This window comes from Physeter macrocephalus, chromosome 19 (assembly GCF_002837175.3).
Source record: "Physeter macrocephalus isolate SW-GA chromosome 19, ASM283717v5, whole genome shotgun sequence".
NCBI lineage: Eukaryota > Metazoa > Chordata > Mammalia > Artiodactyla > Physeteridae > Physeter > Physeter macrocephalus.
The window spans coordinates 39,918,743-39,990,831 of record NC_041232.1 but is presented as its reverse complement, the minus strand read 5'-3'; the positions used below and the strand labels follow the sequence as shown (position 1 = coordinate 39,990,831).

At 38.3% G+C, this 72,089-nt stretch overlaps 3 protein-coding genes and 2 non-coding genes across 10 annotated transcripts in view; 1 reads left to right on the top strand and 4 right to left on the bottom strand.

Annotated features, from left to right (window-relative positions):
• Positions 1-9,419, bottom strand: part of TAF4B (TATA-box binding protein associated factor 4b) — a 119,065-nt gene extending 109,646 nt beyond the window's left edge. For both annotated transcript variants that reach the window (XM_024121028.2, XM_028480280.2), the window contains exon 1: positions 8,612-9,419. In XM_024121028.2, coding sequence (XP_023976796.1) covers positions 8,612-8,954 — 343 coding nt within the window. In that variant the 5' untranslated portion in view covers positions 8,955-9,419. The remainder of the gene's footprint in view (positions 1-8,611) is intronic.
• Positions 9,420-16,326: 6,907 nt separating this feature from the next.
• TRNAA-AGC (transfer RNA alanine (anticodon AGC)) lies at positions 16,327-16,398 on the bottom strand. The gene has a single exon. It is a non-coding gene; the product is annotated as a tRNA-Ala (tRNA).
• Positions 16,399-28,364: 11,966 nt separating this feature from the next.
• Positions 28,365-56,194, bottom strand: PSMA8 (proteasome 20S subunit alpha 8). The gene is made up of 7 exons (XM_007118278.2): positions 56,093-56,194; positions 42,893-43,019; positions 39,695-39,819; positions 36,222-36,344; positions 30,661-30,780; positions 30,483-30,545; positions 28,365-28,457 (listed from the first exon to the last, which is right to left on the bottom strand). The coding sequence occupies exons 1-7, from the start codon at positions 56,192-56,194 to the stop codon at positions 28,365-28,367; spliced, it is 753 nt and encodes a 250-aa protein (XP_007118340.2).
• LOC112064136 (U6 spliceosomal RNA) lies at positions 49,821-49,925 on the bottom strand. Its single transcript, XR_002891388.1, has one exon. It is a non-coding gene; the product is annotated as a U6 spliceosomal RNA (small nuclear RNA).
• Positions 56,195-67,584: 11,390 nt separating the features above from the next.
• Positions 67,585-72,089, top strand: part of SS18 (SS18 subunit of BAF chromatin remodeling complex) — a 76,356-nt gene continuing 71,851 nt past the window's right edge. For 2 of the 5 annotated variants that reach the window (XM_007118275.4, XM_007118273.3), the window contains exons 1-2: positions 67,585-67,866; positions 70,750-70,826. In XM_007118275.4, coding sequence (XP_007118337.1) covers positions 67,798-67,866; positions 70,750-70,826 — 146 coding nt within the window. In that variant the 5' untranslated portion in view covers positions 67,585-67,797. The remainder of the gene's footprint in view (positions 67,867-70,749; positions 70,827-72,089) is intronic. The other 3 variants (XM_028480125.2, XM_007118274.4, XM_007118276.3) reach the window with 3 other exon arrangements.

Below are 72,089 nucleotides of genomic sequence, written 5' to 3'. Positions count from 1 at the left end.
TCTTTCATAGGGTGGAGGTTCCACACTGGAAGAGGTAAGCAGAGAAGACCAGAGGCTACCACCCACGCCCAGTACCCCACTTCTAAAACATGGATATCACTCAGAAAGAAACATGCCACAGCCCTGGGTACTTGCTCCAAACATCTCCCAAAAGAAACTGACTTTATTTCCAACAGAGTGTGGGAAAGGTCAAGGCTAAGGTCACTCTCAAGTACAACAGAACAATTAAAAGGTTTCTGGTATCTTCATGACAGATACAAGCTAAGTCACAGGCACATCTCCAGTTTACCAGAAAGAACAAGATAAAGAAACAACTAAGAAGGGCCCTTCTGGGGTCAGAACCTCAAGCAATGACCTCAAAAACTACCCCTTGTAAAGGAGTCCACATTTAATTGAATCAGACTATGGAGGAAGTTAGGCCTTAGGGCACTGTTGAAAACAAGAGGGTAAGTGGCTGCCAGTGAGTGGAGCCTAACAGTGAGGCGTGACACCAGCTGAAGCAGAAAGCTTAACAGAGAGATCAGAGAAAGAAACAGTCAAAAAGAGCCCTGCTAAAACCACTGTCATCCCACGGTGGCTGTGCTTATGCCCAAAGCTGTACGCTGTGAGGAAAATAGACTTCACTAAAATAACACAGCCATTTAAAAAAATAAACAAACAAACAAACAACAATAACCTACTCAGGGGAGTAAAGACCAGTATCTAGACTTGCTATAATATATTAGTTTTGCTTAACAAATTACAAGACATACAAAGAAAAAGAAAAGTGTGACACAGAAAAAGGCAGGCAACAGAAACAACCTATGAGGGACTAGATGTTAGATTTAACAAAGACATCAAAGTAACTGTTATAAATATGTCAAGAAACTAAAGGAAATCATGCTTAAAGAAGGAAGATATGATGATGATTATCTCAACAAATAGAGAATACCATTAGAGAAATAAATATTATAAAAAAAGGAATTCTGTAGTTAAAAAGTACAATAACTGAAATAAAAATTTCACTAGAGGCTTAATAGCAGACTTGAATGAACAGAAGATAAGTCAGTGAACTTGAAGATAGCTCAATAGAGATTATGCAATACAAAGAAGTGAGAGAAAAAAGAATGAAGAAAAATGAACAGAGCTTCATAGAAACGCGGGAGAATGATAGGCACACCAACATAGGCATAATGTGAGTACCAGAAAGAGAGGGGGGAGGGAGGGGAAGGAGGGAGGTCAGGGGGAAGAGAAAGAAAGAGAAAGAAAGAGAGAGAGAGAGAGAGAGATAGGAACAGAAAAAATATTCAAAGAAATAATGGCTGACAATTTCCCAAATTTGATGAAAAATAATCTAAACATCCAAGTAGCTCAACAAACTCTAAGTAAGATAAATTCAGAGAGATCCACACCAAGACACAACATGATAAAAATGTACAAAGAGAAAATCTTGAGAACACCAGGAGAAAAATGTACAAGAGTACTGCATTAATAAGATTAACAGCTAACTTCTCATTAGAAACAATGGAGGCCAGACAGCAGGGGTATGACACAATCCACTTGCTGGGGAAAAAACAAAAAACAAAAAAACCAACTATCAACCAACAATCAGATATTCTCTGAAAATATCTGTCAAAAAAGGAGACAAAATAAAGACATCCTAGACTGGGATTGACATATACACACGACTATATGTAAAATAGATAACTAATAAGAACCTACTGTATAGCACAGGGAACTCTACTTGATACTCTGTAATGGCCTATATGGGAAAAGAATCTAAAAAAAGAGTGGATATATGTATATGTAAAACAGATTCACTTTGCTGTACACCTGAAACTAACAAAACATTGTAAATCAAATATACCCCAATAAAAACTTTAAAAAAAAAAAAAAAAAGACACCCTCAGATAAAAAAGACATCCTCCTTAGAGGACTGAGTGCTAGCAGACAAACCAGACAGGAAATACTAAATGAAGTTCTTCAGGCTAAAAACAAGATACTCCAGAAAGTAACTCAAATTCACATGAAAAGGGCACTGGTAAAGTTAATTATATAATTTATATGCATATTACTGCTTTATCTTAATAGGTTTAAAAAACAACTATATAGAACAATATACATAATTGTATTCTTGAACCTATAACATATTAGAAATGTAACATATTTGTGAACAATAACACAAAGAAAGTGGTCAGGAGCAAAGTTGTACTGCACTAAGGAAATGACTTCAGATGGTAACTGGAATCTATAGGTACAAATGAAGAAAACTAGGAATGGTAAATAAGAAGGTAATAAAACAAATGCTACAAATATATCCTTGTGCTCCTTTCTTCTGTCAGCATCTTTAAAAGACATATAATTACATAAGGTAATAATTATAACAAGGTATTGTTGGGTTTGTAACATATCTAGATGCAATATGTAGAGCAATAATAGCACAAAAATAAAAAAGAGGGAAATGAGCTAAATAGGAAAAATGTTTCTACATCTCACTGAAACAAGTTAATATAAATGTGAAGTAAATTCTAATAAGATGTATATTGTAAGCCCAAGTGCAATCACTAAAAAAAATCTATATATTCTTAAAAAATATTATAAAGGAATTAAAATGTTACACTAGAAAATATTCACTTAATGCAAAGGAAAGAGGGAACAGAGGAAGAACAAAAAAGAGAAAATATATAGAAACAAAAGTAAATGGCAGGCCTAAACCCAACTATATCAGTAACATTAAATGTAAATGGATTAAATAATCCAATCAAAAGGCAAAAAGTGTCAGACCCAATTATAAAATAGGATTCAACTATATGCTGCCTACAAAAGACACACTTTAGACTCAAAGACACTAAAAAGGTCAAAGTAAAAGGACAGAAAAGACATATCATCCAACAGCAACCATAAGAAAACTGGAGTGGCCATATTAATATCAGACAATAGAGTAAAACATAATGTGTTACTGGATATAAAGAGGGGTACTTTATAATCGATAAAACAGCCAATGGATCAGGAAGATTTAACAATTACAAACATATATGCACCAAACAACAAAGCCCAAAATATATGAAGAAACGTTGACATAAACGAAGGAAAAAAATAGAGAATTCAACAATAATACTTGGGAGACCTCAACACTCTACTTTCAATGAAAGATAGATGTCTAGGTAGAAGATCAACTAGGAAATCAAATACTTGAACAACACTATAAACCAACCATACCTAAAACACATCAATAGTATACTCCACCCAACAACAGCATTCTTCTTAAGTGTACGTGGAACAGTCTCAGGATAGACTACATTCTAGGATATAAAACAAGTTTAAATAAATTTAAAAGGACTGAAATCATACAATGTGTGGTCTCCAACTACAATGGAATGAAATTAGAAATCAGTAACAAAAGGAAAGTAGGGGAACTCACAAATACGTAGAAATTAATTACTCCTAAGTAGCCAGTTGGTCAATTAAGAAATCACAAGGGAAAATGGACTATACTTTGAGATGAATGAAAATGAAGACACAACATACCCAAATTTTGTGATGCAGCTAAAGTAGTGTTTAAGGGAAATTTATACAGCTGACCCTGAACAATGTGGGGGTTGGAGGTGCTGACGCCCCACACCTCTGTTCTGTTGAAAATCTGCATGTATCTTTACAGTTGGCCCTCCGTATCTGAAGTTCCGCATCCATACATTCAACTGATTGCAGCTCATGTAGTACCATAGTATGCACTTATTGAAAAATATCTGAGTATAAGTGGACCTGTGCAGTTCAAACCTGTGTTGTTCACAGGTCGACTGCTGTTGTAAATCCCTCTATTTTAAAAGAAGGATTAGGGCTTCCCTGGTGGCGCAGTGGTTAAGAATCCGCCTGCCAATGCAGGGAACGCGGGTTCAAGCCCTGGTCCGGGAAGATCCCACATGCTGCGGAGCAACTAAGCCCGTGCGCCACAACTACTGGGACTGCGCTCTAGAGCCCACGAGCCACAACTACTGAAGCCCGTGCGCCTAGAGCTCATGCTCTGCAACCAAAGAAGCCACCACAATGAGAAGCCCACGCACCACAACGAAGAGTAGCCCCTGCTCGCCGCAACTAGAGAAAGTCTGTGCGCAGCAATGAAGACCCAACACAGCCAAAAATAAATAAATAAATTTATATATATATATAAAAAAAGATCTGAGGAGATGTGGGAAGCCCTGAAGGATTTCAAGTAGAAGAGACATTATTATATTTGCATTTCAAAAAAAATAAAATAAAAAAAGTAAAAGAAGGATTGTTTGAATAACTTAACCTTCTATCTTAAGACATTGGGGAAAAAAGAAAAATAAAAACTATAGCAAGCAGATGAAAGAAAATTAATAAAGATTAGAGCAGAGGTCAGTAGAATAGAGAATAGAAAAACAACTGAGAAAAATCAAAACAAAAGTTGGTTCTCTGAATAGACCAACAAAATTGACAAATCTTTACCTAGATTAACTAAGAGAAAAGGAGAGAAGGCTCAATCTGCTAAAATTAGGAATGAAAGAGGGGATATGACCACTAATCTTACAGAAAGAAGGATTATAATAGAATACTATGACCTATTATAAACCAATAAATTGGATAAATAATATGAAATGACAAATTCCTAGAAACACATAAACTACTAAAACTAACTTAAGAAAATGGGCAACCTGAATAGCTCTCTAACAAACACAGATTGAATTAATAATCAAAAATAGTATCCACAAGATAAGCTCAGTTCCAGATGGCTTCATTGATGAATTCTACCAAACATCTAAGGAAAAATAAATCCTTCACAGATTCTTCTAAAAAACAGAAGAGGAAAAGTGTCAACTCATTCTGTAAGGTCGGTATTACCCTGATATTAAAACCAAACAAAGACATCACAAGAAAACTAGAGACCAAAATGTCTTATGTATACCAATGCAAAAATTCTCAACTAAGTACTACCAACTGAATCCAGCAACATTTAAAAAGTGTTATACCCCATGACCAAGTGTTATTTATCTCAGTATGCAAGGTCGGTTTAAGACCCACAGCGAACACCATACTTAGTGGTGAAAGACTAAATGCTTTTCCCCTAAGATCAGGAACATTTGAGATGAGGAATGAGACTAAGATGCCTACAATCACTAGCACTTTTATTTAACATTATACTGAGAGTTCTAACCAGGGCAATTAAGCAAGAAAATAAAATAAAAGGCATCTAGAATAGAAAGTAAAACTATCTATTCACATATATTATGATCTTCTATATAAAAATCCAAACAAATCCACGAAAAAAGCCATTAAAATTAATAAACAAGTTCAGCTAGGAAGAAGGATACAAGATCAATTTTTTAAAAGTCAACTGTATCTCTATACATTTCCAATGACTAACTATAAATGAATTAAGAAAAAAAATTCCATTTACAATAGCATCAAAAATAATATACTTTAGGAATAAATTTAACAAAATAAGTGCAAAAGCAATACTCTGGAAACTACAAACTGTTGCTGAAAGAAATTAAACATCTAAATAAATGGAAAGACATCCCATGTTTGTGGACTGAGAGACTTATATTTACTTTGCAGGACTGTTAAAGGGATCAAATGAGACAATATGAGCAAATTTATGAATTTTAAAGTTATTGGTGGTAGTTGTTATTAATGCCTTAAGGTCCACAACCTTTGAGTCTTTCTAACTCAAATATGAGTTAAAGTGACTTCACAGCCTTTGAAATCCAAACAGTGGAGGGAGCATATGGTGAGCACTGAAGACAACTGCCTCTCATTTCATGACGTCCAGAAGCACTGTTACAACTGTGGGAGCGGCTGATCATGTAATATTCCTTTGATAAAGTTAGGGTGGAAAAAAGAACCACGAAGATTATCCAGGAACTAATTCAGGAATTTGAGAAATGCAAAACCTATACCACGTCTCAGCATGAAGGAGTTGATGAAAAAGGACCCGTACCATTTCACAAGCAACTTTCACAAACTTCTGTACAGTAAGACTGAGAAGCAGAATTTATGAAGCACAGTCTATGACATAAAAGAAGCAATCAAGTCCTTACTCATCACTCTGAAATACATGATAGAAGAGACAACACAGAATACCAAAAACGGAAAGAGCCACAGTCTGGTCTAAATCCCACAAATTCACAAAAAAGAAGACTGAAGAGATTACCAAAAATATTCGACAGAATAATCTTCAGGGCTTTGCTACAGTTTCTTTCATTTCCTCACAATGCCCCCCTTTTTGTTTCCAGCTCCTGCTTTCTAGAAAAACCTGTGGTGCATATGCATATTTTTTTAAAACTAGTTCTGTTCACAGAGGAAATTCTGAAGTAAAGAGAAATCAAATACTTAAAGTATTCATTACCTTGAGAAAATCAGAGCTGACTCCTATGTAATTTAAGCATCCTTGAGCAATCCTCTGCTAATCCTCAGTATATAAAAGAAGTAGAACAAGATCTTCTTAAAATGTTATTTTAATCAGTGTTTCTATGTCATTCCTCAAGTATCGGTTATCTTTTTTTTTTTTTTTTTTTGTGGTACGCGGGCCTCTCACTGTTGTGGCTTCTCCCGCTGCGGAGCCCAGGTTCCGGACGCGCAGGCTCAGCGGCCATGGCTCACGGGCCCAGCCGCTCCGCGGCATTTGGGATCCTCCCGGAGCGGGGCACAAACCCGTGTCCCCTGCATCGGCAGGCGGACTCTCAACCACTGCGCCACCAGGGAAGCCCCCGTATCGGTTATCTCATTGTGCATCTGTGAGAGCACAAATATGAGTATGTTCTTCTGCCACACCTCAGCAGAAATTCCAAAAGCTGCTCTTCAAGGTACCTTCTCACCTCCTCTCTAAATAACAACTCCTAAAGGCAATTTATCTCCTCTCTTTTGTGAGTGTTTATCCATGGTCGACAGCATAACAAGTTTCAGTGTAGTGCATACTTAGGCTGTAGTCCTGGTTTACTGCTGTTTTGCTCTAGCAAGTTTCAGTTTTTGTTTCCCTGTGTAATAAAAAGATCAGGCTCTAAAATTCTATAAATCGCCTTTTAACATTGCTACGCAAGGAGGCATATTGTACACACACCAAGTGGTAAGCACAGTGTTGTGGAAAGAGTAGAATTAAACAGACCTGAATTCAAATTCCCTCTGACATCTATGACTTGTCTGGCATTGGGCAAATTCTTTACCCTCAGAGACCTTTTTTCTTATTTGCTATCTACCTATTATGACCAGCAAACAAAAGAATATAAATAATGTATAAAAATAATAATGGATGAAAAGTGCCCAGCAATATAATGTTGTATGTCAATTGTAGCTCAATTTTTTTGAAAAGTGCTTAGCACAGTATGCCCTCAATAAGTGATCCGTTCCCACTTACCAGCAAGTTTCCACTCCTGAAAGTTCTTCTCTCTTAATACTTTTTTGATTGTTTCTAAACAGACTTCACTGACTAGACAGGAATTTTGTTTTTAACAAATTAGTAGTAATTTCATTCAAACATATTCATAGCTACTTTGTAAGAGTGCATGTAGGATGACAATTTAGAACCAGCAGAAAATGTATCCAGTGGTGCACACAGCCTTAAGTGTAGGTACGTCGTGTACCATACAAAACTAAAATACAGCTACAACAGAACATTAGCTACAAAAGAGGCACCCTCATTTTGCTAGGGGAAACTGACATCACGTGAACCAAATGCTTCCACTTCTTTACCACCTTTGGGGGTCAGAGTTCCCACTGCTGCTCAGCAAAATACATAGAAAACAATCAAATTATGAGTAAAGTTTTTTTCCAAAGAAGATAACATGTGCTTTTTTTCCCCACTGAAATTCCAAGTGACTTTCACTTGAGGAAAGAAAACAAGGTAGAACACTCAAACACCATTCTGCATATTTACAATATGCATATGATCACAAAGCAAAACCTTTGTCTCAGTCATGAAAAACAGCCCCACAGAGTACACTCTAGTATAAAAAGTAGTCACAGGCTCATTAACGGTAGCATTCACACAATGCTTCACAAATGGTGAAGGTGGTGCTTCACCACCTCATGGCTCTGACCTGTCAACTCTGGCATTTGCTCCCTGTGAGAGGGATCCTTCTAACTCACAGTTACTTACAATCATCACATATCTGACAATTGTGCAGGAAGCAACATTATTCATTTCTAAGCAGTAAACTTACTTAGCCTTGTTTAAATTTAAAATTCACTTTCGGTTTTAACACACAAGAGCCTTTTAAAAACACTTTTTTTTAACATAGTAATCTAAGCGTGTGGATATAAAAATTGATCCTTTCTCCATATGAAAATAAACTTTAGCGATTCTCTTTATCTTCCCGCACCTAAGAGCCAGTGCCTCAAAGACCCTCCTGAATATGTTGCTCCAGCACTTCCTGTGTCACTTAAGGGAAAAGATGCTCTCTTTAAATAGGAAGAGAAAAACTATGCAGTAAGGACTCAAAGAGGCTATCTTGATTGTAACGCCAAATCACTGCCCCGCAAAGTCAAGATTATGAAAGGTTCTCTTGGCTGGGTTTTTTTAGAACTCCCAGCGACAAGGCGCAATCCCGGGCTGCGACGTTTCCCGTGTCACCGCTGGCTGGCCCGAGGGATAAGCCGGAAAAGGTGAGCAACATACCTGGAGGAAGCTGCAAATTAGCAGGCAACTGGATTGTTGTGGTGTTGGGTGCTTTCACAGCGACAATCTGAGGAGCTGGCAGACGAGGGCCGCTGCTGAGTTTAGGAAGAGCACTGACAGGAGCCACTTTAGTCACCAGGGTCCCCACGGGGGACCGCAGCGGCTGGGACGCCGTGGACTCCACGCAGACACTGACAGGAGCCTTAGTCACGGCGCCCAAGGCCACCGGAGTGCTCTCCACCCGGACGGGCAGAGCCGCGGCGGGGGCCATGGTCACGGTCCCGGAGGCGCCCACACCGGCGGGGGGAGCGGCGCCGGCCGGTTCTGTGAGGCCCGCGGGCATCCCCAGGTGGATCAGCGGCAGCTGAGGCGCCGCCGTTCCGGGAGCACAGGCGAGGGGACGCTTGACAAGCGGCAGCCGACTCCAGTGCAGTTCCGGTTCCACAGCATCGCTAGGGAGAGGCGCCGGGGCCGCCACACGAGTCAGTGACCGGCGCCGGCCGGGCAGCGGGACCCCGGCGTCCCGGACCTTCCTCCAGTCCGCGCGGCCCCGCCGGCAGCCACACCTGCTCGGCCGCTCTCCGCTTCCTCAGCGGTGCTCACACGTGCGCCGGCTCAACCCGGCCCCTCAGCCTCGCGACCAGAGGCAGCGGAGCCCGGCTGCGCGGCTCCCGGAAGGGCGTCACTTCGGCTCCCACCTTCCACCAAAACTCTGCGCGGCGGATTCCCCCGCCAGAAATTTCAAAACTACAAACCCAGAGCAGTCCAAAGCCCCCTACGCGCGCTCCGCACTGCCCCTCCGCGCAACCACGCCAGCCATGTTTATATAGCCACGCGGAGACCGCGCGCACGCGCACCAGCCGCTGCCGCTGCCCCGGGCTTCCCCCAGAATCCGGCCGCGTGATTGGCCACAGACTGGAATCGCGCTCGTGACGTCAGTAGGGACGGCTCCAGAGGGCGTTAGAATCCGCCTCTGAATCCTGAGGAAGGAGGGGCGAGTTGCCAAAAATCTACCACGTGGGGAGGCCAGACAGCGCTTGGAAAACTGCGGCATCCGCGTTCTGCTCTCTCCTTGGTATCCCCAGTTGCGTGTTCCTTGAAGAGCCGGACTATACTTTCCACAGTCTTCTACTTTTTAAGGAAACAGTGTGGAGGACCGATTTCAGAGAACGGTAACAAAGTAAGAACTCAATCACGCTTCCTCACTGTTTTTCTGCGGGCTTGGATGTATAGCGTCGTTAGAATGAGCATTGCATTTGACACTGTGAAAAAAAACTTCCATTTCTTTCTTTTAAATGGTTAAGCATGGCGTATAATTTTACAGTCTGTAAAATGTGCCTATTTTCGTATAATTAATTTAGGGTTGAGCTGCCCCAAGGGAAAAATCTCTTTCTTCCTCGGCGTTGCTGTAGATGTCTCTGTCACCTCTGAGCTTATTTAAGTTGTTTACGTGTCTGTCTGCTTGAAAACTGGGACAGTGTCTTTTGATTCCTACATCCTCAGATTCTAGCGCTTAGATTTTAAGTGCAATGCTAGATATTCTTTGAATAAGTGAAAAGAGTGTGGCAAATGAATCAATATTACAAGTCAAATATGGGAAAGCTTGCCCCTTAGAGATCTAATCAGAGAAGATGCCTTGATTTCAGACTGTTCTAATATTATATATTTGTAGGAACCGACACTATACTGAATGAGATAGATTATGCAGGTAGGCAGGCAACGTGACGTTTACAGCTTCTAGTTCTCTCCCTCCCTGTCTCTTCCAACGGACAGGATCTACTCACAGTCCTCACACATCACTGCGTTTGCCATCTGCCACATCTCAGTCAGTCCAAATCAAGAACCCATCTCATGACCCAAATCAATCGCAACTCCCCATTTTATGAGGACTTACTTGATCACTTACCTTACAGAAAACCCCTCCAAGTGGAGTTGAAGAGAGGAAAACTAAATTTATTGAGCACCTTTTAAGTGCTGGTCTTAGGAGATACCTTTCTTTCTTTCTTCTTTCTTTCTTTCTCTCTCTTTCTCTCCCGCCCTCTCTTTCTTTCTTTACCACCTCATTTTACTGACTTAAAAACTGTAAGAGTAATTTATCCGTGAAGCTGGGAATCTAACCAGTCTGTATGAAGCCAAAGTACATCTCTTTCCACTACTCCACAAATGTCTGATTCATCTTATATCCTCCATTGCCACTGGCAAAATGCCTCGCACAGAAAAGGTATTTAATAAATATTTGCTAAGTGAATGAATTAAATGGAGCCATGCAACATTTTCAGCGAAGCAAAACCATCTAGTGGATTTGAATCTTAGACCTGCTCTTTACTAGATGGGCAAATTGTTTAGCCTTGGTTTTTCTCTCTCCGTGTAGTATAGTTCGGTGAATGCTAGAGGAAGGAAGGCTCAGAAGTTTGCTCTGAGAACTACCCTTTTCTAAACTTCCATTAAACCCCACCTCCAACTCACATACTTTATTTAGGTATGTAAATAACCTCTATCAAGTTACTAAGAGGCTTGACTTGAGGAAGTATACTTTCTCTTTAAGGTGACCTTAAACATTTTTCTTTTATGTTTGCTTTATAATTTGCTTTGCTAATGGGAACTTTAATTTTCTAGTTGAAAAAAATATACTCCTCCTTACCCAGCACTTGTCCTGATATTTGGAGTTTAGCAATAATTATGTTTATTACATTTCCTTCCTATAGAAACTTATAATAATAAAATAGGATACATAGGAAGGCAAAATGCATTCTGTCTCTATGTAAGAAAAGAAAAAATGTAGGGGGAAGATTGTATCTTGATTTTATTAGATTTATCTGTTAAAATATTTGTAAAATTAAAGATGTTGAAAAATACTTAATCATTTACCTTCTGTCTTAGTCCAGAGTACTAATCCCATTCATGAGGGTTCCACTGTCATGATTTTACACCTCCCAAAAGCCCCACCTACTAATACCATCACCTTTGGGAATTAGGATTTCAAAATACGAATTTGGGGGAGACAAAAACATTCAGATTATAGCGCCTTCTAAATGAGGGACTAAGTCATTAATTGTCCAAATATTCTGCTTATCAACTCAGGTAATAAAACAAAATTGAACAAATACAAAATTTATGTTCTGAATATTTTACTATTTTACATACAAACACACACAAACATAATTTAACTAGGGTACAGTTATCAAGTGGACAATGTAAGTTATTCTTATTGTCCATTTGATTTTCCAAGTACATACAGTGTCTTCACAAAATGAATAAAAGTTTACTACTCTAGAATTTAAGTAGGAAACCTTCTTTATCAGTGAAATGAGACCAGCTGAAAAATCTGCTGGAGAAAACATAACTGTTTGACTAAGATGGCTATGGCCTCAGCTTCAAAGCGAGCCAGGAACAACTGTGTGCCTTCAAGTTCTATACCTTGAACCTAGTCCAGTATCTATGTTTTGCATCAGAGCATTTAAATACTTTCTGCAACAGAACACCACTCTGTCATTCCTTTCCTCTTAAAGGAATGTGACTCGAACTTTGTTTTGGCTGCACCATGTGGCTTGCAGGATCTTAGTTCCCCAGTCAGGGACCGAACCTGGGCTCCCGGCACAGAGTCCTAACCACTAGACCACCAGGGAATTCCTGTGGTCCAGACTCTTAAAGAGTTTTGACTTCATGAATGATTTCCATTTTTGGTGGCTTCATTAAAGATTCATTGATGTTTGAGACACTTTTTAAAATTTTTAGTGTTTGAAATCTTGCTCTTAGAAGAAGTGAATGCAGCTGAATGATCCTAACATAAGAGATCCATTCACACTATGGAATATTAATTAGCGTTAAGATTTACACATTTAGGGACTTCCCTAGTGGCTCAGTGGTTAAGAATCCACCTGCCAATGCAGGGGACACTGGTTCAAGCCCTGGTCTGGGAAGATCCCACATGCTGCAGAGCAACTAGGCCCATGTGCCACAACTACTGAGCCTGCGCTCTAGAGCCCGTGGGCCACAACTATTGAGCCCGTGGGCCACAACTACAGATGCCTAGAGCCCTGCTCCGCAATAAGAGAGGCTGCCGCAATGAGAAGCCCACGCACCGCAACAAAGCGTTGTCCCCACTCGCTGCAACTAGAGAAGGCCCACGCGCAGCAACAAAGATCCAACTCAACCAAAAATAAATAAATAAATAAAATTTATTTTTTAAAAAAAGAGAGATTTACACATTCAGAGGTACATTTATGGAAAAATGATCATGGTATATTGTTAAAATTTTAAAAAGGAGGTTATAAAATAGTATGCAAAGTATGACTCCATTTTTTTGTAAATTAAAACAAATTTTTAACCAATAAGCAGATTAGATATATACTCAGAAGAAAATCTAGATTATACACCAAACCCTTAACAGAGGACATCTCTATTTGGAGATACTCTAAGCGATCCTTTTTTTTTTTTTTAATTTTTATTGAAGTATAGTTGCTTTACAAGTGTTAGTTTCTACTGTACAGCAAAGTGAATCAGCGCTATGTATACATATATCCCCTTGGTTTTGGATTTCCTTCCCATTTAGATCACCGTGGAGCATTGAGTAGAGTTCCCTGTACTATGCAGTAGGTTCTCATTAGTTAACTAAGTGATCTTTTTTAAAAAAAATTCTGTGTATTTTCTAATTCTTTTAATAATGAATGAATAGTATTTACATAGTCAAAAATTAACACAAGCTTTTTCTTAAAATATGTATTCTTAGTAACAATTGAAATCTGTAAACACAGCTAAGTACTGCCTAGTCTCCTTCGCATAGCATCCAAGAAACTTCACTGAACTTCACCAAGCTGGGAACCTTCCACTGGCCTATAGGTAACTATGGGAATTTCCCAAATATCCCAAACTTTCTCTCAACTTTATGCCTTTTCATACATTGGTTCACATCCCTTCAAAGACCTTCCCCATCTGAAACATGTTCTACCTGGCCAATTCCTGTTTGGCCTTCAACAGGCTACAGCCTACACTGGATGACTTCAGTGCCTCTTTTGTCTCCCATAGCACATTGTAGTATCTGAGTTGTTTTTCTTGTCTATCCTCTCTCACTAAATTGTGAACTTCCTGATAGCTGAGACTGTGTCATGTTCATCTCAGAACCAGAAGAGAGAATCTAATACATAGTAGAAAGACAAAGAGTACTTCTCCTACTCCTATTCCAATCCCAACCTCTAGACTGGCTACCAGGGGCAGGAATTCTGTCTTGTCTGTGTATTCCTGGTGTCTAATAGGAGGGTAATATTTCAGCTTTCTGTTCTCAGTCTATACTTTCCTTGGGTGATAACACTCACTTCCATGGCTTAATTTCTAGCTATATGTTTATGACTTCCAGATCTATCTATCTTTGGCCCAGTTTCTCTCCTGGTTTCCAGACTTATGTAGACAGCTGCCTACTGTCTTCACCTGGATGTCCCACAGGTTCAAACTAAACTTATTCTGCCATCTTCAAACCTGCTTTTTCTTCTATGATCCTATTTCAGTGAACCAATGAACCCCTTTCCAGTTGCCGAAGATGTAAAATTAGGAACTGACCTTGAGTTTTCCCTCTTTTTCACCCCTGTTTCAATCAGTCTTAGATCCTGTCAATCCCAGTATCATATCTGTAATATCTCTGAAATCCATCGACTTCTCTCATTCCCACCATCACTCTTCTTCTAGTTCACACCCCCCCAAATACTTCAGTTTATATTTCCTAAAAACAAGAACTTATATAACCACAGTACAATTAACAAAAGTAGGAAATTTAACATTGATACAACTATTTAGTCAGCAGATCTTTAATCAACAGATCTTTTTCAATTTTGTCCCAATAATGTTTTTTATAGCAAATTTTTTTCTAATCCAGGATCCAATCCAGAATCATTCATTGCATACAGTTTTATATCTCTTCTGTCTCCTTCAGTGTAGAACAGTTCTCTGCCTTTCTTTTTCATGATATTGCCAGTTTTGGAAAAAACAGGCCCTTTATTTTGTAGAATGTCTTCAGTTGGGTTTGTTTGTTGTTTCCTCATGATCAGACTCAGGTTATGCATTTTGACAGGAATACTGCATGAGTGATGTTATGTCCTCTGTGTCACATTAGGAGATACATTATGTAAGTTTATGTTATTACTGTTTACCTTAAATTTGATCACTTGTTTATATTGGTATACGCCAAGTTTCTCACCATAAAGTTAACTATTTTTCCTCTTTGTATTTAATAACCAGTGTGGTGGGACATATTTTGAGACTATATAAATATCTTGTTCTTCATCAAGCTTTGCCTTATTAATTTTAGCATCCATTAATGACTTGGCTGAATCAATTATTACTATGATGGCCACAAAATAGTGATTTTTTAAAACTCATTTCTTCTACATTATTGTTTGACATTCTACTGAAAGAAATAGTTTTCCCATTTCTCTTATGTATGTATCAGCATGGATTCATGCATTCTTTTTTAGTCAATGGGCTATGATCAGTAATTGCCATCACTTATTTTGATTCTCAAATTGTCTGAGATTTGGACAGTAAGAACTCCTTTTTAAGTTGTTTCCTGTATCCTTTTGATGTACCCCCATCATTTTCTGAGTAATGTACATTCTTAAAAGACCATTCTAGTTATTATATGGAGAATGGACTTGGGGAAGGCAAAAGAAGCAACAAAGAAACTAGTTGGATGGCTCTTGCGGGTGAAAGATGATGGCGGCTTGAAATAAGTTGGTAGCAGTGGACAGATTTGAAGTATATCTTGGAGGTAAAAATCTGTGGGTGTTAGTGGTAAATTGAGTAAAGTAGCTTAGGGAGTGAAAGGTGTTAAGAATGACTCACGTTTCTAGCTTGAGAAATTGGGTGGATGGTGATTGCATTCACAGTCATGGGGAAGATTGGAGATGGAGCAGCTCTGATGGAAAAGATCAAGAGTTCAAGAAAGATCAAATGGAACTTGAAAGTGAAACAAAAACTAGGCTTTATATTATCTTTCTACCTGCACTTCTTGACAGTATAGATTATACTTGAAGTAATGGGAGTAAATGTTATCATGGAAGGAGAGCAGGTGCAGTAAAGAGAGAAGAACCCATATCAAACCTCAGCATTTCATGGTAGCATAGAAAAAGAAGCCAATAAAAGGAACTAGAGAAGGAGGAGAGGCTGGAGAGATAGGGGGAAAAACCAAAAAGGGTGAAGTCAGGAAGCCAAGGCAAAAAAAATCAAAACAGGTGAAGTCAGGAAGCCAAGATAAAAGTGTTGAACTAGGTGAAATGCTGAGAGGTCACATTTCAATTTGCCTCTTCTAGCATGATGCTTGATGAAGACAGGGATCTTTTGTTGTTGTTCACTATTATACCCATATATATGGGCCAATGCCTGGCCCATAGTAGGTGTTTCATAAATATTTTTGACTGAATGAATGAATTTGTAGATCATGTGTTTCTGTAGTGTTATCACATTAATTAGATATAATGTCCAGGAAAATGTTGAATAATAACAATTATATGCTTCCTAGTCTTGTTCTTTTTTTTTTGGCCGTGCAGCATGCCAGATCTGTAGGATCCTAGTTTCCCACTCAGGGATCAAACCCGTGCCCCCTGCAGTGGAAGCATGGAGTCCTATCCACTGGACTGCCAGGAAAGTCCCAAGATGAAGGCTTTGACATCACGTCAGCTCAGGGCCATGTTTTGTTTTTTTGGTTTTTTTTTTGCTGCCATCAAACATGGAGGTGCTGGGAGTTGAACCCAGGGCCTTGTGCATGCTAAGCACGCATTCTACCACTGAGCTACACCTCCCCTTGAGTTCCTAGTCTTGTTCTTGATGTAATATTTCCTCAAGTGGTTTAATTGTTTGATGTTTGCCTCTCCAAAACAAAAATTTGTGGTTTCTTGCATCATTAATAACTTTCCATGCCCCCCACCCCGTCACCATATGCCCCGCCTCTCCCCCACTGTCTCCGGAGTAAAACCCAAACTTAGAATAGAAGTCCCATCGTGATGTGACCGCTGGTTGGCATCACTTCTTGCTACCACCTCCCTTTTCCCACATCTTCTTGTGGTGCCATGCTCCTCTTGCCAGGCAAAGAGGTGGGGGAAGAACTTTCCCAAGGAAGTCTTCTTTGACCCCCTCCCCAGCAAAACCCCCCATTATGTTTGTTTTCCTCTTGGTTGATCCTCCTAGTAGATTCTCCTAGTATATTCCTTACCTCACTGTTTCTCTTGAGACTCTAAGTTTCTTTCAGAAAGGTCTGTTATTTTACTGTTTTAACCTGCAGTTTCTGACACAGTATGGTGAGGTTTTGTGGTAGGAAGGAAGGAAGGAAGTCAAGGTCCCAGGCAAAACAGCTAAAACCTTTCACCCACCATCACCTCTCTGTTTCCAGGTATTCTTCCCACAGACTCTGTCCTCTAAGTTTCAACAAATTCTTCATTATAGCTTTCCTATACTGTCAAGTAATCCCAGCTAATGTATTTCATTTTAATTACATTGTTAACTGATAAGGTGTGATTCTTTTCTTTTTTAATTTTATTTATTTATTTATTTTTTTGGTCTTTTTTTATTTTTTAAGAAACTTCTGAATGAGAAAAAAGTTTCAAGTTTTCAGGACTTAAAAGTTGTCGACCTCACCATCTCCTAAAGCTTTATGTACGTTAGATCTGGGTTTAAATTCAGATTTGCAATGTGCATTTGTATATCAAAACTCTGAGAAGACTTGCAATAAAGCAACTGTTTTTCAACCTTTTCATCTCAGGAAACTTTAATACTATTAAAACTTACTGAAGACCCCTAAAATCTTTTGTCTGTGTGGATTGTATCTATCAATATTTACCATGTTAGAAGTTAAAACTGAGAAAAGTATAAATTATTTATTTATGGGTCCATTTAAAAATACCAATAAAAGCCTCACTACATGTTATATTAGCTAGGGTCCATTCAGGGGACAGATATCACATCAATTTTTTGAAGAGGGAAAATTTAATATAAAAAATTGTTAGCTACTAGAAGGTGGTTAGATTCTGAAAGGAGTAGAATAGGACTGACTCTAAGGCATCCTTAGAGTAGCAGATGCAAAAAAGCATCGATACCCTCCAGCTAGAGGGAGAATGGGCATTAAGAGAACCAGGGATTAGGAGAGGAACAGTCCCCATGGCTGAGATTCAGACCTCCTCCAAGGGGGCATGGAGCACACAGCCTGGCAGTGATGAAGAAACTTGCCAGATGAAATGGGCCATTGCTGGTCTATAAAGCCACCGAAGGTGGGGAAAGCATGGCCTGCGGGTGTAACTGGAGTTATCTGTACTTCATTAACAGCGGAGTACCAGAATCCATAAGCCAAATAGTTACCTGTTGCTGTGGCTCTGCAGTGTGACTTCAGTGCCCTCTGTTGGTGAAGTTTAGCATTTCACTAGCTGGCAAAGGAGAAATGTTACCAGGGTCCAGCTCTGCTATCACAAAAGAGGGCAAAGAAGGGCAGATTTGTAGCTGAGAGTCAAGAAATTGATAATTAGCACACATAATACCATAAATATTTTATAATATTTCATAAATATTTTAAATGAAAAATAGCTATAGTTTTCTCAGCCAGAGATGCCCACATTCTAGTAGGAGATACAAGTGTGAAACAATTATAGACAGTATGAGACAGGTCGCAACAAAGAGCTTTGGAGACACAGAGGTTGGGCCTCTAATCAAGCCCGAGGAAAGGCTTCTTGGAGAGGGCTACCTGTGGTGAGTCATAAGAAGTTTCCAGAGTCAGCTCAATCGATGAAAAGGAGGAGGAGAAAAGTCTTTTCTGTGAGAGGAAGCATGTGTGTGCTCCCCAGCTCAGTCACATACGCAGCCCCTTGCAAGAGAGCTGCTTTACTGACAAAAAGGGCATCATGGGGTGGAACCACTTGACCCCAAGCTGCTGGCCACCACAGACTGGACAAGCAACAGGAAGCTGGCCCAAGGGCAGCCACTCCTTTGGCCACAATGACCCGACCCAGGCCTGATGCAAAAATATCAGCTGGTCCAAACACATTTACTCGTGCAGAATTGCAGTTGGGACCCTTGGAAAGAGAAGGGAAGTTAACTGTGGAAGCTGAAGCTACATGATGGTAATGGAAAGAGAAGCTAGAGAGGCCATAATGCACATGTATGAGCTAGAAGGTTATAAGGGAAAAGAAACCATGAGTTAGCATAAGCCGTGAGTTAAAGAAAGAAAATGAGACTGAGAAAGTCAGACAGTAAAGAGAGAAGAACAGATGTGCTGAAAGGAACTGATCCTGTTACTGCTTCAACATTAGAGTTAAGATCCAAAAGTTCCTGATGCTGACATTTCTAACGCGGCCATTCCTAGGAGGCAAAATGATGTTATTGTTCCCAGTTTTGTAATTCCCCAAGAGAGCCCTCGTTTCTTTGAATCCTTACTGGAGTGAACCTTTGTTTCTTTTAACCAAAAGATCTCAACTGAAGTGGGCATGGAGAAAAATGACACAATCAGCAAAATGCAAATATCATGTCTGAAAAAAGGTGGCCTTGAATTGTCCCTGAATTCCTAGTGCAGGTGGGCCAGCCTTATATACATGATCCACTCACATGTTATATGTATTTCAAAGACAGAAGTATAATTCACCAAACACATCATTTGGAGAACTTTCAAAACCTCTTTCCTATTATTTTATCCATTATCAACACATATGATATTATGCTAGAATAAGATAAGCAAAGAACAATCTCATCTTAGCCAGTAATTTTAAGTAAGAAACATGGAAACAAGTGGTATCTGATTTTGGATTTTTAAGTTGTAATATAAATGAATGGCTCTCTAATATTCATTCAGTAAGTATTTATTAACTACCTACTATAAGCTCAGACTGTTCTAGGCACTGGCCATATACCAACGAGTAAAATAGACATGGAACTTACAATTCTAATGGGGCGGGGCAGTCAGTAAACACATACAAACACATATTTCAGGTGTTAGGTGTTTGGGGCGTGGGAGTCCTATTTTATAAATGATGGTCAGAGAAAACCTCTCTGATAGGGTGACATTTGTGCAGCAAATGGAAGGAAGTACAAGAGCAAGCCATGCCCACATAGAGTATGGGTAGAGTGCTGCAGGCAGAGGACAGTTAGTTTCAAAGCTCTGAGACAGGAGCCTGCTTAGTGTTTATGAGGAACAGCAGGGAGGCCAGTGTGGCTTGAGGTGAATGAAGGATGGCAGGAATGGCAAGAGATGAAGCAAAGAGGTATGGGGAAGGTGGGGGAAGGGAGATCACGTAGACCATAGTAGGGGTTACATGTAGATGTCTCCTAAATACTTAGCTAATGAGATCTAACAAGTACTTAGGTGATGCCAGTGCATCCTAAGCATCCGTCATCTGGGAGCTTGACAGAAAAGACTCATGGGCTCTGCCTCAGACTGATTGAATCAGAACCTGCATTTTAAAAAGATCCTCAGAGATTCATATATACATTAAAGTATGAGAAACACTAGTTTAGCTTATGTTAGTCAGCAAAGACATAGGAAACCACAATCAGCACTTTTTCTTTAATTTTCAGTTTAGGATGGATTTTTCTACTTCTGCAAAAAACATCACTGGGATTTGGATAGGGATTGCATTGCATCTGTAGACGGCTTTGGGTAGTATTGACATCTTAACAATATTAAGTCTTCCAATCTATGAAAACAGGGTGTCTCTCCATTTATTTATGTCTTCTTTTATTTCTTCCAGCAATGTTTTGCAGTTTTCAGTGCACAAGTCTTTTGCTTCCTTGGTTAAGTTTATTCCTAAGAATTTTATTCTTTTTGATGCTGTTGTAAATGGAATTTCTTAATTTTCTTTTTGGATTGTTCATTGTTAGTGTATAAAATGCATCTAATTTTTGTTTGTTGATTTTTTTATCCTGCAACTTTGTTTTCTACTCCAAAGATTGCATTTTAAAAAGTTAGAACTAATAAACATCAGTGAACAAAGATGATTTTACTTCTTCCTTTCCAAATTGGATGCCTTTTATTTCTTTTTCTTGCTCAGTTGTTCTGGCTAGAATGTCCAATACACTGGTGAATAGAAGTGGTGAGAGTAGGTGTCCTTGTCTTGTTCCTGATTTTAGAGGAAAAGCTTTCTGTCTGTCACCATTGAATATGATGTTAGCTTTGGGTTCTTATCATGTTGAGGAAGTTCCCTTCTGTTTCTAGTATACTGAGTATTTTTTCTTTAAATCACAATTGATACTTCAGATTCTTTCCCATTTGGTAGCTTAAATGGACACAGAAGTCTTGGGAGTGTTTGAAAATGGCATGTTGAAGATGGCAGAGACACAAAATGGGAGGAGTCTTGGCTCCTAGATTTTTTTTTAGTTCCTAGATTTTCGCTTGGAGGATTGCAATCAACAATGGGATTTGTTATTGGGAAACAAACGGGAATTCCCTGGTGGTCCAGTGGCTAAGGCTCTGCGCTTCTAATGCTGGGGGCTCAGGTTTGACCCCTGGTCAGGGAACTAGATCCCACATGCCTCAACTAAAGATCCCCCACGTGGCAACAAAGATCCCACTTGCTGCAACTAAGACCCAGCACAGCCAATAAATAAATAAATTAAATTAAATTAAATTAAATTAAATTAAAAAAGAGAAGCAAACTCTGTGGGCCCATCTACTATAGTAGCTAGCATTGCTTTAACACGTAAGCAAAAAGTAATCTCCCAAATATAGTAAATGCTCTTACAAATTGATGTGGGAAAAAAACAAAACCTATTGGAAGAATTAGGCAAAGGATATGAACAATCAATGGGAGGAAAATTCAAAAGGCTTTTAAACAAATATAAAGATGTTCTACACCATTCATAAGAGAAATGCAAATCAAAATTATTTCGGTAAATTTTTAAAAATACAAAGTAAATAGCTATGAAATTATATATTGAGATTTCACCTATTTATTGGCCAAAAAGTTTGAAGCACTGTTTTATTAGTTTGAGTTCAATTAGAGAAGCAAAACCACTGTGGTATCAAATAAGCAATTTTCTTCCTCTAGGAATTAGACCTCACACAATTGTGGGAGTTGATGGAGAAGTCTGTTCAAGGTTGTTGCCTCTGGTGTCAGCTCATTCTGGTAGTCAGGAAGGAAAGTTGGACGTGAAGTGGGGAGGGTGAGAATAAACTGTAACCCATGAGGACAAACAGTGCCCTCATGTATCTTTCACCATCTGCAACCTTGGCAATGCTGGTGACCTGCAGGAAAAGCTGGTGTCCTTTGCCATGAAGCTGCATGCAAAGAATCTGTTAGCAAAGAATATGAAGGAGGAGATCCGGTAGGATCTGGAGGAACTAGAGTAGCTATGGGCCTGGATGCCTCCCCACACCAATAAAGGGAGCCAGCAAACCAACATCCTTTGCGAGCTGCTACAGTGCTGGTGCCCTACATGGAGCTACTTCTCTTCTGCCTTTCAAATACTGTGCAAATTTCTCTTGCGGCCAACTCAAACTTTCAGCCATATAGGAAAGAAAATTCTGGGAAATAGTTCCAAGGTTAGCTGAGTTGATACCATACAAAGCCAATGCAACTACAATGGGAAAGGTATAGCAGAGGGACCCTCACTCACTGTTAGGAGAAACATAAATTTGTATAATTGTATAACATACTTTTCACCCTGAAATTCTAATTCTAGTGATTTATCCTGTAAATATACTTCTAAATATGGGAAATGACAAACAAAAGTTTATTCATTGCAACATTATTTGCAGTAGCAACACCATGAACAGTAATGATCATCAACAGAAGACTGGTTAGGAATTTAACCTTACATCTGTACGTTGGAAAGAATGATCCTCTCATGGGAAGATCCTCAAAGATATGTTAAGTGAAAAAATCAAGATACAGAACAGTGTACAGTATGCTACCACTTGCATTAAAAGATATATTCATGTTTGTATCTGTATGGAATATCAATAGGAGTACACTGAAAATATCAGTAGAAACATACTGATAACATCCGTTACCTTCAAGAAGAGAAACTTAGTTACTGGGGGACCTAAATGAGATGGAGTATTTATACAATTTTTTAAAAAGTGTACCACGTGAATGTAGCAGTTATTAAAAATAAGAGTCTCCTTTAAATGAGACTGTTACATGCATTTCTTCTGTTGTTTATTTCTGATATATGCTTCTTGAAATCAAGATCTTACAGAAAATATTCTTGTGACCTGTTTTCTCTATGATAGGTAAAGCACAGTATACCTTTATAACTCTATTAAAAATACAGTGAAAAACTTCTTATAATTTTTAATTAGATGAGGCATTTTTATGACCCCTCAATAACCAATGAAAATTTATATGGAGTTATGATAAAGTAACTGCTTAATTTCTTTCTAAAGGAATGTCAATATATGAAATATATATATATACACATATAGATATATTTATATATGTATTCAATTAAACAAGACAAAGCATGGGAATACTTGGAATGAAGAGCCCTAAGGAAATATGAAATATGAGATTAAGTGGGTTTTTTTGCAAACTTGGAGGGTATTTATTTCAATCGCATCCTTTTCCAAAGATCAAATAGAAATTTACTTGCTTCCAAGTGTCTTTTGAAACTTACTGTGCAAACTGCAGATCTGCTTCCTAAGAGAATTAGTCATGACTTCACTTCAGATGATGGTGAGATTGTCATGTCTTTCATTACTTCACTCACTTGGTCATCATCCTCAAGATGACCAGGAATGAGGGAAAAAAAACTTTTAGAAAGGATTAAGTGCTAACCTTAGTAATGAAGCAAAGCTGTCTCTGGCTCTGTCAGACAAGGGAATATTGTAATGACCACTCTTATACCATCCACTATTCAAGAAATCAAGAAATATGATGTGTCAAGTGCCGTTGAAGCCCCGTGTGTTCCCTTCTCTTCCAGCCATCCTGATTTTGATTTTGATTTTTACTACATATGGATACATACATAGACAACTCAATATATTATAGTTATGCATGCTTTTAAGTTTTCTTAAGCAGTGTGCTTCTTGGGGGCAAGATATGCATGTTTAAACTTTCTTAAACTTTTTCTGCATTGAATGTTTTTTGGATTTATAATTGTAAGATATATAATAAAGTATAGATAATTGACATGTACAGTTTAGAGAATAATGAAGTGAACGTGCACATGCTCACCACCCAGCTTTATAAAAGCCTTACCTTTCTTGTGCATTTCTCTTCCCAGCTCCCAACAGAAGTACTCATGTCCTGACTTTTGCAACAACTAATTCCCTTGCTTTTCTTCAGTTTTACCTCACTGTATCTGTTAAACACTATATTTAGCTTTGTAGGTCTTTAAGCTTTCTATAAACATTCCTTTGTGTATACTCTCTCACAATTGGCTTTAGTTTTTGCTCAATGTTTTGGAGACATATACCTGTTGTGTACATGTAACCGTAGTGCCTTCTTTTTCCCTGCTATATGGTATGCTACTGTACGAATAAATCACAATTTATTCAGTCATTTTCCTGTTGATGAATATTAGGTTACTTCTAATTTTTTTTTTTGCTATCACAAGCAATGCCTTTATAGGTGATTGTTTTTATGCACATATGCTAGAGTTTCTGTAGGCTGTATACCTCAGAGTGGAATTACCGGCTGAAGGACACTTGCCTCTTTGACTTTCTAGATCTCACTACCTTGTTGCCCACAGCAGGTGTCCTAAAGTCCAGTAGCAGTAGGTAGGAGTTTCTTGGGCACCAAATGCTCACCAACATTTTATATAGTCTAAAAAAAAATTTTATACAGTCATTTTTAATTTTTGCCAACTTGATGGCTGTGAAGTAGTGTCTCATCATAGTTATGTGTTTCCTGGATTAGTGTGGTAGAGCATTATTTAATAAGCTCCTCATAAAGAGAAAATCATTCAGGTGTTCTCTTCTGTGAACTGCCTGTTAAAATGGTTCATCCATTTTTCTGTTGCATTGTGTTTTTTATTCCTTTGAACCAACAGTCCTACATAAACTCCAGACACGCACCTTTTATCAGTTATATGTTACAGATGTCTTCTCCCATTTGTGGCCCGTCTTTTCACTTTCATTATGGTATCTTTTGATGTAGAGAAACTTACATTTTCAGAGTTGAATTATCAATCTCTTCCTTAAGTTTTAGCACTTTTTGTAGCTTGTTTAGATACAAGGTCTTAAAGGTATTTTCCTGTATTGTCTTCTAAACGTTTTACCTTTTATGTTTAGGTCTTTAATTCATCTGACATTGACTTTTTAAAAAATGGTATGAAGTAGAGGTTCCATTTTCTTTCTTTCCAAATGGATAACCAGTTGTCCTATCACCATTTACTGAAGCACTTATTCTTTACCCATAGATATGCTATGCTAGCTGCCATAACCCAAGTATCCCAATGAGGGTGGCTGTGTTTCTAGGCTTGTTATCTTCTCATTCTTAGTTTGGTTATTGTGCCAGTGCAGCTTTCTCCTGGGCAGCACCGGCATCTGCTCAAATGCCTTCTCTGATTCTCAACCCCTTTCTGTTTTTGGCCTCTGGGGATTTCCCTTACTTCTTGTGATTTCAGTTATGCATTTAAAGTGCATATGTTATGTTTATTAGATCTTATCCAGCATTTCTTTGCCTGTAGTGAGAGATTTTTTTCCAGACTATATAGTTAATGATAACCTAATGATGGAAAGAGAAGTTGTTTAGCTGATTCCCAAAAACAAATGTTTGTGATCATCTCACCTTGAGGATACAAGGGAGGAAAAGCACAAAGTGCTTGCATATTGCATTTTTCCAGTAAAAGAGGTAAAACTGCCATTTTAAATAGCAATAATGGTTGAATATATTTTGGCTAAAACTTCACATTAAATAAAAAATCGCTTTATATAGATCAGTGAAACATGACCAAAACAATACTTAGATTTCCAAAGTAAAACAAAGCAATTGAGTCAAAAATAATCTGACTCTCATGCCAGTTACAGGAAGAATAAAACCAATGAGATATAAAAGCTTCTGCCTCCTATGATACAGCCTTGTGAGGAAGATTTGGGAGAAATGTGTCCATTTCGATGGATAGCAGTGGTGTGAAGCACTATAAGCATCAGCACTTTGGGCATAAACTATACAATGTGTCTCATAAGAATTAAGTGAGTTAATGTTTATTAAGAACTCAAAACAGTGTCTGGCATGTAGTAAGCACTATATGAGTGGTTGTTTAATAAAAATAAGGGGTGGAATTACAACCGTATCATTTGGATGGTGTGTCCCTGTTTCCCCCCATATAGGAAACGTGTCTTCAAGACAAGGACTATGTCGTTCATTTCTGGTACTTAGCACGAAAAGAACGTTCAATGAGGATGAGGAGTAGGTGAATGCACCTTCATGAGAAGGCTTCCCAGGGCCATGTGTGGTATAGCAACACATCCCTCTCTTCCTGGAGGTCCCCCCATTTTTACTTAACCAGGGTCTGAATCCACTTTCAGGGACCCTGCATGCAGTATATATTCAACAATTATGTGCCGCCTTCCCATCACTATAATGTTCAACAAGGGTCAAAGACATTATGGAAGACACAGAGATTGAAAACAGGCACATGACAAGATGCTCAACATCACTAATCACCAGGGAAATGCAAATCAAAACCACAATGAGATACGGCCTCACACCTGTTAGAATGGCTATTATCCAAAAGACAACAAATAACAAGTGTTGGCGAGAATGTGGAGAAAAGAGAACCCTGTGTACTGATGGTGGGAATGTAAATTGGTTCAGCCACTATGGAAAACAGTATGGAAATTCCTCAACAAAATTAAAAATTGAAGTACCATATGATTCAGCAGTTCCACTCCTGGGTATTTTTTTTTTCTTTTTAGGCCACACTGCACGGCCTGTGGGATCTTAGTTCCCCGACCAGGGATTGAACCCGTACCCCCTGGAGTGAAAGTCCTAACCACTGGACTGCCAGGGAATTCCCCACTCCTGGGTATTTATCCTAGGAAAACAAAAACGTTAATTAGAAAAGATATATGTACCCCTATGTTCACTTCAGCATTATTTACAGTAGCTAAGATATGGAAGCAACCAAAGCATCCATCAGTAGATGAATGGAAAAGGAAAATATATACACACACACACGTGTGTGTGCGCGCGTGTGTGCGTGCGTGTAATGGAATATTACTCAGCCATAAAAAAGAATTAAATCCTGCCATTTGTAACAACATGGATGGAAGCAGAGGGTATTATGCTAAGTGAAATAAGTCAGACAGAAGAGACAAATAGTGCATTTTACTTATATATGTAATCTACAAAACAAAACAAATGAACAAAAAATAAGGAAACAGAAAGAGTTATAAATACAGAGGACAAACAGGTGATTGTCAGAGGGGAGGGGTGGGTACAAGGAGGAAAGAAATAGATGAGAGAGATTAAGAAATACAAACTTCCAGGGGCTTCCCTGCTGGCACGGTGGTTGAGAATCCGCCTGCCAATGCAGGGGACACGGGTTCGATCCCTGGTCCAGGAAGATACCACATGCCACGGAGCAACTAAGCCTGTGTGCCACAACTACTGAGCCCGTGCGCCTAGAGCCCATGCTCCGCAACAAGAGAAGACACCTCGATGAGAAGCCCGTGCACCGTCACGAAGCGTAGCCCCCGCTCTCTGCAACTAGAGAAAGCCTGTGCACAGCAACAAAGACCCAATGCAGCTAAAAATAAAATAAATAAGTTAAAAAAAAGAAAAAACAAACAAACTCACTCATATAAAAAGAGATCAGATTTGTGGTTCCCAGAGGCAGAGGTTGGAGGAAGGGGCAATTGGATGAAGGCAGTCAAAAGGCACAAACTTCCAGGCATAAGATAAATAAGTGCTAGGGATGTAATGTACAACAGGTAAATATAATTCATGCTGCTGTATGTTATATATGAAAGTTGTTAAGAGAGTAAATCCTAAGAGTTCTCCACAAGAAATAGAATTTTTTTCTGTTTATTTCATTTTGCATCTATATGAGATGATGTTCACTAAACTTATTGTGATAATCACTTCATGATGTTTCTAAATCAAATCATTATGCTGTACTCCTTAAACTTATACAGTGCTGTATGTCAATTATATCTCAATAAAAGTGGAAGAAAAAATAAAGTATACGAGAGGATGTGTGTAGGTTAATGCAAATACTGTGCCATTTTGTATAAGGGACTTGAGCATCTGCATATTTCGGTATCCACAAGGGGTCCCGGAACCAATCCCCCTTGGATACCAAGGGATGACTGTACTGCAACTTATAAAATAACAAAGGTAAAATAAATATAACAAAATATTTAAAAAATTTTTTAAAAGGCTCTGACAAAATTTTGGCAATTCACCAACACAAGGATGTTTTTATCATTCATCTAGAAATGCAAGTCAATAGTATATTCAGTTTATTTTGGAATAGCTATCTTTACCTGACAGTCTATGCTCAAGGCACCAAATTATTAATTTTTAATTAAACATTTTTATTAATTAAATTTGCATGTATGAAAAAAGTAACGTACTAGGCAAGTTATAAAGTATAGTCTCGGGCTTATGTAAAATCTTGACTGCTTTCAACTATTACTGAACTCTCTTTTCAAAGAAAATCTTCATACTAATGTATGTTTGTCCATGTAATAGACTGAAGACAGCCACAAATACGGCATTCTCAAAACAACATGTAACTACTAAATGTAATGTTGCAAATTAACTTATTTCCTTAAAATTTCACTAAATAATTCTAAGGAGCACAACAAAATATTAAAAGCTCCCAGTGTTTATCCTAAGAATTAGGCAGTCTTCTTTGATTTTTTCTTCTCTGCTTCTTCCTTTTCCTTTCCTGTTTCATTTACTTGTAATTCAATTTCTTTGGCACTAAACATCTGAAAAGAGAAAAAAATTTAAAAAGCAAATTTCAATTATAGCAATAATTTCTAAATATTTATAATGTGAAGGAACCCAATTATACTTTATAAATTTTTATGTTCTATTTATAACATTATATTTTATAACTTCAAATATATAATGAAATATTTCACAAGGTTCAAAAGCAACATACTTGTAACAATTATGGATAAAACCAGAACTCTATGACATTTCCACTCTTGTGTGCTAATATAGAAAGTTGGGCAAATGCAACACTGCATTACATATCCTATATATGATAACTCTGAAAACATTTTTATGCGAGGCTTATTCTATTCATGAGCAAATAACTCGTTACTGAACTCCTATCCCTACCCCACTGTGTGATTCTCGAAAAGGTTTGTCTATTTTATCAGCTCATGGACTAGCCAAAGGCAGGAAAATGATGATTTACACTGTGCTTTGTTTACAGCTACTACTCGAGTAGAGAGCAAAACAGTTTTTATTTTATTTAAATCAATTTTATTTTATTTAAAATCAAAGTTGGGAGCAACTTGCTCAAGATCATATGGTTAAACAAATGTATCTGCTGGAAATTAAACCCAGATCTATCCAATGCCAAAGCACAGGCTCTATTCACTACACAGCCTATTGTGAAATATCATGTGGGAAGATAGTGTAACTTTGGTGCCAGTACACATACCATTCTACTACTCATAAATAAAACTATATGTATATCTGTGTGTGTGTCTGTCCAGGTGTGTACAGATGTATGTGATGGGGCTGGAGAGGTGACTCTGGACTCAATGGTTCTGTGTCCCTGTGGTGTTGGCACATCTGTCCCTGAGTCCTTGGCAGCAGGGGTGACAACCTGACTCAGTTCCTATCTCCATACTCTGTGCTCAGCACCCTGGTTATTTATGTGGAGCCTTGCAGAGACAGACCCAACTACCCTGTCCCTATTTCTCTTATTCATTGAAACTTGCTCCTGCACTCTCCTTGCATCCCCATCCACTGGTGTCAAAACAACAATAACACACACAAAAAGAACTGTCACGAAAACAAAAGCAAAACCCACTGCTCCACACAGCACTGATTTCAACATTATTTCCCCTTGAAATATTTTCTTTAAAACAAAAGTTATATGTAAAATAATCCTTTTTAGCGCACTTTTCATATAGTTTCCCATCCAGGTGCTTTTGTACACTCTCAGCTAAAGAACAGCTAGTTAGCAAATAGTGTGAAGCTCTACCTAACAAACAATAGTGAACCACATTTCAAATGCTCTTTAGCCAATGAGTCCTCTATCACAATATTTGGAACAATTTATCACAGCGTTCTGAATACTTTATTTTGCAGTCTAGCAGTTTTACCACATAATGGCTGACAAAAGGTGTACAAATAATAATGCTAGACTTGCCATAAAGAAATATGGAAAGATTATCACACTAGATATTAAAATGCAAGTCTTGCATAAGCTCAAGGCACTCATAAGTGAAAAGTAGAGAAAATAGATAAAAACCAGTAGGCAATCAAGAAAGGGTGGTTTTTTGACATAATGAAGGATAACATTATGTTAGAAGCCTAGAGGGCCAACAATTATATAAATGGCAGCTGAATGACACTGGCTAGAAGCTAATCTTGATTTCAGAAGATGTAAAGACAGGAAGAGTAACTGTTCTCTATATGGTGCCAGGAATGAATCTTTGTAAGGAATATGCTACACTGACCCTATATAGGACTGACTCAGTAGGGGTTCCTACTTATAAGAACATATACTAAATAGGGTAGGCCTATATATATAGATCTCAGCACATCTAGGTCTTCCCAGAGGGCTAGGAATAGATAACTGCTTGTGTAATAAGCATGTACAAATTAGTGACTATTAGGCTACAGAAACAAAACAAGTCATCATAGTGTCAATGGATGCTAATGGATGTTTCAGGCTTATAATAAAAGATTCACAGGTGTCAACAACATATTAAATTTTGTCAAAATACTTTATACTACAGATATTTTTTCCTCTTTGGTTAATGACTTACCTTCAAAGGTTGCTTTCTTCTTATTATAGCAAGTTCAATGTTTTTTCCACCAGATTGAACAACCTAATGTAAAACAAGTGCAATTTTAGAATTACTTCAGGAAAGTCTCTGTTTTAATAAGCGACTGAATAAGGGGGAAAAACATGCTTTTCTGTACATGCTTTATTAGATCACTTACTTCCAGCAAAGCTCTTATTGCTAATTTGATAGCTTCACTGTCGTTTGCTATAGCATCTTCTGTGTAATTCTTTTCTAGAAATTCTCGGACAGTTTTAGCACTTCGACCTATTGCATTTGCCTTGAAAGAGAGAAGATAATTATTAATATCACTGCAATATGAATGAACTTATGGTTACTAAGTGAGGTTTAGCGCTTACTCCAATATTTCTTAGCATAATTACTAAATGAAGATTGTAGGTTTGAAGATTTAGCAAACATTTCAACAGCTCATTTGATTACTATATGAATAATCTGTGGTGATGGCATGCCTGACTTTCAAATATACCAGTGCTTTCCTGGCCAGTGCTTTCTATTTCCTTAATGGCTCCCAAGTCCTTAGTAGTCAGAAAAGATTAAAAGAGTTGAAACTCGAAAAGATGTGAAGAGGAAAGGAGACATAACTTTACAATATGATGCAAAAAGAAGAAAAGAAAAACAAAGGACATCACTGTGAAGAAGAAAGTTGTTTCTGTGGATAGGACTGTGCATCATTTTCTTAGAACTTAGAATATAAGTATACTAGTTACTGATTCATTATATCCTTTGACTGTAAGCAAGAAGGGCTGCTTCTGTTCCATTCCCCATTTTTCTTTGTTCTTTAGAAATTTTCATCAGATGAAGGGAAGAGGTAAATGTATTTTCCTGGCTGCATGACTACAGGTAGTATATGGCATGTTCTTTCCATTTGGTCTCAATATCCAGTACTAGTAATGATAATGATGATGATAACAGTAATTTATATTAACAGAGCACTTAATGTGCCAGGCACTATGTTAAGCATTTTACATGGATTATCTCATCTTAACCATCACAAAAACAATTAAATAGGTACTGTTACTACTCTAATTCATTGAGGAAGAAATGAAGGGTTGACAGGGTTAAAAGAGCCTTCTCAATCTCAGCACTGTTGGCATCCTGAGCTGGACAGCTCTGCCCTTGTGAGGGCTGTCCTGTGCACCGTAGGATGTTTAGCAGCCTTTATCCACTAGATGCCAGCAGCACCCCGGCCTCAGCTGTGACAACCAAATGTGTCTCTAGATATTGCCAAATGTTCCTTAGGTGGGACAAAATCACCCCCATTGTGAACCACTGGCTTAAGTATTCTTGCCCAAGATCATATAGGGGGTAAGTAGAAGATCTGAGCTTTGAAACCAAGCAGACGGAATCACCAATCCAAGCTTTGAACTCTATATGCCATGCTACCACATGCCCCTTGCTGTGATGTCTCTAGAGAGAGAAAAGAACCAGCAGAAAGGCCTATCCTTTCACTGAAGGATTCTGGCACGAAATGGGGGATGTCTCAGTTCCAACTGGTAGGTATTATGATTACTGGAAAGAGATCTCAAAGGAGTCTTTTAGGAAGTGAGTATGAAAACACCTTTTGTACTACATGAGTATATAGTTATGCTACTTGACAGAACTTTTCTGATACCTTTATATTTCAGAAGATTAAAATAAATAGCTGTGAAATTTTAAATCAGATTTTGTGGCCTTGAAATTTCATTAAGATCAAAGGTAAAGGGCTTCCCTGCTGGCGCAGTGGTTGAGAGGCCACCTGCTGATGCAGGGGACACGGGTTCGTGCCCCGGTCCGGGAAGATCCCACATGCCACGGAGCAGCTAGGCCCATGAGCCATGGCTGCTGAGCCTGCGCGTCCGGAGCCTGTGCTCCGCGGCGGGAGGGGCCACAACGGTGAGAGGCCCATGTACCGCAAAAAAAAAAAAAGATCAAAGGTAAAGCCTTCAGCCTGGTATCACTTTGGAGTTTATCAGCTTCTAGTTTGTTTTGATTAACTAATTGGTTGCTGCCCAGAGAGGAAGTACATAAGGTAGAGGTTTGTCCAAAAATCTCACTGAGCCTTTAAAAGTCACCTTGTAAATTCCTGGTGACGTTCCTGTCCACCTCTTCCAATTGCTGATGTCAAAATTCTTTTAACTCTTAACCTATTTGACTGGTTTCCTAAAATCTAGCTGCTTCTTGCCACACTCATGCCCCTACCCCTCCCTGCAACCCGATCACCCACTCTAGCTCACTTCAACAGACTCTGATGGGTTTGCAGTGTTTTTCCTGCCTGCCTATCCAGATTAATGATGATTTTCTGTGGCAAACAATGTTAGCCGCCAACCCCAATATCCATTCTTCCTTTGTAACAGAACTCTAGGCAATGTGCCTGCTGAAAAATGTCATGTCCTACCCTCCTGTTACCAAAAGGTATATACAAGTGGAAGTAACTGGGTGAAACTTCTAGGAATCCTTGCTGCCTGTAATGCAGACATGTTGGCTGGAGATCTAGTAACTACCTTGAGAGCATGAGAAAAGACTAAGATAATAAAAGAGACAAACACCAGCAACTGCCTACTTCAATCTTCTCACGTAGGAAAAATAAATTCTTCTGTGTGAAGAATCATCGTATCTCTGTTGTTAGGAGCCAAGAACAATAACTCATGAATACACCTTTGAGTAGATCCTGTGACATACTGCCCCACCCCCCCTTCAGAAATGAAAGCCTTATTCCTACAGTTGGCTGGAAGTGCCAATGGCACACAGCCCTCAGCTCTTAACTTTCTTTGAGAGGTGCCTTTGTTAACAAGAGCTGCCTCACCTAAGGTCTTGTACTATCTAGGGCTGGCCCAAGTCCAATGACTGATTGATGAACAGCTATTAATGTCCAGTCCCCTCACCCCAACTTGGGACAACTTTGAAGAGCTACCCCAGATCCAGGGCTTCCCACGGGATTGATGAGGCCTTTATTGAGATTGCACTGCAGTCCAACTTTTCCCTCAGCCTAATCTGGTTCCCTTCCCTTCAACAAATGCTGATCCCCAAAGCACTTCCTACTATACTTCCTAAAAATGATGGTTAAATGGCCTTTAAAATATTTTCCAAAGAATACCAGAGTGGAGAGAGGATCTATGATAAAAGGGTTCCAAATTCAAGTAACCTCGGAGACTACTACTTTAACTGCTTCTAGAATATTTACAACGCCTTTTAGAAGATGCAGAATGTAACAAAATTTATTAAATTTCTTTAGAAAAACATCTCTCAAAGTTAATTAACTTTAAGGAGCTTGTTTACATTACACCTATTAACATCAAAAGAAATACACTTTGAGAAACACTGCTCTGAAATATACAACATATTAACTTTGTTCCTGTTTTAAAGTGTTACCTACAACAGCAAAACACTTGGCCTTATAAGCTCTTCACCATTGCTCCATCCAAGCTGTCCTTGCCGAAATCACCAATGACTTGCCTGTTACCAAATTCAATCATTTCATGTCCTCTTCTTACTTGATCCATCAGTGGCACTGACTCAGCTCATCAACTCTTCTTAGAATACTGTTTTCACTTAGGATCCAGGATATTGCTTTCTGGGTTCTCCTCCTTTACAGACTAGGCTGGATCTATCCCCACCTTTCACTGGCCACTGCCCCTGATCTAAATCTGGTCTTGCCTGAATTATTATTAAGAGTCCCCTAACTTGTTTGCCTGCTTCTACCCTACAATCTGTTCTCAATAAAAGAGATACTTTTAAAATATAAATCAGATCATGTTACTCTAATAATCAAAAATCTCTAGTATCTATTTCACACATCCTCTATGTGTACCCTGTAAGACTACAACCTAGTACTGCAGTGTTGTCATCTCACGGTACCAGAGCTGTGTTCTCAAGTCCTCTATACCATCCTGTCAGGCTACATGGTATAGTAGGTCAGAGTAAAAAAACAAAGCATAGAAACAAACAAACAAAAAGACTTGATCTTATGTTTAAAGTGCCATAGCACCCCCCCCCAAATAAAAATAAAACTGGAAGATTTTACTCCACCTTTAAAGACTGTATATCAGAATTTATATAAAATGTATAGAGAATCCTTTGGCCTAGGGAAATAGCATGAAGTAGTGGACAGAATACTGGACTAACAAGCAGAAGACCCTGAGTTCTAATTCCAGTTTTGCTATTAACTAGTGAACTTAAAAAAAAAAAAATCGCTTAACTCCTGAGTCTTACTTACCAAATACGTAAAATTAAAGTTTGCAAGACTTTTTTGTTATAGATGATTTTTTAAAGCTGCATAATGCTTCCTTCAACCAAAATCTTATAAGAAAGTACAACATGTAAAATCAGTAAAATGATGATAACGGGGTGTACGTGTATGTGTGCACATGCTCACGCTGTTCACACCCTCCCCACCTCCACCACGTGGCCTTGCAGTACCACAGCAGCAGTTTCAGACCTGACTGATAAATGAAATCCCCAACAATTAAAAAAAATTCCATAATTTTCCTGACTGACCTTGAAATGAAATAAGAATGCTTCTCTATATAACCCCCAGGGAGCAACCAAATTAAAATAGAAAATTATGTAAACTTGGAAATTGTTATGATATTGAAATCAAAGGTCAGGATGTAATGATAAATGTAAACAGAAGATGGCAGACTTCAAAATATTTAGAGAAAGATTGAGTGTAATAATTTGTTTTGTTTAGGGCATAGATTTGGGAGGCACATGAAATCTAGTACCTGTAAAAGATTTCTAACCGGCAGAAAAAATGTCTGGCATTTGCATCAGGTAAATTCATAGTTTCTGGTTACCAATTAGATTGTCCAGATAGCCTTTTAAGATGTGCAGTTAATAACGCAAGTATTCAGATCTTTGTGGCAAGAATATAATCCACTGTTTTACTGGCCTGGTTAACTCATAACCGTCTTATGAGTATGGTCAGCTAAAATCAAATCCTTTAGTTAATACAGGTTTAAAGACCAAAGCAGTATTTCCCATGAATTTATTTGGCCCTTAATAATAGTAAAATAAGCTCTTTATAAAATTATTTAAAGCCTGAGTGTTTAAACTTTTAATAAAGTCAAAATCACTTAGACTCTATAGTATATAGTCTTATTCTTATATATGAGAATATACAAAAATTCACTTCTGCAAGCTGTCACTAGTTTCCCTAAGCCCTAGACTTTTGTATTAGATTTGAGTTTACCATTAAACAAAGTTAGCAGTTGGGTAATAAAACAAGAGTAACAACTTATCTGGAAAACAAACTATGTTCCAGGAATTATGTGGATACAACTGCCAGGTACTGACACATAAGTATAGATTCATAGTTTGGGGTGCTTTGACTCTCCTAGAATAGAGGATATATTAAAGATTTCACCATGAGATTTAAAAGCTCATTTAATTCTTTACTGAAAACAAAAAGACTATTTCTACTCAAAGCAAGCATCCTACTAATATGGAGGAATGAATGATGAAAAGAAACTGGGTATTTATCTTACTTTGCCATTTATATACATTTTGGTTTGTCACATTTTTCAAAAGCAAAGATCCTGTGATTAATAAACCGAAGTGTTTCTTTATCCATCAAAAACCATCATAGTTTCTGACTAGCTAAATTGTTACATAAAGTTTACACTACCATCAATATTTTAGTACAACATAATTTGTTGTCATGTCCCTGAAAGTGATAAAGCACCTACTCAAATTCTAAAATACATTAACAAATTCATGACTCACCTTCCAAGCATGATAAGTACCAGAGGGATCAGTCTGGTATAATCTTGGGATACCATCATCATCAAATCCTACAATTAAGGCAGAAATACCAAAAGGTCTTCGTCCATTGCTTTGAGTATATTTCTGAAAAATAAAATGTTTTCATGACTACTTTCTATATGAGGTCTTTTAAAGAAAGGACAACACTATTACTTATCAAATAAATTCCAGTAGTAAAGTATTCCTGATAAAATGATCTTTATTAATTCCTACTGTGTGTAACTTCAAGATCCTCTTCCTTTTTCTGTACTAACCACAATCCACCATGAAAATTTTAAGAAATAAATGTACACAGTATGTAAAATAAAATCGTAAGTTTCTTATGTATGGTCTTAAATTTGTTTTCTCATTGCCTTATGTAAGTTTGGTAACTTAACCAGACTGTAATCTTTTTCTTACTTCAGAGAATTGTGCATGTCATACCATTTTGGTTCCCAATAAAGCTGATTTCAATGAGCTGTGCTTTGGAAGCATGTCCTTGGTTTACTTTGAGGGACACTTTGTTATTACCAAGTATTCTTACTTGATACTATTACTATCAAGTATGTTCTATTCATTATACCAAGTTATCTCTACATAAAAACCCAACTAAGACACTTCTTTCAGTACCAAGACAAGGAACCTCTGTTTCTCCTGAAGAAAAAATGTTTTTTCCTGACTGACAGTGGGGCACTGGAAACCAATGGTATTTCTTTTTACTTTAGTGCCAGGAACATTCTGAATTTGTGCTCTAGGGAGTGGAATTCACACTAATTCTGAGACTAGCGTCCGCAGAAGTTGTGCAGAGAGGCAGCCCTGGCAGAAAACTCAGGACTACATTTGTAGGCAACTGTAGGAACTGTATATAACTCTATGGCTTGAGATAGCTTTATACTAGCTTTCTTCTTGGACTTGTCTACATATCTATTTTTAAATTTTAATTGTATTATATCTATATTTATAGTCCACTTTAAGTTTTGTGTTCTTTGGGTTTTTTTTTTTTTTGGTTTCATGGCTTGTGGGATCTTAGTTCCCAGACCAGGGATTGAACCCGGGCCCCCTGCAGTGGAAGCATGGAGTCCTAACCACTGGACCGCCAGGGAATCCCAAACCAGTTTAAATTTTGAATGCAAATAGTGAGTTAAAACATAAACTCTTTTTTTTAATAACATACTTTTATTTTTAATAAATTTATTTATTTTTATTTTTGGCTGCGTTGGGTCTTCGTTGATGCGTGGTCTTTCTCTAGCTGTGGTGAGCAGTGGCTACTCTTCGTTACAGTGCGTGGGCTTCTCATTATGGTGGCTTTTCTTGTTGCGGAGCACAGGCTCTAGGCACGTGGCCTTTAGTAGTTGTGGCACGCAGGCTCAGTAATTATGGCTCGTGGGCTCTGGAGCGCAGGCCCAGTAGTTGTGGCGCACAGGTTTAGTTGCTCGGCAGCATGTGGGATCTTCCCGAATGAGGGGTCAAACCCACGTCCCCTGCATTGGCAGGCGGATTCTTAACCACTGCACCACCAGGGAAGTCCACAATATAAACTCTTAAAGAATAGGGTCTGTCTTTTTTCTCTGTATTTCCTAATGTTCCTAGTTCACACCTAAGTATGAAGTAGATGTTTTGTAAACATACTTTAGAGGAGAGAAACTTTTACCTTATTTGCTTAATTAACCACTTTTTTTGTTTCGTTTTGTTTTGGCTGCGCCGTGCTGCATGTGGGATCTTAGTTCCCCCACCAAGGATCAAACCTGCACCCCCTGCACTGGAAGCATGGCGTCGTAACCACTGGACCTCAAGGGAAGTCCTAATCAACCACTTTTTAATGAAAAAGTAACACATGCACAACTTAAAATAATTTAAAAGAACAAAAGGTGTACATGGGGATAACTCTTTTGTCCCAGAGCCTCAGGCTCCTCCTCAGTAGCAACCCCACTGTTACAGATTCACAATGTATATCTCTATAAATGTTCCATGCATAATAACTTTTGTATTTCCAAAAGAAAACCTAAAAACCACAATTGGGAACCTTGTTTTTTGGTGAGTACCTTTTAACTACTGGGAAAATCAAAGCAAAGAAAAAAGAAAAACAGAACAATATAAAAATGTTGAACTTTCTTGAAACATGAATTAAATTTTAAAAAATGTATGTAATCTAAAACTTTAATATCTAGAATATATAGAACCTATTAAAAAACCTCTATGTAGACAAATGGTAAAATCCATGCCAGGAAGTATTCTAAATGCTTTAAAATGTACTAAATCATTTAATCCATACTGCAATTAAACAAACATTATTGTAACATTCATTTTATAAATAAGAAAATTGAGGCAAAACAGGCTAAATAGTTTTCCCAAAGCATTAACTAGGAAGTAGCAAAGCCAGGATTTAAATCCCAAAACTCTGGCTCCTGGGAGCACATTCTTAACTACTAGAGTGCCTGTCAAAAGGAAAGATAGTTTACACTGGGAGAAATGAAAATAGCAAACCAACATGTGGAAAAAAATTGACCTTACTACTAATTATAAAATACAAATTAAAACAACTATTACAGTACTATGTTATACTTATTTGCAAAATAAAAGAAAAATGAAAAACCCAATGCTGATGATTCTTCAGGGATGTATTTATGCATTGCTAGTTGTACAATAAAAATTTGTTCAATCTTTTTAGAAAGCAATTTAGCTACGTATAACAAGAGTCTTAAAACTAATTACAATCTCTAATCTAGTAATTCCATACTGAAAATTAATTTAACAATATAATTCAAAAAAGAAAAAGAAAAGCTGTGACAAGGATAGAGTAATGTTATTAAAGCAGCAGATTGAGAGAGAGACAGAGGGAAAGGCAGAGAGAGAGAGAGAGAGAGAGAGAGAGAGAAGGAAAGAAACTGGAAACAACCTAAATAATTACCAGATAGCAACTAGAAACAGTACTATATAGTTCGTAAGCACGTTAAGTATAAGGAGATGTTGCCATATTTAAAGAACAAAGAAAATGATAATAAATGAAACAATACTTGTATGCATCATGATTATACTAAATGTCAAATCATGTATCTACACATGGACTCAGAAGAAGTCATATCTAAACCTGATCAGTTTAGCTTTGTAGGTGAAAGAATCATGGGTATTTCTTTGGAAAACTTTAAAACATGTGTTTTACTGCTACATCTCTGATGTAGAAATCTGTTGAACTGTAGAAATCTCCTTAAAAGGTTACTCATTTTTTAAAATTTAATATAATTCTCAGAATTGACATTGATTGAGATTTCTGATATCAAATCAATCCACTCCACTGGAATAAGAATGTGAGTTTGAAGTTAAGTGTGAGAAATAATAAGGAATTTAGGATGTTTTAAAAGACTAAATGGTTGGAGTGACTGTAGTATTCCCATGACAGGACCCATAATGATGGAAAAGAAGAAAACTTGAAGAAATCTGTTGGAATACTGGCTTACCTGCTTTAAGGTTGCTATGAAACGAGTTATATATTCTACAGTGACTGGGTCCTCAACTGTAAGCTTATGACTCTGGCACTCCACACGAGCTCTGCTTATTACTACTCTTGCATCAGCAGTCAGTCCTATAAAAGTAGTCGATACATTACAAAAAAAGGATGACATTTTTTCTTGTCAAAAGGGTTTTGGCCACCATGATATTTTTCTTTTAACACCCTTTGTTTTTTCCAATATATGTTATTAATAAAGGATTTATAAAATAGACTATAACTCATCCTAAATTAGTTTCCTTCATTTGATCCATTCTTATGTACTTTTTAAAGAAAATTGTTTTAAAGAATAATGTTTAAACACTAATGTTAAGTCACCTATTTCCCAAAGATAAAAACGGTTTAATTCACAGGACAGTAAGTCCCCTACATACGAACGAGTTCTGTTCCGAAAGTGCATTCATAAGTCCAATTTGTTCCTAAGTCCAACAAAGTTAGCCTAGGTACCCAACGAACACAATTGACTTTACAGTACTGTACTGTAATAGGTTTATAATACTTTTCACACAAATAATACATAAAAAACAAACACTAAAAATAAAGAAAACATTTCTAATCTTACAGTACAGGACCTTGAAAAGTACAGTAGTACAGTACAACAGCTGGCATACAGGGGCTGGCATCGAGTGAACAGGCAAGAAGAGTTACTGACTGGAGGAGGGGAGGAGGTGGGAGATGGTAGAGCTGAAGAATCGTCAGCAATAGGAGACGGAGGGCAAGCTGCAGTTTCACTCACGCCTGACGTTGATGGCACAGGTTCTGGTTCCTTGCTGTATTCAATTCTATCTACCCTCTTGGAAAAATGATCCAGTGATGTCTGGGTAGTAGCGCACAACAGCTGACATACAGGGGCTGGCATCGAGGGAACAGGCAAGAAGAGTTACTGAGTGGAAGAGGGAGAGGAGGGGAGAGATGGTAGAGCTGAAGGATCGTCAGCAATAGGAGACGGAGGGCAAGATGCAGTTTCACTCACGCCTGACTTTGATGGCACGGGTTCTGGTTCCTTGCTGGATTCAATTCTATCTACATGCTTGAAAAAACGATCCAGTGATGTCTGGGTAGTATCTCTTTTTTTCTTGTCATAGATGACACGGTAACACTGGACTGCATTCTGAACGGCTGTTGCAACCTTCGTGTACCATTCTATGTTCGGGTCCTGTCCTCAAAAACTAACAGCGCCTCGTCAAATAAAGAAAATCCCCTTGTCATTTCCTGCGTTGAGAATCTCTTCAGTTCTTCAGCAGTACCAGCTACATCACTTCTGCTTTTACCCTTGCTTCCGGATATCCTGCTTGAAATAAAGACACTGTACTACTGTACTCTATACAGTACTGTAAAGTACATAAAAGCACAACCACTTGTAGAGGATGCATGCACATGACAATGTACGCCAGACACGTGAACTAACTTATGTGATTGGACACGTGAAGACCCGTTTGCATCTTTGAAAGTTCTCAACTCAAAGGTTCGTATGTAGGGGACTTACTGTAGCTGGTTTATTAGGTTTTATTAAATTAAAAAAAATCTCTGTAGTCATATTTTTAAAAACTTTTTTGAGAAGATATCAGTGGCAGATTGTTCAAAGGTTGATGGTCTATCATAATTCCAGAACCAAGATACTTATTACCTAAACCATGAAGTAAGCTGGATTTCTTCTTATGAAAACAATGAGTATTACTTCATTATCAAACAGAATTCAATCTGCATTCAGTATAACTGTGACATGTCACTTCTCAGCTTTTTGTCTAAGATTAGGGGTTTGAAAATCAGGAATGTTAAAACAGAAAAAGAAGGGAATTCCCTGGTGGTCCAGTGGTTAGGACTCTGTGCTTCCACTGCCGATGGCCCGGGTTCAATCCCTGGTCGGGGAACTAAGATCCCACAAGCCATGCGGCCAAAAAAGAGAAAGAGAGAAAGAGAAAGAAAGAAAAAACTTCATCTTGCTTTTGTCATACCAAAACATCATGTGATGAATTCTCAACACTTCTAATAAGGAGATAGAAGGTGTTTCTAGCAAAAGAAAAACAAACTGACCAAAAACTTAAAATGGATTCTAATAATTACAAACATTTCTACTAAAGACTTTTTTGGCATTTGACCTTTCCATCACCATTTTTTTTCTTTCTCCACTCTCTTAATATCATATTGCCCAAAAAATTCTTTCACAAAATCTCTGAAACAGCCGTTTCCCACATAACCATCAGTCTTTTGCAGTCACAGACTCTTGTTTCCCTTCCACACCATTTCAAAACGTGTTTCTACAAACCTGGAAGAACTGTCAGCTCCTGAAGATAGTTAACAGTAACCAACAATGAAGACGTTGTCAGAATATGCCGCTGTTAAGAACACTCTAACATTCATGAGTAGGGTGTGAATTATAATCAGATACTCAGTTAAAGAAGAGAAACTGATTCTCTTCTCTTTGCAAAGGTTACGTATGCAATAACTTGGATGAACTGCAAGGGAATTATGCTGAACAAGAAAAGCCAATATGAAAAGGTTATATACCACATGATTTTATTCATACAACATTCTCATGCAAAATTACACAGATAGAGAATAGGTTAGTAGTTGCCAGATGTCAGAAACAAGAAGGAGGAATAGCATGATGTAGCCCTGTGATGACCAAAGAGTTGTATATCTTGATTTTGGTGATGGCTACACGAATGTACGCATGTTAAATCTATTAAACCTACACACACACACACACACACAAATGCAAGCAAATGAATACACGTAGAGCTGGTGAAATCTGGATAAGCTCTGTGGCTTGTACCAATGTCAATTTACTGGTTTTTAAAGATGTTACCTTTGGAGGAAACTGGGTAAAGGGGACTTCCCTGTGTTTTTTTGTAACTTCCTAAGTATAATTATTTCAAAGTAAAAAGTTTAAAAAGAAAACAGCTACCTAAAGTTATAATTAAGGTAATATATTTCTTTTAACATTTATGTTTTATTAAAGCTCATTATCAGAAATGCTGGTTTAGAGTTGTGATTTCCCCAAAAATATAAGGCATACTGTTTATGTTTAATAAGAAATGGAGTTTAGCTCTATATGTTGTATAAATATTGCATAACAGCTACAGAGGGGCCAACTGTTACCCTACTACACCAAGATACTCTATCATTACCGTAGGTCCCTAAGTACCTGCAAAAGCCATGCAGACATGGTCATCAAGGGCACAAATTTTCCTCACAGTTCTTTCATCTTGAAGCTTGGCAACAGATTTCTTTTCGACCCCAAGCACAACTATATCAGTACCTCGAATTCCAACCTGTTGAGTCATTAAAAAAACATAATGAGTTGTCAGTTTTAACACAAATCAAATTATTCTAACATATGACTTACGGAGAAAGGCTTTTTCTTAACCTTCAATAAAAATGAGAAAAGGAGACTTCTAAGAAAATAGATGCATAGGTATAGGCTTACTGGAAGTTCATTTCCCAAACTCAAAGCAAAGACAAATAGGTATAAACTAGAAGAATATGTTAGCAATGCTGAAACTATGTGAGTGTCCTAATCTCATACAGTACACCTAAAGAAGTACTATCTCAATAAAGAAAAAATTTAACCCAAGTGAAAGAAGATGCTGGAAATACATGTGAATTCCTTATAGAATGCGTAGTACCAGTGCTGGTGGTAGGAGAAGTAGTATAGAAAGTCAAGTAGAAAAAATCCTGAAAGCTCTCCCATGAATCTCACAATTTGGAGGGATAAGGAATAGGGGCTATAACCAGCCAAGAGAAAGACCAAATGCCCTAACGCTATATCAGTGATAAGGAAAACCTCAATGCAAACATGAATATAACAAGAAGAATCACTATTGCTCCACTCTCCACTCCTTCACTTGGGAAGGAAGTGGGGAAAAGTTTAAAGAATAATGTATAAGGGTAGTAGCTCTCAGATAGGGACTTCTGGGAAACATGACCCTTTTCTCAGGGGTTCAAGAGTAATCTATGAGAATTTTAATTCTGTATTACAATGGTAATGTAAATATTTTGAGAGGCATTTGTGTTTTATGATTGCCTTGTGACCAAATGTGGTATTAGTACTGTTTTATACAGTATAATTATGCAAAAAGGTGTGCTTGAATTAGCATTACTGAAGTAAAAATATAGAACAAGTTAAATATATAGAACTAGATCTGAGACTACATCTTCCAGTTAAGTAAAACACAGACAATTTATCAAGGCTTTTGCTCTTATTGTTCCCTTACTTCAAGTCTGTCAGTTTATCCAGTAGTCGTCCTCTTACCATTCTATCCAACATCAGCTACCCTCCCCCCACATCCCACTCTCACCTAATACACACATGTCGAACTTTATACCCTACAGGGAATATGCCTTTCTACCAAGCCATGGGACATTATAACACTTTAACATATATTAGGACTCAAAAAAAAATCAATATTTTCCCAAAATTGAAATAAATCCAATTCAATTCATTGATCACGAGAACACAATAATTTACGTAGCTCTCACCTAAATAATTTTTGACTTGATAAAGTGATTAAAACTGTCAAAACAGACTATTTAGAAAATGTTTATAATGAAAATCCTAATATTAAAGTCTTCTGTGGATGAAATTAGGCTCAGAAGAAAATTCATAATCTCACTTTATAAAATCAAGTAAAAATTAAGAATTCATTCAAGAAGATCAAAAACGAATAAAAATACTTAAGCTAAACTTAAGAGGCGAAGTAAGGCAAAAGCAGAAATTAATGGTTAGGGAGAAAACAATACAATTGATAAGTAATACTAAGATTTAAAAAAATTTATTTTATTTTATTTTTGGCAGCATTGAGCAGCTTGTGGGATCTCAGTTCCCTGACCAGGGATTGAACCTGGACCACGGCAGTGAAAGCCCAGAATCCTAACCAATAGGCCACCAGCGGACTCCCCAAGATATGTTTTTTAAAAGAAATAATTAAAAGCAGTAATTCAGTTAATATAGCCAAGAGGAGGAAAGGATAAAATAAATATATGCAAGTGTGAAAAAGTAGGAATTTAAAAATTCTAAGTTAATAAATTTGAAAACCTGACTGAAAAAAGATGACAGATTAGAAAAATTAAAAATTGCTCATACTTACTCAAGAAAAGATAGAAGTCTCACCCTTACTAACCAACATGGGAAATTTCAGGAAAGAGCTATTCCTCAAAAGCAAGTGTCAGACCTAGAAGTTGCATGGATAAATTCTTTCTAATCTTCTGTTATAGGTACTTCCTATGCTATTTAAATTATTCTATGGTGAAGATCAAAATTGAAATATTCTAATGCTTTTTAAAAATTATTTTTATTGATTGATTGATTTTTGGCTGCGTTGGGTCTTCGTTGCTGTGTGCAGGCTTTCTCTAGTTGCGGCGACAGGGCCTACACTTCACTGTGGTGTGTGGGCTTCTTATTGCTGTGGCTTCTTTTGTTGCGGAGCATGGGCTCTAGGCGCCTGGGCTTCAGCAGTTGGATCACGTGGGCTCATTATTTGTGGCACATGGGCTTAGTTGCTCCGCAGCATGTGGGATCTTTCCGGACCAGGGATCGAACCCGTGTCCCCTGCATTGTCAGGTGGATTCTTAACCACTGCGCCACCAGGGAAGTCCCCCTAATGCTTTTAGGGAAAGCTATGTAACAATGTTAAAATCTGGCAAAAAGTACTAATGATTTTCACTTAGGAAACCTGATGCCCATTCAAAATGATATTCATAAATAGAATCTAGAGGTACAGAAAAATAACAATATACCATAAATAGTATGGTTCATTCCAGGAGTTTTAGGAACATCAATAAAAGTAAATCTTTTAATATAAATGTTACACTGGGTAAGTGGAGATCTGTTATTTTTGGCCTTCTGATAAGAACAGAACTTCAATTGTTCTTGAAAAAATACTGAGTCTTTAGGTGGGGCTATAATGTAACCCAGCCTAGCCAAATGATAAATCCTAAAGTTTTACTGGAAGTGTTTGGAAGACAAGATAATTCCTTCTGCTGTACCTAGAGCTGGAAGCCTGAAGCCTAGGGCTCTCTGGGAGCCACCACGTAGAGATGTTATGTCTGAGGGTGAAAGTAATAGGGAGAGGAAGCAAGAGATAGAAGGGGAGAGAGATGGAGAGAAAGGGAGGAAGAGACACACCAGCTCTGCTGACATCGTTTAATACCCTAGCAGCCATATAGTTGAACCTGAAAGCAAGGTTTACCGCTGCTCCCTTTGAATACTTGACTCAATGGATTTACTTTTTTTGCTTAAATTAGTTTGATTTGAATTTCTGATACCGGCAACTGAAATAGTACAAACTAAAACAATCAAATAGTAAAAATAAAAAGTAAATGATAAAACTACAAAGACGTGATAAAATTCAACATCCATACCTAAATTAAAAATAACACTAGAAAAGCAGGAAGAAGACTATTTGTGAAAACTATTTCACAGCTTGTTAAAAGTATCACAAACCAGCAGCCAGGTTCGTCTCAGAATATGAATCACCGTCCATTCAACTGTTCAAGCCAAAAATCTGGTTGACATCCTTTATCATTCCTTCTTCCACACTGTCCATTTCCAATCAATCACCAAGTTTCTGTCCATTTTACCTGCAAAAGCTATCCACTTCTTCCTATCACCACTCTAGTAAAAGCAACCATCATTTCTTGCCTGGACTATATACTACTGCATATCCTAATAGGTTTTCCAGTTTCTTCTCTTGCTCCCCACTTTCCTCCTTCCATCCTCCCCCTTCACTGTACCCCCATCTAGTCTCCACAAAGCAGCCAGCACGAGCATTTAAAAACATCAACAAGGTCAGATTACTCTCCAATTGAATATCCTTCTGCTGCCCTTAGAAACTTTTTCCAAACTCCTTAGTCTTGCTAATAGAGCTGGGCATGATCTGACCCCTGCCTACTTCTACAATAGTATGTCACTGTTGTTAACCAAGCACCAGCTACACTACCTTCTTTCAGGACTTCTCAAACACAATTCTGTTTCCCTCCTCTGAGCCTTCACATGTGGTATTCCCACTGTCTGGAATGCTTCTCCTCTTATTTCAGGTCTCAATTTAAATCTCACCTCAAGGAGTCCTTCTGTATTATTCTCTAAACAACCTATCTGTTCGTGCAATCAACACATTTATAATTATTTATTCATTATACTTATCTCTCCAAGTCGTTAAATCTATGAGGGCCGAAAAAACAATCAGGCAAATCTAGATGGGGGATACTACTGAACAATTAATCCAGTCTCTTCAAAACATCCAAGGCATGAAAATAAGGGGGGATGCTGTTCAAGAATAAAAGAGAAGATATCTCTTACAGCTTACTGCAATGCATGGACTTTAGATTCAGACTTAAACAAAAGAACTATAAAAAGATATTTTGTAAGCAATAAGGAAAATTAGAATGTAGACTATTACAAAATATTAAGGAGTTTTTGTTAATTTCATCGGGAGTGATCATGGTTTTAAAAAAACATCTTTTTGGGGACTTCCCTGGTGGCCCAGTGGGTAGGACTCCCTGCTCCCAATGCAGGGGGCCCAGGTTCGATCCCTGGCTGGGGAACTAGATCCTGCATGCGTGCCACAATGAAGAGTTCGCATGCCACAACGAAGAGTTCGCATGCCACGACTAAGAAGTCTGCATGCCACTACTAAGGAGTCCACATGCCACAACTAAAGATCCTGCATGCTGCAACAAAGATGCCCTGTGCTGCAACTAAGACCCGGCACAGCCAAAGTAAATAAATAAATAATTAATAAATATTAAAATAAATAAATAAAAATTAAAAACATCCTTTTTAATCGAGATAAATACTGAAATATTTACAGGGGAAATATCATAATATCTGGGATTTATTTTAAAATACTCCATTGAAAAATGAATTTCAACTTCAGCCTCACACCATATACAAAAATTAACTCAATATGGATCATAGAATTTGCCTGGGGACTTCCCTGGTGGTGCAGTGGTTAAGAATCCGCCTGCCAATGCAGGGGACACGGGTTCGAGCTCTGGTCCGGGAAGATCCCACATGCTGCAGAGCAACTAAGCCCGTGCACCACAACTACTAAGCCTGCACTCTAGAGCCCGCGAGCCACAACTACTGAGCCCACATGTCACAAAAACTGAAGCCCTCACACCTAAAGCCCATGCTCCGCAACAAGAGAAGCCACTGCAATGAGAAGTCCATGCACCGCAACAAAGAGTAGCCCCTACGCACCACAACTAGAGAAAAGCCTGCACGCAGCAACGAAGACCCAACACAGCCAAAAATAAATAAATAAATAAATAAATAAATAAAAAAGAATTCGCCTGTGAAGCCGTCACGTCCTGAACTTTTGTTTGTTGGAAGATTTTTAATCATAGTTTCAATTTCAGTACTTGTAATTTGTCTGTTCATATTTTCTATTTCTTCCTGCTTCATTCTTGGAAGGTTGTACCTTCTAGGAATTTGTCCATTTCTACTAGATTTTCCATTTTAATGGCATATAGTTGCTTGTAGCAGTCTCTTATGAGCCTTTGTATTTCTGTGGTACCCATTGTAACTTCTCCTTTTTCATTTCTAATTTTATTAATTTGAGTCCTCTCCCTTTTTTCTTGTTGAGTCTGGCTAAAGGTTTATCAATTTTGTTTATCTTCTCAAAGAACCAGCTTTTAGTTTCATTGATCTTTGCTATTGTTTTCTTTGTTTCTATTTCATTTATTTCTGCTCTGATATTTATGATTTCTTTCCTTCTACTAACTTGGGTTTTGTTTGTTCTTCTCTAGTTGCTTTAGGTGTAAGGTTAGGCTGTTTGAGATTTTTCTTGTTTCTTGAGGTAGGATTGTATTGCTATAAACTTCCCTCTTAGAACTGCTCTTGCTGCATCCCATAGGTTTTCATTGTCATTTATCTCTAGGGATTTTTTGATTTCCTCTGATTTCTTCAGTGATCCATTGGTTCTCTAGTAACATTGTTTAGCCTCCATGTGTGTGTGGTTTTTACAGTTTTTTTTCTGTGACTGATTTCTAATCTCAGAGCATTGTGGTTGGAAAAGATGCTTGACATGATTTCAATTTTCTTCAATTTATCGAGGCTTGATTTGTGACCCAAGATGTGATCTATCCTGGAGAATGTTCCATGTGCACTTGAGAAGAAAGTGTATTCTGCTGCTTTTGGATGGAATTTCCTATAAATATCAATTAAGTCTATCTGGTCTAATGTGCCATTTAATGCTTGTGTTTCCTTATTAGTTTTCTGTCTGGATGATCTACACAATGGCATAAGTGGGGTGTTAAAGTCTCCCACTGTTATTGTGTTTCCCCTTTTATGGCTGTTAGCATTTGCCTTATATATTGAGGTGCTCCTATGTTGGGTGCATATATACATTTACAATTGTTATATCTTCTTCTTGGATTGATCCCTTGATCATTATGTAGTATCCTTCCTTGTCTCTTGTAACAGTCTTTATTTTAAAGTTTATTTTGTCTGATATGAGTATTGCTACTCCAGCTTTGTTTTGATTTGCATTTGCATGGAAATGCAAATCATTTTTCCATCCCCTCACTTTCAGTCTATATGTGTCCTAGGTCTGAAGTGGGTCTCTTGTAGACAGCGTATATATGGGTCTTGTTTTTGTATCCATTCAGCCAGTTATTGTCTTTTGGTTGGAGCATTTAATCCATTTACATTTAAGGTAATCATCGATATGTATGTTCCTATTGCCATTTTCTTAATTGTTTTGGGCTTGTTTTTGTAGGTCTTTTTTCTTCCCTTCCTCTTTTGTTCTCTTCTCTTGTGTTTCCCTCCTAGAGAAGTTCCTTTAGCATTTGTTGTAAAGCTGGTCTGGTGGTGCTGAATTCTCTTAGCTTTTGCTTGTCTGTAAAGCTTTTGATTTCTCCATCAAATCTGAATGACAGCCTTGCTGGGTAGAATATTCTTCATTGCAGGTTTTTCCCGTTCATCACTTTAAATATATCATGCCACTCCCTTCTGGCCTGCAGAGTTTCTGCTGAAAAATCAACTGATAACCTTATGGGGATTCCCTTGTATATTATTTGTTGCTTTTCCCTTGTTGCTTTTAATATTTTTCTTTGTATTTAATTTTTGTTAGAAAAATATGGAATGCTATGAATTTGCATGTCATTCTTGAGCAGGGGCCACACTAATCTTCTCTGTATTGTTCCAAATTTAGTATATGTGCTGCCAAAGTGAACACTTAATATGGATCATAGACTCAAATGTAAAACTATAAAGTCTTAAAAAAAAAAGGAGAAAATTTTTGGGATCTTGGCAAGGAGTTCTTCTACTTGACACCAAAAGCATGAACCATAAAAAGGAAAAAAATTATAAATTTGGCCTCATTAAAATTACAAACTTTTGCTCTGTGGATGTCCATGTGAAGAGGATGAAAAGACAAGGTACAGAGTGAGAGAAAATATTTGCAAACCACTTAACTGACAAAGTACCAGAATCTAGAATATATAAAGAACTGTCAAAACTCAACAGTAAAAAAACTAAACAGTCTAGTTAGAAAATGGACAAAAGACATGAAAGACATTTCACTGAAGAAGATATACAGATGGGAAATAAGCACATGAAAATATGTTCAACATTATTAGCCATTAATGGCTAATTTAATTAAAACCACACTTAGGTATCACTACACACTTATCAGAATGGCTAAAATGAAAGACAGTAACACCAAATGCTGGCAAGGATGTGTAGAAACTGGATCACTAACATATTGCTGGTAGGAATGTAAAATGGTACAGCCACGCTGAGAAACAATTTGGCAGCTTCTTATAAAACATGCAATTACCATACAATCTAGTAATTGTACACTTGGGAGATTTATATCAGAGAAATAAAAACTTATGTTCATACAAAAACCTGCTATGAATGCAGCTTTATTCATAACAGCTCCAAACTGGAAACAACTCAAATGTTCTCCAACACATGAATAGTTAAACACTGTGGTACATCCATACCATGGAACACTACTTGCAATAATATGCAACAACTTGGATGAATCTCAAGGGAAGAAACCAAATTCCAAAAGGTTTCATATTGTATGATGCCATTTAAATAACCTTTTGAAGTTAAAACAAATCAACCTCAACTTTCTCTCCAGGCATTTTCTCACCAACATTTAAACGTATGCTGAAGTCTCTCTTATCTTAAACAAAATCTTAAAGACCACTTCATTTCAATTCTGCCTCTCTCTCTCAACTTCAAGGCCAAATACTGTCATCAACTCTTAGCTTATAGTAGCTTTCTACCCCACTCCTCCCAGTGTTTAGTCAAGGTAGACTACACATAGGGTCATTAAGGTCCCTTAAGGTTGCAGTCTACCCTAGTCTACATAGTCTATAGGCTAAATTTTGTCTTCTCTAGTGAAGAAGAGTACTCAAGAATACTCATTTACTTGACCTTCAACATAGTTTTTAAGCAAGGGAGAGAAAGGATACACTTCAAAATACCAATAACTATCTCCAGCCCAGATCAATATCCTGAGTTCCAAATGTGTATATTCAGCTGCCTCACCGTCTCTGTGGATCAGGAATCTGGACACAGTTCAGCACAGTTCTCTGGCTCAGGGTCTCTCACAAAGCTGCAACCAAGTTGTCCCCCAGGACTGCACTCATCTCAAGGTTCATGGGGGAGAATCCATTTACAAGTTCACTCGCATGGTTGTTAACAAGATTCAGTTCCTTGTGGATTGTTGGACTAAGAACCTCAGTTCCATACTGGGTTTTGCTCCATACTGGGTTTTTAACAGAAGCTTCCCTCAGTTCCTTGCTACATAGGACCCTCCAAATGACAAATCACAACATGCCAACTGTGTTCCACCAGAGTAAACAAATGAGAGAGTGAGTGAGGATGAACAAGACGCAAGTCACCATCTGTAACCTAATATCTGAAGTGATGTTCCATCACTTTTGCCTATCCCATTCCTTAGAAGCAAGTCACTAGGTTCAGCCTACATCCAGGGGAGAGGGTTACTTAAGGGCATGAACACCAGAAGGTGGGGATCATTAGAGGCCATTTTAGAGGCTGCCCACTACAGATTCTATAAGCATCTCAATCTCAAAAAGTCCAAACCTCAGTTATCTTCTCCTCATACTTAGTGCTTCATATTCCCTGAAAAAATGGCAGTGCCATATACTAAGAGGCTAAATCCAGAAATGGAGGCACCCTCTCTAACTCCTCCCTCTTCAGTACCTCCTCTTTTCCTTCCCCCACCCCCAGTACCAGCCAAATAATCATCAAATGTATGAACTATGCTGCTTAAGTTTCTCCAGAATCTGCCTTATTTCCATTTTTGCCCCAACCCTAGTGAGAACTATTATCATCTTTCATCTAGACCAGTTCCATAGACTCCCATGTGGTCTCCCTGCTTCCAGTCTTGATTTCATCTAATCCACTGACCACGATGCAGTCTGAGAAGTCTTTGAAAAATAAAAATATGAAGATAAAAGAAAAGAAAATCTGAATGTGGCATTCCTCTACTTAAAACCTGTATTAGTAGGGAACATTTCTCACTAGGCAAACCTAGACAACACAGAGATGGATTAGGGACAAAAGGATCTAGGCACTATAATATTTACTTCTGCATATCAGCCTTCCTGCTCTCTTGATGCAGAGAGGCTTTATCTGTACAGAAAAAAAGATGGCCACCAGCAACCTTGGACTCATATCCCAACAGTTCTCCCAGAGGAAAAAAGCTACCACTATCTCTAGCTAGAAAAGTCCCGAGGATGGACTTATATTGGCCAGATTTCTGTCACTTGCTCATCGCAGGAGGACAGAAACTATCAATGATTCTGCTCGGGTCACGTGAGTACCTCTTTGGTGGGATAAATGCAGTCTGTTATTAGAAAGACAGAACAGCAATAGACACATCAAAACCCTTCAAGGCTTCTTATTCCTTTAAAAGTGTTCCGTGATCTGGCTCCTGTATCTAGCTTCATCTCTTCCCATTTTTCCACTGCTTCAGCAATCCTGAATGCCTTCCAGTTTGTGAACCATAGTCATATTTTCCTTCTTGGTCTTCCCATACGCTATTTCTTTTGTCTAAAATACTCTTCTCTTTCCCCTTCCACTTTTTCACCTGGCTAACTTTCATCTTTCAGGTGTCTACTTAAATATTACATACACCTTCATGGGGACCTAACACCTAGAGTTCCCACAATGCCTCATATTCTCTCATTAAAATACTCTGATAGGCCTTGTTAGGACTATCTACTCATAGTCATCTAACGTTCCTGCTAGAGAGTAAGCTCTCTGAGGCCATTGACTGAGTCTATTTTGTCCACTGTGAAATCCTAGGACCTAGCACCACATTTGGTAGATATAAGTGTTCAACAAAAATGTCTTGAAATAATAAATGAAAGTGCTGGAAGAACTACAGACCAAATAGAAGGAAAAGGAGAAAACAAAGGGATAGTAAAGAATAACACCTACCATTTATTAAGTGCTTGCTGTGAACCAGACACTGCGCAAGATGCTGAACGTGTATTATTGCCTCATTCATTTATCACATCAACACTATGACGCAGGCACTATTTTGAGGCCTATTCTACTATTTTAAAAAACCCTGAAGCTTAGAGAAGTTAATTGCTTTACATGATACATATCTAGCTTCCACACTCATGATGTTGACAGATAAGTAATATACAAAATTTATGAAATAAATTGCATGGTGCAATGCAAATAGCAGAGGCTTTGGAACTAGAAAAACTTAAGTGAGAATACGGGCTCTATCACTTTCTAGTTGGGTACCTTCACCAAGCTATGGAAGCATCCTAATCATGGTTTCCACATACATTAAAAAGGGGATTAAATACTGTTCTTAACGTTAGATAATGTACATGAAATACATGGTATAAAATAGGTATTACTTAAATGGTAGTTTACTTCCTTGCCAGTTCATCCACTATATATCTTGCAGTAGAAGCACAAAAGGAATTACACCATCTAGATTCTCAAAGATCTTACTATCCAGTTGGTGTGAGAAGACTATTAAGAATACCTGAAGTTAAAGAGAATATGAGGCTAAACAGTAAATACTCTACACTGCTCTGTGGTACAGATGATAAATTCAGAAGAAAAAAGAGATCCATGATGACTGGACTGGATCAGAGACAGGGCCAAAAAGGAAAGAAATGTGCAGAGACTCATAGAGGATAAGTAAGATGGAGAGTGACAGAGAGGTGTTTTCCACTCTCCCCACCTACAAGGCAGAAGCATACATTGGTAAAACCATGAAACTGCTCCCTTAATTAAAGAGCGTGTTTGTGGATCGTGGAAGATTTTCATGGCCAGACTGTGGAGCTGAGATTTGATAAAGTAGGAAATATGGAGCTAATAACAGTTTGGGGTCAGGGAAAGGACAGAATGAGGAAGGATAATAAACCTTAACCTTTTCATGGGAATATTGTGAAGGATTCATTTGTTTCTTCCCTAAAAAGAAAGTATTACCTCTTTGAAATGTTATTCAAACATGTTTTCATTTATATAAAAGGTAACTAAAGCAAAAAGAAAACAGGCCTCTTGCCTCACTTCATGCTGTAAGATAATCATCAAGAAAGAAGCAGAACCCAAGGACTCTAATTGTGGCCCATATAACTTTTTGTATTACCAAATAATATCGTATCTACATACTGGTCACAACTGGCCAACCTCAGCTTATTTATAACTCATCATATCAACTGTCATTTATAGACAGAATATTTTGTGACATATTTTAATAAACAAGTGCCATTGTAAACTTTACCCCATGTGAAAGGTCATAGTGCCCTCAAGGAAACACAATGAATAACGCCGTACAAAGATGCAAATTATAATTTCAGAATCCTGAGACGAAACTGTCTCATCCTTCCAATGTGTCTTTAAAAATGCCCACTATAGGTATTTTTATATCCTTACCCTTTTACAGTTCATTACAAAGGAACCATCAATCAGTTCTTTAGCATTCTTAAAACATTTTAAATAGCCAATGCGGTTTCTTATTACACCTCAGTCTTCTCCCATTACTCCCTTTATTTTAGGTTCTAAAACTCGGGCATTATTTTCTAACCATATGCTTCATGGCATGCTGGGGATTATATAATTTTTGTTTTTATCAAAATGGTACCCTTATGGTTTAAGCTACATCAGGCTTTTCTTACATTTACAATTCCAAAAGAATTACTTACAAAACAGAAGTAAAACTAGAGGGCCCAATTAAATAGAAAAATACTTTAAAAAATGGTAAGATTCTTTCTAGTGTTATTTTTTTTACCACTTTACATTTGATAGATTTATGATAAAAGTGAATTACTTCCTTTCATAACTAAGTTGGTATGGAAAGTAAGAGAAAATACAGATACTACTAGACTTAGAAATGCACTACATATTGTCATAGCTAGTGTCTCAATTTCCAAGATACACAACAAACATGCTCATGAAATTTGAAAGATTAAAAAAAAATTGGATCCTCCTGAATTCAAAGGCTAGGATCTGGACGATTTGGGGTAATATATCTTTGGTCACCAGGGCACTTTTGTCCTTTTAAATTTTTATAAATCACCAAGATTATTAAATATAATTAAAACTTGGCAGGAGCATTACTGCTGCCCTGAATATGTTAGTTCTTCAGAAATGTGGATATATCAATTTAAAGGAGGGTATAATCTCTCAAGGAATTCCAGTATTATTTAAAAACCAAACCAAAAGAAGTGGAAATGGCAAAAGAGCGGAGATTCTTGGGCTTAAAGCCTCTAGAAGGCTGTTAAATATTCAGGAGTAAATTTTTGGACAATTATTTTTAAAAGGTGAAAGTGTTGGAGTAGATTAGCATTTTCAACCCTTCCCTCAACAAAGATTTAATTTTACATCGATTTAAGCCACATTTCAGGGACAGCCATGTTTGATTTTTACTGTAATTATTACTTTTCCATGTGTCTGCCAAATCCTGAGGAAGTGGGCAGTGTACATTCAGGCAGGCTGTTACAGGCTGAAAGAAGTCTTTTCTTTCCTTACTGTCAGACACAGCATTAATATCTCTTCTACAGTCAAGGCTACAACACACACACACACACACACACACACACACACACACACACACACACACACACACACACACACACCCTAGTTAAACGTTTACAGCGACTGTTAAAGGCAGTTGCACAACGGAAACCTATAAAATCTACCAACTTTTAACTCCACCGCTTCCATCCCACATTTCAGAACAGCATCTCCCTCAATAAAGCAAGGAGGCAATTTTCACACGTGGGAGACTCTTTTCTTGTCCCCCTACACTGAGTGATGTGCTGGGGCAGCGGGGTAAGGAAGGCCTGACACACGGCAGGGACCGGTGGTCAAGAAGAGTTGCTCGCTCACCACGGTGGATCCTTTCTTTACCGCTTCCTGGGCATATTCCACTTGGAATAGGTGTCCGTCCGGGGAGAAGACGGTGATTGCCCGGTCATACTGAGACGCCATTGGCGCAGGGCTACCGCAATATCCGCTGTGAGTCCCACACTGCCTCAGTCGAGGGGGCAGAGGAGTCGCACCTGCGGCCACATGCTACCCGGAAGTGCTTGCGCATGCTCAAGACGCCGTCGGAAGTGATCATGGGGACAGCTCGGGGTCTTCGTGGCCTTCTGCTGGTTCGAGGCTGTGCCTGCGAATCGACTGTGTTCTTCTGCTATCCTTAGTGCCTGGCGCGTGTGTCTCAATTTTCCCACGCTGGTGTTGCTCCAGGCGTGGGGTTATTAAAATGACCACCTCAAAGATTAGGGCTTAATAGTGAGAACTTCAAAGATCAGGTATTTTTGTTTTCGCAAACCTATTAGAGAACCAGTGGTAAGTTAATTTTCAACCTCTTATTTTTGGATTCAAATTCTAAAATGTCCTTCTCTCTCTTTCTCTTCCCCTCCAGCCTTCATTATCTTACATTATTTTAACCCAAAGAAATAAGTTATAATTTTCGAATTTTCTTTTGTCCTTGCACTTGCTCGCGCTCTTTCTCTCTTCATTTCTTTCGTCCATTTCTGCCTTGTGATCAAAATAGAGCAAATGAGCAAATAGTCCATCAAACTAATGCTAATGATAGGAATTAAGATAATACTATTTTAACAAAAGAAATTTTCGAAAAGCCCAAATTATGCTAACTTGAAAGACATCTGCAAATTTAACTGTTCTATAAAGTCTGTATAATCTGGTATAACATTACTACCTGTGAAACAACTCTTGTCTCTTTGTCCTCATCAATAAAATGGGAATATTTAAAAATTGGTAGAAAAGTGTTCGTCTGAGGTTTAATGTATCTATAGGTATAAATAACTTAAAATGGTGCCTAGTGGATAGTAATAGCCAGGTAAGTTTAAGTATTGTTATTACTTCCCATGTTTGTTGTTTTCCATCTGGGAGGATCTTAAGCTTGGTGAAACCAACCTTAACTAAAAAAAGAAAAAAGGGTACCCACAAAAGAGGAGAACTCCATACCCTCAATTCCAAATACTTAATTCAGAGTTTTAGTTGACTACTAAAAGCAATTTGTATTTAGCCCCCCATGCCACCCCCATCTTTTTCTTTAATATTAGAAACTCTTGAAAAGTCTGGTTTTACTAAAAAAGAAAAAAATTCCTAACCAAACCAATTCACTCTAACGTTTCAAGAGTTTCTGAAATTTACAATGTTATGGTAAACCAACATTTGCAAGAAGCTGTTATTTAAGAAGTGTCTTGGTGTTCTTGTTGAATAATATGATTTTTTCTTTTTCTTTTTACATGATTATAGATCACAAGAAATTTCAAAAATAGTGCAGAGAGTTCCCCTGTACCTTTCACCCAGCTTCCCCCAATGGTAATATTTTAACATAACTATAGTACAATATCAAAACCAGGAAAATGACATTGGTGCAAACGTATTCAGCTTTTACCAGTTTTACATGTACTCATTTGTGTATGTGTGCATAGTTCTATGCAATTTATCATGTGTAAATTGGTATACGCACTACCACAATCAAATACAGAACTGTTCCCATGATCACAAAGGTCCCTTGTGCTGTTCACTTACAGTCATACCCATCCTACTCCCCTCCCCCAACCCTGGAAACCACGAATCTGTTCTTCATCTCTATAATTTTGTCGTTTCAAAAATTTTATATAAATAAAATCATACAGTATGTAAGTTTTTGTGACTTTTTATTTTAAGATAATTGTAGATTCACAGGAAGTTACAATGATAATACAGAATGGTCTCCTGTACCCTTCACTTAGTTTACCCAGTATGTTACATTTTATTGACTATAGTACAATATCAGAACCAGGAAATTGACGTTGGTAGAAAATATGTATATAGCTTTGATTGAAAGACATTTTGAAAGTGTTATGATGTATTTTAGCATTTATTTCACAAATATGATAGCATTAAAATGTTGACAAGGATTAATTGACACATTTGGGATTCACATTGACACTGCAGCTTAACAGTGTGGCTTTGGGCAGGTATATTTCACTTCACAAAAAACTAGTTTCCTGATCTGTAAAACAAGGGTAATAATGCTTACTTCATAAGCTTGTTGTGAAGAGCAAATGACATAATGTGTTAGTGCACATAGGGCAGTGCCTGACACAGATAAGCACTTGAAAAATGTTAACTATTGTTACTAATCATTGAGTTAACTAAAAAGTTAAGATTATTCTGTAAGAGAGAAATTAGGAAAGTAAAAATGTAGCATGAACCCATTTATATATTTTTAACATGTATATATGTATAAACATACATTTGTAAGTATACAGAAAAAAAGAAAAAGAGTGAAAGAACATACACCAATTTGACAAAAGTGGTTTTCTTTGCAGGAGGCCAGGGATTGGAAAGAGAATGGGGAGACATGGTAAGGAAAGAGAAGTTACTGTTCTAAACTTTATATGTATAACTGTATTATTTAAAAATTTTTACAGCAAGCATAGTTTATACTTAAACAATAAAAACAACATTGAGAAAGTTTAATGCTTTGAGGCTTCCAGCAATGACAGCCTTGATGGTTTGAGCCAAATATCCTATTGAGAACAACTAGAAATATTGAACAAAATATATTTTTTTAATTATGTATGCTGACTCCAACTAGGGTTTGTGGTGCCAAGATTCAGAAGAGAGGGAAAACTCGTAGAGAGTAAGCCTAGCATCTTCCTTTGGAGGTATTTGCCTATTTCCAAAGCACTCACTAGATGAGAAGTAAAGGAGACCTTTGATAAACAAAAACTGGAGTTCAAAGTCTGTCAGGGTATAGAGGTCATGAAAAACACCTAGGCTTTTGTTTGGGACTCAGGTGGCCACAGCCCCGAAGTAAGAGTGAAACAAAAATAGACCTGTTCTCACAGGGACTAACATTGAGTTTCGAATCATCTCAATCCATGATTGGAATAAAGCAGTGTTTCTCAGACTGTGGTTCAGAGATCTTGGAGGTACCCAGAAACCTTTCAAGGGATTCACAATGTCAAGCCCATATTGATAACACTAAAACAGTATTTGCCTTTTCACCGTGTGGATATTTACATTCACAGTGCAAAAGAAATGGGTAAAACTGCTAGAGCCTTAGAATAAATCAAGGCAGTAGTACCAAACTGTGCTAGTAAACATTGTATTTTTGACCACTAAGCACCTATGGAAAAAAATACCAATTTCATTTAAGAATATCATTGAATATGCAGTAAATTATTAATTTTATTAAATCTTGTCTCTTGAGTACCTGTCTTTTTAATATTCAAAATGACATAATGGGCAGTACTCATAAACCACCTCTGCTGCCTTCAAAGTAAGATAGTTAGCTTGAGAAAAAGCACTTTTAAAAATATTTGAGTTGCTAACTGAACCAGCCCCCTTTCTTGTGGAACACCATTTATACTTGAAAGAATGACTGACACACTGTGGTTATTCAGTTATAATTTGGGCAGGCATTTCTTGAAAATGAACAAAATTAGCCTGTCATTTCAAAAAAACAACAGTATGTGTTTCAAAAGATAAAATTCAAGCTTTTAAGCAAAATTAGAATTTTGGAAGACTTGTATACATCACCATGAACTTGACAACTTTCCCATAATTAAAAACTTTACTGGGACTTCCCTGGTGGCGCAGTGGTTAAGAATCCGCCTACCAATGCAGGGGACACGGGTTTGATCCCTGGTCCGGGAGGATCCCACATGGCGCAGAGCAACTAAGCTTGTGTGCCACAACTACTGAGCCTGTGCTCTAGAGCCCATGAGCCATAACTACTGAGCCCGCGTGCCACAACTACTGAAGCCTGTGCACCTAGAGCCCGTGCTCTGCAACAAGAGAAGCCACCGCAACGAGAAGCCTGCGTACCTCAACGAAAGAGTAGCCCCTGCTTGCCACAACTAGAGAAAGCCCGTGCGCAGCAGCGAAGACCCAGCACAGCCCAAAATAAGTAAATAAAATAAATTAAAAAAAAATTAAAAACAAAAAAACTTTACCGGGACTTCCCTGGTGGCGCAGTGGTTAAGAATCTTCCTGCCAATGCAGAGGATACAGGTTTGAACCCTGGTCTAGGAAGATCCCACATGCCACGGAGCAACTGAGCCCCAGCGCCACAACTACTGAGCCTGCGCTCTAGAGCTCGCAAGCCACAACTACTGAGCCCATGCACCGCAACTACTGAAGCCCACGTGCCTAGAGCCCACGCTCCTCAACAAGAGAAGCCACTGAAAGGAGAAGCCCACACACCGCAATGACGAGTAGCCCGCGCTTGCCGCAACTAGAGAAAGCCCGCACACAGCAACGAAGACCCAGCGCAGCCATAAATAAATAAATAAAATTTATTTTTTTAAAAAAGACATTAAAATTGCTGTAGACCAATGGATTTTAATGTAATAATCAAAGTTCACTCATAGGATTCTAAATTGTGTTTCAACCAACTTTAAGAAACTATCACCTTTTGAGCACTGGTCTAGTATCAAAGGAGACCCAATGATTGAAATTCACTGAATGATTGCTGTGCAGTGATTTAACAAGGCTATAAAAAATACTCTTCTATTTTCTAATACATATCTTTGTGAGTTTTTTCCCTATATTTCAACCAAAATAACATATTGCAACAGTTTGCATGTAGAAAGAGATATAAGAATACAACTATATTTTATTAAGCCAGACATAAATGAGATTTACAATCTCATTCTCACTAATTTTTCAAATTTGGGAAAATATAGTTTTTTTGATAGAAATATATAAAACATCAATATGTAATGAGTTTAATATTTTAAATGAATTAATAAGTAAAATGTATTAATTTCTTAAATGATCAATATTGATAGATATAAACCACATAAACAAAAGCTCTTTGAAGAGGAAGATAAGATCATGCAGAAACTCAAATAATTACTACACTTTCTCATTTGCAATATCATCTACTCAATCAAAAATAACTGGGCACACACAAAAAATGGCGTGACCAAAGAACAAGAGAAACAGCAGACAATATAGGATCTAGATAATGGAGTTATCAGATGCAGATTTTTAAAACAAATAAGATAATTATATTCAAGGGGTTAAAGACAAGATCAAGATTTTCAGCAGGCACTAGAACTATCAATAAAGCACATATTGGAAATTGTAGAAATGAAAACTAAATTAACTACATTAATTGAGATTAAGAGTTCAATAAATGGATTTAAAATCAGAGTAGATATAGTTGAAGAGAGAAGTGGAGAACTAGAAGATAGTTTTAAAATCTCCATATCTTGGAAATTCAAAGTTTTCTCTGTGAATTACTAGTAAGAATGATTAAAAATACAAACTAATGGATGCACCGAAAAACAAACAAACAAACAAAACCCTCCATATCAAAGCAGAGAGAGGTAAAAGGATAGAGAACACTGAAAAAGAATTTAAAACATTTTGGATATGCTGAAAAACTTAATGTTTGTATAGTTTCAGTACCAGAACAATAGCAGATAGAAAAATAGGGCAGAAACATGTAAAGATAGTTTCTTTAGAAATTTTCAAAACTGACATAAGAATCAAGCAACAGATTCAGGAAAAACTATTAACAACAAGCAGGATAAATGAAAGAAATTCAGCTTAGAAAACCCATAATAAACCTGCACGTATGTATTGGCCACTTCATTACTGTGAAGTCTTTAAATCTTTTGTCTATTTTTGTTAATAGGGTTGTTTGTCTTCTTACTGAGTTGTAAGGGTTCTTTAAATATTCTAGATACAGGTTCTTTGTTTTCATACATTTTCTCATGGAGTATAGCTTGCCTTTATATTTTCTTATAATCCTTTGAAGAGCAGATTTTTAAATTTTATTGAAATCCAATTTATCAATCTTTCTCTTATGCTTCTTGCTTTTGGTTATGTCTAAGAAATATTTAACCTAAGGTCATGAAGATTTTCTCCAATTTTTTGTTTCAGAAGTTTTATAGTTTTATTTTTTACGTTTAGGTCCACAATCTCTTTCAAGTTAACTTTTGTGTCTATGTGAGGAAAAGGTCAAAATTCATTTTTAAAAACATGGATGAAACATGGATTGTTGTTCCAAAACAATCTTTTCTCTATTAAGTTACGTTGGCATCTGTATTAGTTTCCTATAGCTGCCATAATAAATTCCCACAAACCTGGTGGCTTAAAACAGAAACTTAGGGCTTCCCTGGTGGCGCAGTGGTTGAGAGTCCGCCTTCCGATGCAGGGGACATGGGTTCGTGCCCCGGTCCGGGAGGATCCACTACGCCGCGGAGCGGCTAGGCCTGTGAGCCAGGGCCGCTGAGCCTGCGCGTCCGGAGCCTGTGCTCTGCAACGGGAGAGGCCACGATAGTAAGAGGCCCGCGTACCGCAAAAAAAAAAACCAAATTTATTCTGTCACAATTCTGGAGGCCAGAAGGCTGAAATCATGGTGTCTACAGGACTGCACTATAATATTATGATATTATTTTCTTTTATAGAAAATATACAATACATGTGATTGATAAGTTAGCTTAGTATATAATTAGGACAGTAGTTTGTAACATATTGAATAACATCAATATTTTAGTGCACATTGCATAATTCAACCATACATGTTAGATGGGGAATAAACATTGTATTAGTTTCCTATTGCTACTTGAACAAATTATCACAAACTTAAAGCTTAAAACAACACAAATTTATTACTTTACAGTTTTAGAGGTCAGATGTCCAAAAGCGTCTCACTGGGCTGTAATTAAGGTGTCCGCAGGGTTTTGTTACTTCTGGAGGCTCTAGGGGAGAATCTGCTTCCTTGCCTTTTCCAGCATCTCGAGGTCACCCACATTCTTTGGCTTATGACCCCCTTCTATCTTCAAAGCCAGCAATGTCCAGTCAATTCTTTCTCAAGATGCCATCTCTCTGATTACGACTCTTCAGCCTCACTGTTCTCCTTTTAGGGATATCTGTGATTACACTGGGCTCACTCAAATAATTCAGGTTAATCTTTGTATTTTAAGGTCAGCTGGTAAACCACTTTAATTCGATCTGGAAACTTAATTCCATGTTGCCATGTAACCTATCATATTCACAGGTTCTGAAGATTGGGAAGTAGTCATCTTTGTGAGGATGAAATTTTTGTGCCTATCATACCCATTCATAGGGAAAGTAGCTATGAATTCATAGGGAAATTATAAATCCTATAAATTGTGAAGTAGTTCAACAGTTATATTCTTTTACTAAAGGTAGAGTAACTGCACATCATGCACAAGGTCAGGAAACATGTTAAACAGGAAAAAAAAATCATATGATCTCTAAATTATTGCCAGAAACTATCTCAAGGATAGACTGCACTACCAAGTATTTTGGACCATTTCTAGTCTTGAAGTATGTATTTCTCTTCTTATTAGATTATTAAGTACAAATCTTATCCTTGTTTAGTAATTTACAATATCACATGTGTTTGTGCATATTTTACCTGTTAAAATTGACACAATCTTAAAGAATCTAAGGTAAGACTATCACTTAGCACAGTGGCTGTGCATAATAAATGCTAACTAAATGATTAAACAACTTATTATTTCTAATAGCCTTTTTTTTTTTTTTTTTTTTTTGCGGTACGCGCGCCTCTCACTGTTGTGGCCTCTCCCGTTGCGGAGCACAGGCTCCGGACGCGCAGGCTCAGCGGCCATGGCTCACGGGCCCAGCCGCCCCGCGGCATGTGGGATCCTCCCCGACCGGGGCACGAACCCGTGTCCGCTGCATCGGCAGGCGGATTCCCAACCACTGCGCCACCAGGGAAGCCCCTCTAATAGCCTTTTAAATAGGGCGGCTGTTTTTCAGAAAGGTGAATGAGATACAGAAATGCCCTGTCCAGTATCATTACACAGGTGGACGAACTGGGAACTCCAAACTTGGGCATCCATCACAGTGAGTTACGATTGCATAGAGCTTCCCATAGAAACTAATTTTTTTGAAGCAATACTTTCTTATAACATTAAATCCCCAAATATAATTGATTCAGCTCCTTCTTAATTCATTAAATATTTGATACCATAAGAAGAAATGGAAATGCGCCAGAGAGGCTAAGTTATAGTCTACTTTGAATGAAATCTTCTGGAGTATTGAAAATAAAGTCTTTTATGAAGAATTGGGAAAGGTGATTCGTTCTTGCCTGGAATAATGATTATATATATAGATGTATGCTCTTCGCCTTATAGTCTTGAAATCTGTGGAAGGCACAACTCAAAATGACTCATCAAATGCCATGGTGACAGTGAGCAGAGAAATATTTTGAAAGATATTACCTGAGGGGTTTTGCTCTGAGCCCAATTACAAGCAGACAGGCTTGGTCTGTGCCTTCCCAGCGTATTATAAGAATTTATGGCAGCACTGGGGCTTAAAATATCAGCTAATTTGATAGTACAGAGATTCTACTAATTATAAAACAATAAGTATTAAAGAAATGTTTGTATGAAAGTAATCTCAATTATCTGCAAATTCATGATTTTTTTTGTGGATTAAGGTAATTTTAATGCCATGATTAAATAGTTTCACTAAATATTGAGCATATTCCTACAGCACTTCAAGCTATCACTTCAGTGAAATACATTAAAGTAATAGATTCATGTAAAACAAATAAAAAATTGAAGCATATTTGAAAACCAAGCATGGATAATTTCCTTATTATCTTTTTTTGGTTAAGTGTACCTACATTCATTAGTGTGAATAATCAACACTTAATTGTTCATCCAGATTATTTTATTTACTCTGAGCTATTGTATATTCTGAAAAACCTTTCACATCTTCATTATGTGATCTCAATTCCTTTTTCAGATGTCTCAATCCAAGAACAATTTAAATAATGGGACTGATTTTTCTGGTTGAGGAGGTGGTTGCCTGGGTAGCTCATTTTTAAGTTCCCAGAGTCATTTCTCAAACTTGGGCCAACTGCCCGTATTCATTCTCTGTTTTCTCCTTAACTAAATGCTGGGGACTCTATTCTTTTCTTTCCAGCTCTGCTACCACTCAATCTGTACCTTGGGATTCCTCTCTCTTAATGGCGAAAGGAGACAGGATTTACTAGATGCTTCTATCTTTTTTCTAACTCAGGGCTTTTACAGGTACAAAGACTCCAAAATTCTAAGAAAGTTCCTCCAGCCTACAACGTTCCTTATCACTTTCTGAATTTTCCACTTTTCCAGGTCAAGCTGATTGATTGGTTTACAATGGATGCTTAAGAGTAAGATAAAGTCCCTTTTAAAAGGTGTCTTCTCAAAAAAAAAAAAAAGTGTCTTCTCTTAGGGAGATCATTTGTATTTTGGGATGGATCTTTACACCAGTGCTACCCCTCTGATTTCATGTGATGGACACATAGAAAATACTGGTATTTTTATGGCACACATGGCATCAGAGAAAACTGTGGTCCATGCCTAGAGGCTCGGGGTACCCTAGGCTCTACCATGCTACTCTGAAGGAATAAACACCTTAAGCAGATCTCTTACCCATTCTCAGTTGATTTCCTTTCCTGCTGTTGGGAAACTGTAATTTAGACAAAAAACGTACCCATCTCTGGGTACCTCCTTGGAATAGGAGTCCCCTTGGCACATTTTTTTTTTTTCTGGGATATAGTAATTCATTGTTCCTACTGGTTCATGTCATTCTTCTAAAATTTCCGTGCTATCTGCCTAGTAGACAGAACTGGAGCAGTAAGAGTATTTTTCATTTCTCCTACTGAAATATTGTTAACTACTAAGGCATGTTTGTGTAAATATCAAGACAAGATGATGGCAGCCAGGCTTTCATCTTGAAAGACTTAGTGATGGACTTCGTTTCTGTTCTGAATTCAATAGGTTTTCTAAATTGATATGTTACATCATGTCCAAATATACCAGAGTATTTTTGTCAAGGCTTAGGGTAGTGAAAGACAATTAAATTCCTAGGAGTAACTACTATTTGTAGGAGTACAAATCATCTTCCTTTTATTCTTAGGATGGCTTGAGCCTTTTCATCCTTTAGGCCTCAGTTTAAATATAACCGAGGGGACTTCCCACCCTAACCCACACGAGTGCCTCTGTCACTCTCTCTCAGTCCCCTGTTTGCTAGTCTTTCTTAGTACTTTTTTTTTTGGCTGTGCCATGTGGCATGTGGGATCTTATTTCCCCAACCAGGAATAGAACCCGTGCCCCTTGCAGTGGAAGGGCAGAATCCTCACTACTGGACCACCAGGGAAGTCCCTGTTAGTACTTTACATACGTACATATTTGTATACTTGTTTCTGGTCTCTCAACTCTATCACAGCTGTATCCTAGGTGCCTAGCATAAAGCCTAGCACAAAAAATGCACCCAAGTTTGCTGAATGAACGAAACTCATGACCTTTTTGTGAAGAGCATTTATTTGAAACATAAATTTTAAAATATGAAATTTTCCTTTATTTTTTCCGATTTAGTTGATACATAAACTGAGGGATTGATTTTTGAGCCTCATTAATGTTGGGTGACACTTTTAAACTTTTCCTTTTTGTTACATGGAAGTCTAAATTTACACCATAGTAGTAAACCCCACACCAACACATTACACACATTTGCCCATGTCCCTGACAAAGTTTGAAAGCTATGGCTTTTTGCCTCACACTGATTGGAAGGCCGGTAGCTTGGGCCTAATTTACAAGCCACTAAATATTGCAAAAGAAAAGAGCATGGGTGCCCTGTTTCAAAAGTTAATTCCGAAGATGCAAGTCAGATGAAATCGACCCACATTTCTGACAAGGGTTTATCCTAAGAGGTGAACTCTTCAACTGCGGCCTTCCCAGCCAACTTGGCCGACTGCCCCCGAGTGCAGGACACAGCCTTCGTTTCCCGATTTTGGGTCGCGCTTACTTTCCAATTGTTAAGAACGACTGTGTGTACGCGCGAGACCGTGGACTCGGAGGTGCGCACTCGGGGCGTAGCCGAGCCATTCAAACCAGCGAATCCGCGTTCCCCTCGTCCTCCCAACTCTGCCTCATCTTGGCAGATGCCCCACGGGTTGACACGAACTCCCGGGTCCTGACCTCCCTCCTCCCATCTCCGGGGTACCCGGACAGCTCGGGGAGGCCACGTCTTCCCCGGAGTGGGTAAGGATGAAGTTGGAAAAACTGAACGCGGTCTACAGCAGAGCGCCGAAACGCCGCCGGAGGGACGCTCCAGTGCGCGGAGCGGGAGGAAAGCGGCCCCACGCGAAAGGGGCGGGCCGGCTCGGGCGCTCGCATTTCCTGTGACAGGCGCTGCCCTAGCCGCTCCCTCTCCCGCGGCGGCGGGACCATTTCCTGAATCGCTGAAACGGAGGGAGGGCTGGGGCGCGGCCCTACCACAAGCGCAGAGAGCCGGGGGGTGGCGGGGAAGGAAAGGTGGAGGAACAGGAGGGCGATCAAGAGCAAGGAAGTTCTGCCGGGGCTGTGGTTCCAAAGTACCGCGCAGAAACTGGACTAGTACGGGCCAGAGTTCCCCGTCCAGGCTGGGCCGGCCGGCTGCCCGTCGGGCGCTGGAGCATCCCCCCTCCCCGCGTTCTCGACGTGGTTCGGCCCTAGAGGCCGGCGTCTTTCCCCCAGTTTGCCGTTCACCCGGAGCGCTCGGGACTTGCCGATAGTGGTGACGGCGGCAACATGTCTGTGGCGTTCGCGGCCCCGAGGCAGCGCGGCAAGGGGGAGATCACTCCCGCTGCGATTCAGAAGGTGAAACCGCGCGGGGTCGGAGATGCCAGGCCCGGCCCGCGTTTGGGAGGGACCCGGGGGCCGGGCCGGGAGTCGGCCGGGCTGGGGGCGGAGGCGGGCCTGCTGGGAGGCGGGTGGGTGTGGGAACCCGAGCCGCGGGCTGCGCCCGAGTGGGTGGCGGAAGGGGGCGAACCGGTTCTCTCGCGGAGTCCTGCATGCGTTTGGGCTCCTTCCTACAGGCACAAAAGCCCGAGCAACTGGCGCCGGATTTCTCTAGGGATGGGGCGGCGTTCGCGCGGCGGGGCGCGTGCACCCGGCGGTGGCGGCCGCGCGGGGAAGGGCTGTTTTCCGCGGCCCGCGCCCCCCGCGGCTCCGCGCGTCGCTCCGGACTTACTTTGGCGTCATCCCGCCCCGCGCGCCGAGGCGGCTTCGTGCACACCCCACCTAGGGTCGCCGGGGGGCCGAGGGGAAGCCGGAGTGTTACTCTCTCCCCGCGCAGAGCTGCAAACTCTGGCCGAGTTGGGGAGCTCTAACCAGAAGTTGGGGGACGCGGCAGGGAACCTTAGTCGAGGTTCAGGGGCGGGCGAGGGAGAACCCTCTGGATTTCGGGGTTCTCTCGGAGTCCCTCCTCTTTTCCGGATCCACCCCTTACACCTTTACAGCTGCAGCGAATACTCATTGAGCGCCTACTGCAGGCGCCGAGGCTGCAGTGGTGAGCATGGTCCTTGCCTTCACGGAGCTTACAGTCGAGTAGTGGAGACAGTCTGATTCTCGTGCCCAATTGCAGAAGTAGTGACAAATACACAGGGAGCTGTGCTGTCGTTGCTGTTACTTGCCAGTTGGGGACACAAAGTTTCTTTATTCTCTACCCCTTGTTGCCTATGAGCAAGGCAGCGTTCTGAGTTTTAGTTAACCAGACTTTGAAAAGTTACTTGGAAAATTTTGCAGTTTACCTTAAATATTTCGGTTTTGTTTCATGCACCGGAAAAAAGGTGAAAATTGAAGAGAAGTCTACTTCTAGTACCACTCAGGATATCATCGTATGCCCGGTAGATTATGTTAATTGGCTTCTGTTGACTCTCAGGTTCTTTATAGTGTGGCATTTGACATTTGCCCAACTGTTGCTTTATTTTTATGAACAAACTGGCTTGGCAGTGCCTGAAAATGCAGTGCTTTTCGTGTAGCGTACTGGGCTAAGTCTGCGGCCTGGCAAACAGCTCCAAGTACACATAGGCAAAACGTGTTTCTGGAAGGCGTCGCTTTTTATTTTTGGACTGTAGAAAAGTTCTGAGTTTTTCTTTTTTTTTTTTTCTGTAAAGAGTTTTTCTTACATACATCTAAAGATATTTATCATGGGTGATTAATTCAGGAGATGCTGATCAGTTAAAGTTTTCATCCTCAGTTGAGGACAGAAAAAGGATTCCAAATTTCGTGCCTCATTCTATAGTGTGAGGGATTGATGTTAGGTATGAGACAAATATTCTAATGGTGAAGTTTATTAGATTGAAGAATCCGAGAAGATAGGTTGTGAAATCGTTAGATTGGAGATTGTATTAACACGTTTTAAAGACAAATTTTTTGGCATCTGATGATTAAGAAGAAAACTACATTTTTTAGAAGGGCATGTTAATATTTTTTTCCAGCGATATGAATCATATGCACAGTATTTTTTTCTGCATATGATTCATATGCAGAAAAGTCATACTGTTCAGTGGGTTTTCGTGTTTAGTTAAAAGAATTACATTAACTAAATTAGTGAGAAAGAGTGGTTATGGTATTATACTTCATGCTTTTGTTGAATCCTGGAAGGGTGGGGCAGTTTTAGGAGGAACATCTACTCCTGTCACTTGATAAATCTGAGACCCTGAAATCTTAAGTGGTTTGCACAGGATAGCAAAGCTGGCGCTAAAACTAACTGGTCTTTTAATTGCTACATCGTGTTTTTTCCTCAGTGCCACTTTGCTTAGATGAATTATTTAACCCTTAAAGCTAGTTTTGCTTTGAATTGTTATAAGGTGATAGTATGATAAATTGATATGCTTCTTATTTTTAAACTTTTGGGACAATTAAATTATAAGGTAGGCTCATAGAGTCTGCGATAAATATTACAGTACTTACCTAGAAATTATTGCAATTGATTGCATATTTGGAGAATCACAAAACCATGCTGTATAAAACTTGGAAACTAGGCAGCTATCTCCTTAAGCCTCCTGAGCTGAAGTGTTCATGAGCTTATTCTGGATAAAGACAGATTTTTTTTTTCACTAAGACAAAGCATTACAATGATGCAAAGCCAACTTGGACTCTTAACTTTTAGTCTTTTTTGTTTGTTTTTTTGGGCTGTACCCCACGGCTTGGGGGCTCTTAGATCCCCTGCCAGGGATTGAACCGGTGCTCTCTGCAGTGGAAGCTCAGAGTCCTAACCACTGGACCATCAGGGAATTCCCTCTTAACTTTTAGTCTTAATAGGCTAAAACTTCTATTTCAGATAGTAGAGGTAATTAAATGTTTGAACAGAAAAGAAACTCCAAATGTTCTGTGCTGAGCTTCAGGTAATAATTCAGAGGGAGAATAATTGAAATAGAAATATTAGGGAATTCCCTGGTGGGCCAATGGTTAAGACTCCACGCTTCCACTGCAGGGGGCGTGGGTTCGATCCCTGGTCAGGGAATAAGATCCTGCAAGCTGGGTGGCACTGCCAAAAAAACAATTAAAAAATGTTGATTAAACATGATAACATTCCAAAGGTATAAAATAAGATCTTTTGTGCTGAGCTATATAGTATGTATAAAAAAAGACCTGTGTGGATTCAGTTCCTGTAGAGATAAATGTTTCTAGAAATCTGAATTTTTTATTTTACTTGTTGCACTAGATTTACAATAAACTTTTTCTCATTTATTTCAGATGTTGGATGAAAATAACCATCTTATTCAGTGCATAATGGACTATCAGAATAAAGGAAAGACCTCAGAGTGTTCTCAGTAAGATTGATATGAATTTTTTTTGTATTTCTTTTTCTGTGTTGGTTAATTTTTTACTTTTCTTTTTAAGAACAGCTTTATTGAGATATAATTCACATACCATATAATTCACCTATTTTAAAGTGTACAATTCAGTGGTTTTTAGTATATTCATCGAGTTGTAGTATTACTTTAATCAATTTTAGAACATTTTCATCATTCCCAAAAGAAACCGTCTCCCATTAGCAGTCACTCCCCATTCTCACCTCCCAGTCCCACAACCCCTGTTAACCACTAATTTGTTTTCTGTTTGTGTAGATTTGCTTATTGTGGACACTTCATATTAATGGATTCATTCAATACATGGTTTTTTTTGACCGACTTCTTTCCCTTAGCATAGTGTTTTCAAGATTCATCCATGTTGAAGCTTGTATCAGTATTTCCTTCCTTTTTATTGCTGAATAATCTTCCATGGCTATACCACATTTTATTTATTCATCAGTGATGTTCTTTGGGTTGGTTCCAGTTCTTGACTATGATGAATAATGCTGCTGTGAACATTCGTGTACAATTTTTTGTGTGACTTTTTTTGATTTTTTTATTAAAAAAATTTGTTCTTTGGGATGGAGTGGATATCAGTGTTTTTCTAATACTTCTTATCCTGCATTATAAAATAATGACTTCAAATCTGCATAGTCTGATTTGTGGAAAAGTTAGATCTTCACATTTATAAGGTATTTAGTTACATCCATGTACAGTTGACTCTTGAACAACATGGGTTTAAACTACACAGGTGCACTTCCATGTGGATTTTTTTCAGTAAAGATGTACTGCAGTGCTACATGATCTGTGGTTGGTTGAATATGTGGATGCGGAACCATGGATACTGGGGGCAGACTGTAGAGTTATACTCAGATTTTCAACTGTGCCGGGCTCAGTCCCTCCTACCACTGTGTTCAAAGGTCAGCTGTATGTGGCTGAGAACGCAAAGTTTATATGTCTAGTACAGAATTGATTACCGCTCATAAGAACCGAACTTCTTACTTTGAAGTGATGATGTGTCTGAAGTAAACGGTATCCCCTAATAGAATCTGGTATAGTGGAGCAAATTGAATATTTTTTCAAAAGTCTCTAGAACAACACTGTCAGTAGGAATATATTGGGAGCCACATAAGTAATTCTGCATTTGCTAGTAGGCACATTAAACCAGTAAAAAGAAACATGAAATTAATTTTTATAATACATTTTATTTAACTATTTCTAAAATAATACCTCTTCAATATG

Bases quoted from the DNA above. Each gene is read 5' to 3' on its own strand.
- PSMA8 (XM_007118278.2), bottom strand. From the start codon at position 56,194: ATGGCGTCTCAGTATGACCGGGCAATCACCGTCTTCTCCCCGGACGGA. The intron at 39,820-42,892 runs GTACTTAGGGAC...CTACTTTTATAG, and splicing joins TGTCTGCATGGCTTTTGCAG to GACTGACTGCTGATGCAAGA. The intron at 30,546-30,660 runs GTAAGTGATCTA...GTTTTACATTAG, and splicing joins CAATAAGAGCTTTGCTGGAA to GTTGTTCAATCTGGTGGAAA.